Consider the following 72,089-nt stretch of genomic DNA (forward strand, 5'->3'; position numbering starts at 1 on the left):
ACCTAAGCTTTAAAAAATTTTTTTTTATTACTTAATGAATTTTGTTACATTTGCAGGTATACAGCAGTCATCACAACCAAATTTTATAGCATGTCCATCCCAAACCCTCACTACATCCCCCCACCCCCTTAAGCTTTAATTTTTAAAAATGATCTTTTATTATAGAAATGAAATTGGGATGGTCCAGAGAATTAAAAGTGGATATATCTAATGCTGCATGTATAGTGATGACATTTACAAGAGCAATGTATTTAGTGCCTTGCTTAATCAAATGCAAGTAAACATTTCCAGAAAGGGGTCTTTACCAGATAAAGGCCTTGGTGTTCAGAGTCTCATTTTCCAATTGGAGAAGAGAGTGTGCCAAAACTGAATTTTGGGGGGTTAGAAAATTATTTTTTTTTAAATTTTATTGAGGTATAGTTGATTTACAATGCTGTGTTAAGGGATATAGGATTGACTTTTGTCCTGACTAGAAAGTAACCTCATGAAATTAGTGCTATCATAAGTGGATTATTTGACTCATTTGTTTACTGAAACACTGAGGTTTCATTTATTTTTTTGTGAACCTGGACTTGAAGGGAATATTAAGGCCTCTTCTTCACTTTTCTTTAGGTTTAAAGAGTAATCCAGCTTTAAAGATATTTCCCCCTCTGCAATGCAAAAATTGAGTCTCCAGGCTCTGACCTTTAATTTTTGGCCTTGGAAAAGCATATGTATACATTATGAGGTAATTTTAGTAATACATTTATTATTTATAATCTTTAAAATATAGTTGTCTTTTCATGAGGGTTTATAGTGATTTTTCTCTTGCAACTTGATCCAGACTCTGGGATCGTACAAAAAAGGTCTCTGTATTCTGGGATTTAACAAAAGGCTGATAAGACATTTGTAATAAGTAGGATGCATGTGACATTAAAGCCACAGGATTATAAATGTTCTACTGTGACCACTTTGATTTGTTTAGGATATTTATTAAAGGTTGGAGAGATGGACACTTCTAAGTGTTAATGTAACCAATGCTGATTTGAAATTCAAAAGACATTTGAATATGAAATGACATCATATTCTTTCTCCAGTAAAACTGCCTTTCTGTCCCTCCTCCCTACCTATCTATCCTCACTTTTGATTGTAAAACAGTATTATAATATCTAAAAGCATTAAGGAACAAAATTCCTAATGCTACTATTATTTCTATTTGTTGCCTTCTATTCTTTGCCCATGCATACACATGCATGTGTGTGTGTGTGTGTGTGTGTGTGTGTGTGTGTGTGTGTGTGTTTATGGTGGCACCTGCAGTATATGGAAGTTCTCAGGCTAGGGACTGAATCTGAGCTACAGCTGCAACCTACGCCACAGCTGTGGCAATGCTGGATTTTTTTTTTTTTCTTTTTAGGGCCACACCCACAGCATATGGAGGTTCCCAGGCTAGAGGTCTAGTCAGAGCTGTAGCTGCCAGCCTACACCACAGCCACAGCAACATGAGATCTGAGCCGTGTCTGTGTCCAGCAACGCGGCAACGCCGGATCCTTAACTTGCTGAGCAAGGCCAAGGATCGAACCTTCGTTCTCATGGATGCTAGTCAGATTTGTTTTCCGCTGAACCATGATGGGAACTCCGCAATGCTGGATCTTTTAACCCACTGCGCTGGGCTGGGAATCGAACCCGTACCTCTGCAGCGACCCAAGTCATTGTAGTCAGATTCTTAACCCACTGTGCCACAGCAGGAACTCCAATATTTTTAAACATAGTAACAGTCACAGTATGTAATACCGTATTGCATTCTGCTTTTCTACTGTTAAGTCTCTTGAAAAGAGATCTGGAATTTCTATAAGGAGATTGTAAAATAGGACTAAGGAAGCTACGTCACTGTTGCAGAAAAAGAAAAGAGGGGACATGTGTTGACTGCGAGTTTCAAGCTTTTCAAAAGTGATGTAACATTTACCTAAGTTTTTTTTTTTTTAAACCAGAGATTTGAACCCAACCATCTTGGGTTGGGAAAGGGTGAGGAATGTAATTAAACTAAAATTTGTGAATGAAAGTAGAGCAGCTTTTGCTTTCTGACAGATTGCTAATTAAATGCCATGGAAGACTTGCATATTTAATTTTAGCCATGCAAAGAATGTGCAATAGTTGGTAGGCAAGAGTTTGGGCCAGGAAAGAAATGAGTATATTTTTAGATCATTTCGCTATCCTTGTTAATTTATTATCCTCTGATGTAGCTCAAGTGTAGAAATGGACAAATTTCTTTGTTTGATCCAGAGTTAGGATTTTACCAGGTGAAAGGGCAAGATACTTGAGAGGGCTGGCAAAAGAATGATTGAAGTGATGTGCCATGAGTTCTAGACAGAAGAAGGAAGGAGATGGAGACGCGAAGGCTGATAGATGAAAATAAAGTAGGAGATGTCAAGGGCCAGAGGGCTCTGTAACAAGAACAGACGTAATGATAAAAATAGAGCAAGAGAACTAGAAGAGTGGAGGGCTGTATTCAGCAAGTTTATTAAAAGAGAAATAAATCTGAAATGCAAGTGAGTTGGCCTATTTAAAAGTTCTTTTGGTTTTGTTTTGGTTTTTATGCTATAAAATATTAGGAGGAATTCCTGTCGTGGCTCAGTGGTTAACGAATCCCACTAGGAACCATGAGGTTGCGGGTTCGGTTCCTGCCCTTGCTCAGTGGGTTAAGGATCTGGCATTGCTGTGAGCTGTGGTGTAGGTTGCAGACGCGGCTCGGATCCCGCGCTGCTGTGGCTCTGGCGTAGGCCGGTGGCTACAGCTCCGATTCGACCCCTAGCCTGGGAACCTCCATATGCCGCAGGAGCAGCCCAAGAAAAAGCAAAAAGACAATATATATATATATATATATATATATATATATATATATATATATTAGGACTAGAACAGAAAATAAGGCATGAGAGTTGAATTCCATTCATTAACTCACTCCTGCATTAATTCAACAAATACCTTGCCAAGCCCCTCCTAGGTGCTGGGCATTATTTCAGGGACTGTGAATACAGTATTGAACACGAAAGACACTTTTTTTTTAAACATGCCCAAGGCATGCGGAAATTTCCAGGCCAGGGATCAAACCCATGCCACAGCAGTGACCTGAGCTGCTGCAGTGACAATGCCAGAACCTTAATCCACTGGGCCATAAGAGGACTCTTTTTGTATTTAAGGAAGAAAATTTTTTGATGGTTTGGAACTTATACTCTAACGGAAAAGTTAGACAATAAATAAAATATCAGGGAGTTCCCGTTGTGGCTCAGTGAACCTGACTAGTAATGATGAGGATGCAGGTTTGATCCCTGGCTCACTCAGTGGGGATCTGCCCCATCAGCTGTGGTGTAGGTTGCAGATGCGGCTTGGATCCCGTGTTGCTGTGGCTGTGGCGTAGGCCGGTGGCTGCAGCTCCGATTCGACCCCTAGCCTGGGAATTTCCACATGCCCTAAAAAGCAAAAAAAAAAAAAAAAAAAAACAAACAAACAAAAAAATCAAATCAAATTGTAACAAGAAAAAGAAATTATGGCAAGGATATAGCGATATGAGGGCAGGGAGCTGTTTGAAACATGATGCTCAGAAAAGGGAAGAGGAGGGATGGGAGGAAGAACATGAGGGAAACGAGGGGGAAGCCAAGCAGAGAGCCGGGAGAAGGACGTTCCAGGCATAGGAACAGCAAGTGCGAAGGCCTGTCCCTAACACTTGTGAAGCCCAGGGCAAGAGTGCACATGGAAGCCCATGACATTTATGTCTAGACATCAAAAGTTCTAAATCATATCGTGTCAGCCACACTTGACCAATATACCTCAATATAATTCGGGAAGGATGGGTTTAGATTTAGAATTCTCGGACTCCTCAAGGAGGGTGTGCCAGCCTCTGGCATCCGGTCCCAGCCAGAGGTCAATCCCCCTTTCCCTTCCCATCCCAGGATCCTCCCATCACCAGGGGCGGTCTTACACCACGTGAGTGGACATCTCTGCCTGTGTGTTGAAGTTCTGTCAACACCCCCCTCCTCCAAACAGCTGCTTTCTGGTGACTCTTTGGAACTAGGGATCTGCACCCGGATGACCCAGTCTGCTCTTGGGAAAACAAACCAGGGAAGCGACCCATGATGGCCCTGGAAGCCAGCTCTTGGTCAACTGGGCAACATCCTCTGGGGTCCTGGGTAACCCAAATGTGGTCTAGATGGGGCACAGGCACTTGATGGGCACCACCCCTTGACCCCACTGACTCTGCCCTGTAGAGCAGAGTGTGGTTGGGGCAGGTGGTCAGAGCAAGACCCTTGAAATCATGGATCCCAGAGCAGCAGCCCCTTTTCCAGGACCCGAGGGCAGCGCTTTTGCTTGTCGTGCTTGAGGAGGAACAAGGAGGCTATTCCTATATGCTCAGGATTTTAACTGTGATGGTGGGAGAGATACGAAACTTTCATTCTGTGGAGGGTCTATAAAAAGTAAAGGAAGGAAGAAAAGAAAACCAGAATGCATGGAGCATCTGCGCTGAGCCTGGCTGTGTGAAATACACTTTGGCTCGTGTGATCTAATTTAATCTTTCAAATAACCTCGGGAAAGAGGCTTCATACGCTCCTGTGTACCGCTAAGAAAACAAACCCAGGGAGGTCCCTTCCTTGCCCAGAGTCACACAGTCAGAGTCATGGAGAAGAGGCTCAAGTCCAGGACTCTGGCTCATTCTGAAGCCCATCTTCTTTCTACGACATATCGCCTTTGAAAGACTTCTTCAAAGACAGACTCTATTTGGAAGGAGAGTGAAGAGCAGTAAAGAAAGCAAAATCCTATGCAGTTCAGAGACGAAAATCTGCAGGAGTCCCTTATCCAGGGCTGGTTCCTATCCCGAGGCCCCTAGAGCTCCCGGGAGTCCATGAGGATAGTATGTAAGTTTATGGCCTTTAGGCATTTTTTAAAAAACTGAGGTAAAACTTACATACAGGACAAATCTTTTTTTTTTTTTTTTTGTCTTTTGTCTTTTTAGGGCCACACCCATGACATATGGAGGTTCCCAGGCTAGAGGTCTAATCGGAGCTGTTACTGCCGGCCTACGCCAGAGCCACAGCAACGCAGGATCCGAGCCGCGTCTGCAACTTACACCACAGCTCACGGCAACACCAGATCCTTAACTCACTGAGCGAGGCCAGGGATCGAACCCGCAACCTCATGGTTTCTAGTCGGATTTGTTTCTGCTGCGCCAAGATGGGACCTCCTACAGGACAAATCTTATATGCACAATTTACAGAATTTTGTTTTGCAAACTCAAACACCCATGTAACCACCATCCCAGTCAAGATATAGCCTCAATCCCAGATACTTCCTCAAGATGTGTCCCTCTTTTCAGGAAATTTCCTGCACTGCTTTCCAGGCACTCTTGTATCACAATAGGCAACCATGTTCTGATTCCTATCACTGTGGGTTTGTTTTGCCTGCTTTAGAGCTTCATGTAAATAGAAGTATGCAGTGTATATTCTTTTTATCTGGCCTCTTCTTTTTTTTGTCTTTTTAGGGCTGCACCCGCGGCTTATGGAGATTCCCAGGCTAGGGGTCCAATCAGAGCTACAGCTGCCGGCCTACACCACAGCCACAGCAACATGGGATCCAAGCCGCGTCTGCGACCTACACCACAGCCCACGGCAATGCTGGATCCTTAACCCACTGAGCAAGGCCAGGGATTGAACCTGCATCCTCATGGATACTAGTCAGATTCCTTTCCACTGAGGCACAATGGGAACTCCTCCTATCTGGCTTCTTATGCGTAGCATGTTTTTGTTGTTGCTGTTGTTGTTGAGATTTAGCCACATTAAAGGATAAAAGGAGGTAAAAGCATTCCATTGTATGACCATATCACTATTGTTTATCCATTCATTTACGGATGGGCATTTGGGCTGCCTCCTATTTTTGGCTATTATAAGGCTGTTATAAACATTCTTGTATATGTTTGTTGTGAATGTATGTATTCATTTATCTTGGGTCTGTACATTAGAGGGGAATTGCTAGGTCGTACAGTAAGTGTAGATTTCACTTTTTAAGAAACTGCCAAGCTCTTCCAAGGTGGTCACATCACTTTACACTCCCACCAGTAATGAATAAGAGTTTCAGTTGATAAACTTATTTTTAATTTAATGTGTTTAATTGTAAAACATTTCAAACATAAAATAGAATGAATGCTATTAATGGTGGAAAGCCTTGCGTCTACATTAAAAATTTCTTGTATTTGCTTCAGATCTTAATAAATGAAATATTACAAATGCACTCAAAAGCTCCATCTCCTACCCCTTCCTCCTCCCTGGAAATTAGCATCATCCTGAAGTTGGTGTGATCTTCCCACATTTGTCTATTTTTAAGTGTATGACATAATATATTAACCATTTTCAATATTTCACCAAGTCTAAAAAAGATGGCATATTTTCCTGTGATAAGTCTGGTCATGGTATTTGAAAGAGCAGCCTTCTTAATAAGACTTTAAGACTTTTATTTTCTATTTATTGTTGTTTATTGAGTCTAATATATATTACTTTGGTTGTTTACACCTGCAATTAGTAGGAAATGGGGAATATTAATTTTATTTAAAAGGCAATTTACAGGGCAGATGAAAATCCTTCAAAGCTTGGAATCCTTGAAGGGAAAAGTAACGAGGGAGTTTTTGGCCACCTGGCTACTGAGAACTATAGAGCTGACCTAACCCTCCCATGTTGCAGATAAGGAAACTGAGTCTCATACCGGCTATGACTTGCTAAGTTTTTAGAGCTAAAGAATGCCAATACCAGAACCAGGCTTTCGAATGTCCATCCTAGAATTCTCTGGACCACAGCATGCAGCTTCCATGTCGCCGAAGGCACGCAAAGATGGAGAAGGAAGAAAGAAGAAAATGTGATGTGGAGGTGGGAGGAAGGAAAAACTTCATAAAAACAAGACGGCAGAAATGTGGTATTTTAAGGAAGAGGTTTGCCCTTCATATGAATGATTCTTGGATTTTGGTGTATATTTTTGGTAGCAGTATGCGGTGAGTCACTAACAAAGAGCTTAAGACAGATGAGTTAACATAAATGGACCAAAATAAGCTGTGGTCTCTAGGCTGAGCAGCTGTTGGACAAACCTGCCAATATTTTATTTCCCAGAGACACTTGCAGCAGATTAAAGTGAGCAGGCAGTGAGGGCCACATTAGCAAATTCCATACCATTCAGAGTTTCCTGAGCCTGAGATGTGGCTATCGAGGGGAAAGGGGAAAACTCCCAGCTATTTACTGAAGCTCCACTTTGTGAAAGAGGGGAGGCAGGGCTGCGGGTCCCAGCGGGTATGCTCGTGGCGGAAAAGGCAGGGACCAGGGAATCAGAACGTCCTGAGTTTTCAGCCCTGATTGTGTCACTAGCTATGTAACCAACAGAGATTCCTTTAGCTTCTCTGTGGCTCTGTTTTTTGTTTTTTTCTTTTTATGGCTGCACATACAGCACATGGAAGTTCCCAGGCTAGGGGTGGAACTGGAGCTGCAGTTGCTGGCCTATGCCACAGGCACAGCAACATGGGATCCGAGCTGCTTCTGCAAACTACACCGAAGCTCACAGCAACACCAGATCCTTAACTCACGGAGTGAGGCCAGGGATCAAACCTGCATCCTCACAGTGACAACACTGGGTTCTTAACCTGCTGAGTCACAACAGGAACTCCTCTGTGACTGTGTTTTTCATCTTTTGAATAAGCAACTTTAATTAGATGAACTCCTAAGTCCCTTCCACTTAAAAAAATGTATAGTTCACATTTATTACTTTGTGCCAGGCACCTCATGAAGTGCTTTACCTATGATCTCTTTCCTCCATTAAACTTTTTTTTTTTTTTTTTTGTCTTTTTGCCATTTCTTGGGCCGCTCCCACAGCATATGGAGGTTCCTAGGCTAGGGGTCCAATTGGAGCTGCGGCCCCCAGCCTAAACCAGAGCCACAGCAACGCAGGATCCGAGCCTCGTCTGCAACCTACACCACAGCTCACGGCAACGTCGGATCCTTAACCCACTGGGCAAGGGCAGGGATCGAACCTGCAACCTCACGGTTTCTAGTCGGATTCGTTAACCACTGCGCCACGACGGGAACTCCTCCATTAAACTTTTGAGAGGAGTTCCTATTTTGTGTCTCAGTGTTAATGAACCCGACTAGGATCCACAAGGATGTGGGTTTGATCCCTGGCCCTGCTCAGTGGATTAAGGATCTGGCATTGTCGTGAGCTGTGGTGTAGGTCGAAGATGTGGCTTGAATCCTGAGTTGCTCTGGCTGTGGTATAGACTGGCAGCTGCAGCTCCGATTTGACCCCTAGCCTGGAAACCTCCATAGGTTCGGCCCTAAAAAGACAAAAACCAACCAACCAACCAACCCACGATAAAAACCTTTGAGATTGTCTCAACAGTAGTCCCATTTTGCAGAGAAAGAAACCGAGGCTTCAAGAGGCTAAGAGACTTACCTGGAGTCATGCAGGGAACAATGGCAGAGCCTGGACTCAAATCTAAGACTATCTTGGAAACCTGGTTTCTTAATCACCATTCTGTGTTGTCCCTTCTCGCTAGGCAGGAAATTAGGAATGAGTTGCCTTCACATTCTTTTCCCTCTCCACAGCTTTTTTTTTTTTTTTTTTTTTTTTTTTTGGCCTGCGCCTGCAGCATGTGAAAGTTCCCAGGCCGGGGATGGAACCCGTGCCGCAGCAGTGACCTGAGCTGCTGCAACGATGATGCCGGATCCTTAAGCTGCTGAGCCACCAGGGGACTTCTCCATGCTTTTACCTGTTTCTAACTGTTATGCTTTCATTGCACTGCACTGGATTTCCAGGTCCTAACCAGAGTCCCTTATGGCATTCACATACTACACCGTGGGTGAATGGCGTTAAAGATAGTAAATCGAATTCAAGATACACAACTCACACAGGACAGAAATAGTGTTGAACAGGCCACAGCAGGGCTGCTTGCTTCACAGGATCAACATCATCTTGAATATTTTTTACATCCTCGGCAGTGGACACTCTGTACTTGGTGTTCCTGCTGATGTCACTGGCAGAGATGTCTCATGGGGAGACACTCTGTTTAAAAACCTGATTCAGTACCCTCCTCTATCCTGATTTAATATGATAAGGTCAAGGCAACAGCTGTGATAGTGGCAACTCCTTTGTTCCCTTCCATAAATGAAATACAATTTAAGCACCTTCTTGTGCTGCCTCTCTTCCCACGAGGACATCAGATGTACAAGAGCATCCCTCTCTCCAATACAAAAGAAAGTGAACTCTAAGGTTGTGGGTGATTTTATCTAACTTCTGCTCAAGATCGCTCTTCAGTTGGTGACTGGCAATCCTCTTAAAATCTCTTGGGATATTTATGACCTGAATCACACTTTCCATAGTTCTTTCTCTGATATCTACATGGAGAACTGAAGCAATATTTAATAATTCGAACCAAAAAGGACTGACTGTTTGAATTTTTTTAGAGCTGCACCTGGGGCATGTGGAAGTTCCCAGGCCAGCGGCTGAATTGGAGCTGCAACTGCCACAGCCTACACCACAGCTGTCGGCAGAGTGGGAGCCTGAACCCACTGAGTGAGGCCAGGGATTGAACCTGCATCCTCATGGATACTAGTTGGGTTCTCAGTCTGATAAGCCATGGTTGGAATGCCTATTGGAATATTTTAAGATAGAAATTTTGAGCTGAAAAGGGAAGGGAATATACACTCAACCTTCTAAGTCAAAAGGCAAGTAGTAAAATACAGCGGATTGCATTAATGACCTTGATTCTTTACCACTTCCTATAGCCACATCCTTTACCACACGATCTTGGAATTTCTTTCACTAAAGAATCAGAGTCTATTTTCCCTCCTCTTGAACTGGGGTTGGCCTTGTAACTTTGGCCAATGGAATGTGGTGGAAGTGATGCTATGTCAGTTCCAAGTCTAGGCCTTAAGAGATCTTGAGTGTTTTCACTTGCTTGTTCTTCTTCTGTGTTTGCCATGACGATATGTCCTGCTGGAAAATGTGACACGAGAAATAGAACTGAGTTGCCCCAGTCATTGCAGTTGAGGTTATCCTGGATCAGCTGAGTGGCAGCTGGCTGCAAGACCTCTGAATGAGTCTGTTTGAGATCAAAAGCACTTCCCAGTCTAAACTACCACCACACAGATTTGCGAAGTAAATAAATGCTTATTGCTTAAAGACCTTGAAGCTTGGGTTGTTTTGTTACACAGCATTATGCAGCAAATGAGAACGGTACAGAAAGTAAGACTTCAGTTGTTAGAAAAACATCCAGGAGAACTTAAGGATTTGGAGGATTGCAGTGAGTAGCAAGAACCAAACTGAGATTTAACACAATTTTGAAGTCTTTCCACACCAGCCCAGTTATGTATCCCCCTCTAACAGTCATTCTGCATGCATATACCGAGTCTATTATTGGTAAGACACAATGGTTAGAGGAATACCTAGGAATGGGAGCCCAAGAAAAGCAAAAGTCAATGACCAACATGATTTGGAGAGGCTGGCCATAGGAATGCAGCTGGTCAAATGGTTAATGATATTTACGGTGATGGAGAAGGGTGAAATCAAGGAGCTAGCTGTGGGGTCAAGGGTCAAGGAAAACAGTGACAAGGGGGTAAAGTTAAAAGCCTAGATAAAGAGGAAGATACTGAATCTCAGTTATGGAAGGAAATACCTATATCAGATGTGTGTATGTGTGACTAAGTATTAAAATAGAAAAGAGGTAAAATTAACATAAGAAAAACAGAGCACTGCTGTCAGTACATCCCTGCCCCCAAACTGTCCATTTCAGTGGGCTCTGGACAATTTCTAGCTGCCAGCATCTGCATTCCTGTACCCAAGGGCTTTTTTCCAAAATTGTGGAGATCACTTTACAGAAGTGCTAGGGAATGGACATCTACCTCCCATCTCAACATGTGAGCTGCGATTCCCAACCAATGACTATGGCAGTTCATACATAAATATCCCAGCTCTTTCAGCTTTTGGGTGGGATAATTTTGAAACATGTATTTTATACCTTTCCCACAGAATTAAACTCTAGTCATCTATGGTGGCAGCTGGCTTAACAACATACCCTTCATCTGCTCACTTCCCTTCCCTGTTTCACTTCCCCCCTCACTCCAGGGCCACCAGCCGACTTTCTGCTCATCTTCTTGCCCAAGGACCTTTGCAGGTGCTGCTCTCTGCCTGAACCACTCCTCCCCTGACATGTGTATGACAGACTTCTTGTCACTTAGATCTTCAGCTAAATTCACCTTGTCAGTCTCTTTAACAAGTGGTTCTGGGAAAACTGGACAGCTACAGGTAAAAGAATGAAATTAGAACTTTCCCTAACACCCTACCCTACACAAAAATAAACTCAAAATGGATTAAAAACCTAAATGTAAAGCTGGATACAATAAAACTCCTAGAGGAAAACACAGGCAAAACACTCTTTGACATAAATCACATCAATATCTTTTTTTGGATCCACCTCCTACAGTAATGAAAATAAAAACAAAAACAAATAAATGGGACCTAATTAAACTTAAAAGCTTTTGCACAGCAAAGGAAACCGTAAAAAACCAAAAGACAACCCACAGAATGGGAGGATACCTTTGCAGATGAAGTGACTGACAGGAGATTAATCTCCAAAATTTACAAACACCTAATACAGCTTTGTATATGTGAGTATATATTATATACAGTATATATATGTGTCAGTATATATACATGGGATTGGATGCTCTCATGACCTTCTCCTCAGATTTGATTAATTTGCTTGAGCAACGACGCAACTGACAAGGGCTTAATCTCTAAAATAAACAAATTATACAACTCAACAGCAAAAAAACCAACAACCCAATCAAAAAATGGGCAGAAGACCTAAATAGACATTTCTCCAAAGACAGACAGGTGGCCAAAAAGCACATGAAAAGATGATCAACATCACTGATTATTAGAGAAATGCAAATCAAAACTATGATAAGGTAGCACCTTATACACATCAGAATGGCCATCATCAAAAAGTCTACAAACAGGGAGTTCCCGTCATGGCTCAGTGGTTAACGAATCCGACTAGGAACCATGAGGTTGCGGGTTCGGTCCCTGCCCTTGCTCAGTGGGTTAAGGATCCGGCGTTGCCGTGAGCTGTGGTGTAGGTTGCAGACGCGGCTAGGATCCTGCGCTGCTGTGGCTCTGGCGTAGGCCAGCGGCTACAGCTCCGATTAGACCCCTAGCCTGGGAACCTCCATATGCTGTGGGAGCGGCCCAAGCAAAAAAAAAAAAAAAAAAAAAAAAAAAAAAAAAAAAAAGTCTACAAACAATAAATGCTGGAGATAGTGTGGAGAGAAGGGAATGCTCCTACACTGTTGGTGGGAATGTAAATTGGTGCAGCCACTATGGCAAAAAAACTACTATATACTATATACTAAATATATACTAAATATAGAACTACTATATGATCCAGCAATCCCACTCCTGTGCATATATCTGGGAAGAACTATAGCTCACAAAGATACATGCTCCCCAACGTTCATTGCAGTGCTATTTACAATAATACAGAAGCAACTGAAATGCCCATCAACACAGGAATGGCTAAAGAAGATGTGGTACATATGTATAATGTGGTACATATGTAAAAAGAATGAAATAATGCCATTTTCAGCAACATGGATGGGCATAGGAGATTATCATACTAAGTGAAGTAAGTCAGACAGAGAAAGACAAATATTGAATGAGATCATTAATATGTGGAATCTATTAAATAATAACCAATGGGAACTTGTTCACAAGACAGAAACAGAGTCAAAGATTTCAAAACCGAACTTCTGGTTACCAAAGGGAAAATGTTAGGGGAAGGGATAAAATGGGAGGTTGAGATTGACATATACACTTTACTATATATGGAATGGATGAGTAACAAGGACCTACTGTCTAGCACAGGGAAATTTGCTCAATACTCTTTAGTGACTTATGTGGGAAAAGAATCTGAAAAGGAATGGCTATATGTATATGTATTATGTATAAGTGAATCACTCTGCTGTACATCTGAAACTAATACAACATTGTAAGTCAACTATACTCCAATAAAATATAAAAAAAATTCACCTTGCCAGAGAAGTCTTGCCTGGCCACTAAATCTAATACAGCTTGATCATCTGATCTTAATTCTGTCAGTTACTTTTTTCACTCCCAGATGTTTTTCTTATTTGTTTGTATCTTTATTTTCATGTGTTTTTGGTGAAAGTACAAGTTGGCACAATTGTTTCGAGAAGGATGTTGGGCAAAAGCCACAAAAGCCAACTAAGCACCAGCAATTCCATTCTTAGGAGTATCTCCAAGAGGAATGAGTGCTTATGTCCATCAAAAACCATGTACAAGAATGTTTTTTTAAATGATTTTTATTTTTTCCATTATAGTTGGTTCATGTACAAGAATGTTTATCACATCTTCATTCACAGTAGCCCCAAACTGGGACCAAACCAGATGTCCGTCAATAGGAGAATGGATAAATACATTGTGAAATGTTCGATTTCACACAGCAATGTAAAGAATGAACTGCTGCTACACACAGCACATGGATGAATTTCACAGACATTAGGATGGAAAAGAGGAAGCCAGGCACAAAAGAGAACATACTATATGATTCTATTTCTATGACATTCATGAACAGTCAAAATCTAATCTATGGTGGTAGGAGTGGGAATGGTGGTTTTCTCTGGGTTGGGAGGATATTGACAGAGAGAGAGCATGAGGTGCTGAAAATATTCTGTATCTTGATGTGGGTGGTGATTACATGGATACGTACATATGTAAAATGTCACTGAGGTGTATACTTAAGACTCATGTACATTCTAGGTATGTCATACATAAATAAAAATTAAAAAGTAAGTTCCATGAGAGCAAGGACATTCTGTGACCTGGGCACTACAGCCTGACACATACTTATCACTGAACAAGTGCATAAATGTGGATTTGCACTTAAAACATTCCCAGGCTAGGGGTCGAATTGGAGCTGCCGCTGCCAGCCTACACCACAGCCACAGCAATGCCAGATCCGAGCCACAACTGTGACCTACACCACAGTTCATAGCAATGCTGGATCCTTAACCCACTGAGCGAGGCCAGGGATCAAATCCACATCCTCATGGATACTAGTTGGCTTCGTTTCCACTGAGCCACAACCGGAACTCCGCACTTAAAATTTTTAAACCAAAAATTAGGTTGGACTGATTATCTGCTCCACATGCTGTATATAACAGAGGAATCAAAAGTGAATTGGCTTAACAAAAAGTACACGATTATATAAAATGGCAGCCTGCGATAAATACTATAAAAACAGATGCCAAAAAAGTGGTAGTAGACCTAGAAAGACAGAGAGCCATTCGACTGCAACTTTAGGGAAGTGAGATTTGATCTGGCCCTGGAAATACTAATGCAGGTAAGGCTGGGTGGGAAAGGAGATAAAGAAGGGAGTGGGTGGTAAGTGGCAGGGAACGAAGACTCTGGGACAGGACGGCCAGGGCACATTCGGAAAATGAAGAAACTTGAGGTGGCTGAGGTCAGGGGTGAAGAGTCCTGGGCGAGGGAAAGATGAGTGTCTGTTAGAGCAGGTTGGGGGCTGCTCTCAAAGAGCCTGCATTACACTGTCAGGAGTTTGGCCTTCACTCCTTCTATAGGGATGAAGTTTCAAAGGTTTTAAAGCAGTAGAGTAACTTTGAGGAGACAAGTGATTTCCTTCCCAAATTAATATTAAAAAATACGTTGACTTACAGAAAATCTGAAAAGCCAGTCCAACACAAAAGACACAAACCTGATAATCACTGCTATCATTTTCTTATGTCCACTCTGAAATACTTTTAAAAATAAGATATGATTCATATACCATACGATTATGATTTTAAATTATACAATTCAGGGCATTTTCGTGTATTTACAAAGCTCTGCAACCATCTCCACTGTCTAATTCTAGAACATTTTCATCACACTCAAAAGAAACTCCCATATTCATTAACAGTCACTCCCCATTTCTCCATCTCTCCAACCCCTGGCAACCACTAACTTACTTTCTGTCTCTATGGATTTTCCCAGAGATACTTTCATATACGTGCAGAACAAAAAAACATATACATATACACACACATACACACTTAAGTATATAAATACATATATACTCCCCCCACCCACACAAATGGATTTGTACATACTGCGATTTGTACAACAACAGTATAATGGATTTGTACAACACAGTACATATTGTGTTGACTCTCGAACATGTATCTTGACTCTAGAACATATCAGATTGACTTGTGAAAAGTTAGCCTGGGTGGCAGGCCAATGATGGATTGGAAAAAAGAGGTTGGGAGCAGTGAAACTGCTTAGCAAAGCCTGCAGTAGTGGGGGCAAGAAGTCACGTGGGAATGGATGAGGACACAGGCAGCCTAAGGAATGCTGTGGTGTGCTTCCAAGATCCCCACCTCAGGACTACAGTGCTTGTTAGCCTAGTTGCAGGAAGTGCTGGTGGCTGATGGATTTCAGCCGAGTCTCCTTTGGGGCCCTGCACTCACCTGAGGAGCACTCCCCTGCCCCAAATCACATTTCTCTAGGACAGCTTACATCCCATGATTAATCGATGGGGTGTGTGTGCACGCATGCATGGGACGGTGTGTGATTTCTAAAGGTCATCCCAGCTCTAGAGCTCCCTAAAAGATGAGGCTTTAATTGTGACGGTATTTCAGTCCAACTCCTCCTTCTCCCTAACCCTACTAACTGCACACCTCCACAGGTGTTCCTAATCAACTTCCTGCACTGACGTCTCTACCTCAGAGTCTGTTTTCCAGGGGACCACACTTGCGGAAAATACTTAGGCTAGAAGTGGAGCTGTAATTTATAGGTGTCTTTGTAGAGCACTTGAGTGGACTGAGCTGGGTGACTGATTAGAGACGTGGGGTGGAAAGGGTGGAAGAGTTAAAAGAGAAGCAGCAAAACACCCACACATATAATTTATATACTAAATATATGTACATACACACATACTTTGTGTATATATAAATACATCCTCAGGCACTTAGCATCTACTTGGTACAAGAAACAGTTTTGGAAGCTAAAGGTGCGAGATGAATTAGATCTGGTTCTTTGGTTCAATGAATCCACAATGTGTTGGGGCAGACAGAGTGTAAGCAATTAATTCTAAGAATTTGTTGCACACCATAGTGGATGATAGGGAAATGTGATGAGGAAATACTAAAGGAGTGAAGATGCTGCCGCGGTTTTAAGTTGAGGGTCTTGAAAGATGGTAAAGTCATCATGTAACATAGAGAATGTAGATGAAAGACACTGTAATTAGAAAATAAATATCAAGGTCAATATGTCCTCCAGAGAGTTGGATTTGGATCTCCTGAGAGAGGTCATGAATAGAAATATGTATTTAGATTGTATCTATATAAATAATAGTTAACGCCTTGAGAACAGATGAGATTGTTAGGGAGATCATGTAAAGCAGAAACTTGAGAAAGATGTACAGCAGAGCTGATTAATGTCTGAATTCAGGCTGCTGCTCCTTATGTCAATCCTCATAGCTGACATAGCTAATTGAACATAGGGCCTCAGAATCCTTGTCAACACATGGCTTCAGGGAACCCTTGCCAATAAATCCACTTATCATTTCTGGTTTCTTCCCCAAGTCTGGCTGTAGTGATCAGGAACAATTGCAGGCATCCAAGGAAGAGTCAGGGGCTCTGGTTATAGAGAAAGCACCCAGGAGAGCCGGGGAAGCACTAGAAGAGTGGGGAGCGGGGAGCGGTGTCCAGAAGGAAGGAGAGTGTTTCCAGAAGGGAATAATAACATTTATCAAGTGCCTAAGTTGAGGACTTGAGGAGACAATGAAATTTGAAGTGGAGGCCAGCGGTGACCAAGGAAAGTGGTTTCACTAGTGGTTTGCAAGAGAAGTGAGATGAAGGAAGTTTGAATAGAGAATGGGAGGTACTTCCACATGCTCATCTATAAATGGACTGCTTTGGACCCACCTGGGGAGCTTATTAAATATGCATTTCTAGGACTCACCCTAGAGGCATAGCCCCAGGGCTGTACTCTGGCCTCCTGGGAGCTCTTCTATCAGGGTTATTACTGCGGCAGCAAAAGGCTACAAGCTATGGGTGGGTGCTCACTATAGCAGATGCTGTTGATGTCCCTTTCACACACATTCAGCACTCACCGTTCTGTACACACTGCTGGCGTCATACCCAAGCACATGTACTCTCTGCCTGAGGACTTTCTCTGGCAGCTGGAGCATGCTTGCCTGCTTGCCAGAAATGCCAGAGAGTTAATTTCCTCGGGAGCAGCCTTCAACCAAAGAAGGACAGAAGTTGGTGGATAAATAGCACAACTTGCTCACCTCTCAGGTGGAACAACTCAATGCTAATTTTATAAAGTCTCCTAATAGCCCCCAGGACGATTGAGTCTAAGGTGCCCAGAGGATGCTCATTAACATACTCTGCATAGGCTTCTTTCCCTCTATCTCACTTCCCTACTCTCCTACTGATGTTCCCAGATAACCTTTTGCCTAAACTATTGGTACCCATATGCTTGTCTGAGAGTTGGCTCTTGGGGGAACCCCAAATTCACCGTTTTATTTCCTCTTCCCGGGGACACAGAACAACTACATATTCCATTGGATTTTGCAGTCTGCTTGAGCCTATGTGACTAGGCTCTGACACATGGTCAAAAGTGATATACATCACCTCCTTCCCTGACCACAAAACTCCTGGTGCGATCGATCATCCCTCTCAATCTTTCCTTGCCATAGTGACTTCAGAGGCCATGTGTTTAATATGGTGGCATCACAAGACAGAAGTTGCCTGGATTCCTGAGTCACCTGATTGGAGGGGACCTACTAAGGAGAGCTGTCCCACTTATACCAGACCATGACATGAATGAATGATAAATAGAACACTACTATGTTAATCACTATGTTTTTTTTGGTTACAGCAGCTAGCATTAACTACCCTGATTAATAAACCTGCCCTCTCAGTCTTCCCTCATGCAACTCTCAAAAATTACTGCTCTCCATCCTTCTTTAAAAATTTCCATTCCCTCAGCATGGTTAATAACGTAGCTGAAATAGCCACATGTTCAAAGCAAGACACGATTATCTGATGAAGTGCACTCAATTGTGAACAAGAAGTACCAAATTAGCTGCCCAAAGATAGTTCTGTTTTCGAATGGATTTCTGGTTGGTAGGCTCTACGAAGGACATGTTCCTTAACTATGTGAGTCCTCTCGTCATCTTTGCATAATCATTGGCACAGCCCACTCCCAGCTCTATCTGTGGTTGTCCAGAAGAAAGAGGGGCCAGCCATTTCTAAGTGTTTGCTGACCTCTGACCTCTGGAGTAAAGCCCAAACTCCTTAAACTGGCATTTCCAGGCATCCCTGGTTGGCCGCCACCTCACTGATACCTGACCTTTGCCGCATCCCCCCTTCCCCCCATGAAACCTCTCGAATCATACAGAATGTGCTTTCCCAACTCCACACCTTAGCTCCACTGTACTCTTCACTTGGAGTGTCCTCTCCTCACTTCTGCTCCTTTCTAGACCCTTCCCCCAGTCACAGGCCTGACTCCAATTCCATCTCTTCTCTAAAGCCCTGAAATCACATTTTGCCTTCCCGCTTGTTGCCATTACTCATTTGGATTTTGGCATTTGCTGCTTGTTAGCATTTCTATCTTTTTCTGTGTTTATGCCCTCTCTTCTGAATTAAGACAATGCTATGCCTATTTCTTTTTTTAAAAAATCATATAGCTTTTAAAATATAGTCAGGACATGATTACTGAAGATAGAGCAAATCGAACTTAAATATCACAAAAGCGAAATTTTGCTCACACATGATTTTCTAAAAAAAATATTTGAAAATAATTTCAGATTAACAGAAAAGTCGCAGGAATAAAAACAGCATAAACAACATCTGCAAAAAAACCCCCCCAAAATCTTAAAAAATAACATCTGTAAATGTCTTACTTAGACTCCCTTACTGTAAATATTTTACTTTGTTTCCTTTATATCCATATCTATCTATCCATGAATCATGTTATCTACACACACACAGGGGGTTTTTCTGAAGCATTGGAGGGTAAATTACATGCATCATGAGGCTTTACCCTTAAATACTTCAGTGTGTTGTTTCCTAAGAACAGGTTAATTTCTCAACTAATCACAACAGAGGGATCAACTTCTATCACTTTAATACTAATATAACACATTCGTATCAATAATTTGTTCTCATTTCAATAACTGGACCCAGGACAGGGTCAGATACAGCATTTAGTTGTTGTGTCTCTTTAGCCTCTTTTAATCTGGAACATTTTCACGGCCTTTCTTTGTTTTTTATGACATGGTTAGTTTTCAAGGTAACATACCTCTCCCTTTTAAAGAATGTCAGAAATGAGAAACATCTCTTAGGTTGACAGGCTCTTTTATACATGTACATATGGATAGATGTGCAGTGTCTGAGCAGTGCCATCACCACTCCCAGTGCCAGACTCTAAACTTGAACCGCCTTTTATTCTCATTCTGAACTTAAAATCAATGGCGATATTTTTCATGCTGCTATACAGGAACCTTTGACTTATTTTATTTACAATACCTTTCTCCTTGTTTAAGTGGCGTTGGAGTGGAAAAGGAAGTCGCAAATCTCTTTCTCCTCCAGCTTCTGCTGGGCTGCAGGCTGCATGGGAGGAAAAGTCAATATAGGAAGTGAGAGAGTAAACTGAGAAGTTGAAATCAAAGTGGTAGGCCGCTGAGTCTTGGCTGCGCTGTATCTCATCTCTGAAGTCAAAGCATTTTTACAGACAGCATTCAGCCATTGTTAAATAAAATCCCTCGGCTGTAGAAAGGGAAGGCGTTAGTAATTTCCGTTGTCTCTGTATGACTAGAAACAGAGACGGGGTGACAGGCGTAATGGCTTTTCTACTTTGAGTGTGAGAGGCAGTGAGGAATCATGGAAAGAGCTGATAAAGGAGCGAATCGGTTTGGGAGATTTGAATCTATTTATTGCCATCACTGCCAAGTAGTTATATAGCTCAGCAAGTCATATCCTCTCTGAGCCTTGATATCATTATCTGTAAAATGAGAGTCTGGAGTGACTAGACTCGCTCTAAGTTGCCTTCAGTGATTCGAAAATCCAGCGATGATGAATGCGAGCATACATCCAGTGCATACCTAGGGCGGGCTCATTATGTGTTGGGTACTGGGCTAGAATTAATCGGGCCTAGTCTTTGTTCTCCAGGATTGCCCAGGATGGTGACAGTGGTGGAGGGAAGGCAGGTAAGCAAAGAATTGTGAGAAGGGCCATGATATGGACAAGTGCAAGGGACAAGTGTGTCACGAAGGAGATAATGAGCAACTTTCCCTGGAGAGTGGCATGCTTCGTAGAGGAACTGTCTGCCAGTGGTTGATGAACTGAATCTCGAAGATGGAGACAGACCATTCCAGGCAGAAGGCACATGGCTGTTTGCAGACTGGATGCACTTTGGAGTTGAACACAACGTGCTTGAGGTAAAGTGAGGGTAGTGAGGCTGGAACAGCCGTCAGGCAGGGCCAGATCTAGGAGGGCCACGTGGCCAGATAGAGAAGAGTTTGAGGGGTGGGGTGAGACTTGAGGCACGGGGATCACTGGGAAATCCACTGAAGAAGACAAAGGATAAAGGATTGCAAGACACAGGGTAGATGAAGCAGCAGAGTGGTTAGAGACGAGCTTAGAGAAAGAATTGAGAAGGCGGAGGGCAAGGGGAAGGGGGAGGAAGGGCTGTCATAGGATGTACAGTTTCTGATGTGTGCAGTGGACTGGACTGTGGTAATATATTTTTTTCAGGTTAAATGAAGTATTCATTTAGACTAAGAAATCACAGTAGATCACACATTTTATGATGACTGCCAAAACTCACTGCAAAATTGGAAAATGTGACATTTAACTAAATGCCTAACATACCTCTAATACTTTTTTTTTTTTTACTAAATTTCTTGGCTGAATATTCCTTGATTACCTTGTCATATGACAATGATTTCTTTTTCTTAACAGATGAGATCTATTTTTTTTTTTCTTTTTAAGGCAGCACCCACAGCATATGGAAGTTCCCAGGCGAGGGGTTGAATCAGAACTACAGCTGCTGGCCTACGCCACACCCATAGCCACTTGGGATCCAAGCTGTGTCTAGGACCTATATACACCACAGTTCATGGCAACAGTGGATCACCGACCCACTGAGCGAGGGATTCGAACCCACATCCTCATGAATACTAGTCGGATTCGTTTCTGCTGCATCACAATGTGAACTTTTCTATTTTCTTAATATTTACTGGGATTCTGCTATATGACAGGTTTTGTACCCAGGTACTTTGTATGCCTAATCCCATTTCAATGTCACAGCAAGCCTATGAGATCAGTGTTATGAATATGATGGTCATTTTTTAATGATAATAATTTTTTATATTTGGAAAAATGGCACAGAGTTCACTCTTGGGACAGGCATCAAACACTCCTGAGGATGTCATTAGAATATAAAGCCAGCTGTCATTGTTTTTTTTTTGGGGGGGGTTGTTTTTTTATTTTTGAAATTATTCTTTATTATTAGTTTGAATAATTAATACATTCACGTGCTTTAAAATTCAAAAGATATCATTACCTTAATTTTGTTTTTTTACACAAATGTTAGAACACTATCTCTACACTGGACTGATTATTATAATTATTATAATAAATAATAATAATTATTATTATTTAATAGCAAACGTTGGAGTTCTTCATATATCAGTATAACAAAAGTTTCCTTGTTCTTTTAATGGCTTTTTGAATAAGTGTAATGTATTTATGTCATCCTTTAAGAATGGACTTCATGTCGCTTTAAGTCTTTTGACCCTTGCAAGAAAGTTAATCACTGAATGGCCGGGTATATGTACAATTTTGACTGTAAACATAAAGTATAGTGTTAAAGTCCTAGAAATGGAATTGCTAGGTCAGAATTGCACATTTTTTTATTTTGTAAAGTATTTTATTTCATTTTTCAATCTTACCATTAAAATGTAGAGCCCAGAACAATCCCACACTATGATACAAGTATAGAGAAAGACTTCCAAAATAGACAACTTTCCTATAAGCTAAATTCTGATGAACTCAATCCAAGACTATGTTTATTTCTTAACTACTGCATCTTGATACTGACTTCTGGGGAATTAAAACTTCTAGGTCTTTTTGGCAGCACAATTAATCATTTAAATTGACATAGAGGCCTTTTCACTCATTCCTGTCCAAACACATCTCACTGATTTTAACCCATCTTTTTTTTTTTCTTTTTAAAATTATTATTGTTAAAGTACAGGGCTGTTTTTTTTTAATTTTTAAATTTTTATTAAAGTATAACTGATTTACAATCTCGTGCCAATTTCTGCTGTATAGCAAACGGATCCAGTTATACATATATGTACGTTACTTGTCTTATATTCTCTTCTATCATGGTCTATCTCAAGACATTGGATAGAGTTCCCTGTTCTATATGGCAGGACCTCATTGCTTATCCACTCTAAATGTAATAGTTTGCATCTACTAACCTCAAACTCCCATGGGCTGTGGTGATCTTATAGTCAGAAGTCCTCAGGGAGGAGCAGGTTTGGGAGATGTATGAGTTCAGTGTAGGATGTGTTGGCCTGGAGGTGTGTATGGGACACCCAAGTGGAGATTGCTAGCAGGCATTTGTATATATGGGCCTGGAGCTCAGAAGGGTGGGCTAGAGACAAATTTGATGGTTAACATGTCACAGGTGTAAAGGATGTCACTCAGGGAGGGTAAGTTAGCAAAGGACTGTGCCTGAGAGGGAAGAACAGGAGCTCTCTTATTTTTGTTGTCTTTTTTTTTTTTTTTTTTTTTTTTTTTGTCTTTTTAGTGCCACACCCGTGGCATATGGAGGTTCCCAGTCTAGGGGTCCAGTTGGAGCTGTAGCCACCGGCCTAGACCACAGCCACAGCAACGCAGGATCCGAGCCATGCCTGCAACCTACACCACAGCTCATGGCAACCCCGGATCCTTAACCCACTGAGCAAGGCCAGGGATCGAACCCTCATCCTCATGGATGCTAGTTGGGTTCAGTAACCACTGAGCCACAACAGGAACTCCGGAGTTGTTATTTTATTAGGTCTGGATTCTTTTTTTTAATCATTTATTATATATATATATTTCCGACTGTACAGCATGGTGACCCAGTGGGATCCTGCTGTGCAGCACTGGGAACTCTGTCTAGTCACTTATGATGGAACACATAATGTGAGAAAACAGAATGTATACAGGTCTGGATTCTATTTGCTGAGATCTTCTTAGCTGTATGATAGTGGGCATGTAACTTTGAACCTGTTTCTTCATTTTTAACAATGAGCCCCATTTGAAGACTTATGTGAGTTTGAGATTTAAAAAATCCAACTGACGGAGCTTGTAAGAAGAGCAGGATGGGCACACCGGGGAAAACCTTTCAGCTGACATTTAGCATACATAGGATGGCTCCTGACTGTAGGTTTCAGGAGCAGCCATTTGCTGAGTTGCCTGCGCCTTTGCGACCTTTCTTGTGACATTAATTTGCTACCAATTGCTTAATTTCTCTGAGCCTTGGCTTCCCCTTCTGCAAAAATGAGACAATAACTACTCTTCTGGTTATCTCAGAGAATTCTTTTGAAAATCAAGTGAGATAAGGTTCGTGTGAATACTGCAAACTGTGATATAAATGTTAGTTATTATCAAAATGAATGGAACAAAGAGATGAGACCAATTCCTCAGCAAATTTCCTGCTGTTATCACCATGAAGCGTGTGTCAGCATCAATATCGAGGAATGTTCTGACTAGTCAGGGGCAGAACTGGCATAAAACTGAGGGTCTCTGACTCTTGGCCACAGTTAGGCCAATCACTATATGAGACTTTCTTGCTGACCTGGGATTTACCCAGGATTGTGGGGCAGAAAGAAGTAGAACTGTGGACTGCAAACCTTGTGAGACCACCAGGGGCTTGGGGGTCTCCTGTGATAACGACTTTGTCTATTCTCTCAGCCCCAGCTTCCATTCACATTCAGGAAGTGCAAAGATGAACTCTGCCCCTAATGGTGTGATCACAACTCCTCCTACAACTTCAAGTTCTCATTTCCAGGTAAAGAAAGATAACCGCCTCTGTGTAAGTAGTAGCATCAATGCAACAACATGGAAGAAAGCATGCCAGCACCCAGAAAACCAGCAAGAGATATTAGTTCACTGGGCAGGCCAGATACAGTATTCAGAATGGAAGAAGGCAGCAGTATTCACTGGGTGAGGCAACCTCAGGTCCAAACTAATCCATGATTACAGAGGGACCAGGCCAGATTCTGGTCTGGATGCAAGGATGGGTGAGCTCACCTTGAGGTTGCTTTTACTTTCTCTCAAAGCAGCTAGGAAAGCATGCAAATACTATATGAGATAAGAATGCAGAGATGTAGATGCAGCTCCCCATCACGTTTCTGGCTTTTTCTTCTCTTTCTTTCCTTTTTTTTTTTTTTTTTTTTTTGGCCACACGCATGGCATGAGGATGTTCCTGGGCCAGGGATCAAACCTGCGCCACAGCAGTGACAATGCTGGATCCTTAACCCGCTGCACCATAAGGCAACTCCTTCTCTGGCTTTTCTTGGTGATTATGGCAGCCTGAAAACAGTGAGACATTTCCTAGGCCAGAGGAACCCAGAGTTGTGGGCCCACTGGTTTTTAAACGCCATCCATGTCAGCATCCAGAAACAACTTGTACAAGCATGTAAGGCAGGAGTCGGGCACTCAGCAAGCCTCTCGTGCAGGCCGGAAATTCTTGCTGGAGCATCACAGGGAAAACTGCTTCTTATCCAGGGTGACAGTGTGCGCCACAGGAGTTTTCCATTGATGGTTCCTTACAGGTTCTGTGTAACAGGACTGGCCATGTATATCCTAAGGGCACAGACCTAAACCGTCCAGCTCCTTCTTTCTCTTCCACTCCTTCCTACTCTCCCTTCCTTCCTTCTTACCTCCCCTCTCTCTGTTTAAAAATAGACTATTCTTAAGAACAGTTTTATATTTATAGACAAAGTGATCAGATAGAACAGAGAGTTCCCACATACATCACCTCCCTCACTACCTCACACAGTTTCCCCTATTATTATCTTACCTTAGCAAGATATGTGTGTTACAGCTCATGAATCAAAATTAATGCATTATTGGAGATCTTGTCATGGCTCAGCAGTAACAAATCTGACTGGTATCCATGAGGACACAGGTTCGACCCCTGGCCTTGCTCAGTGGGTTAAGGATCCAGCATTGCCGTGAGCTGTGGTGTAGGTCGCAGATGTGGCTTGGATCTGGCATTGCTGTGGCTGCGGTGTAGGCTGGAGGCTACAGCTCCCACTTGACCCCTAGCCTAGAAACCTCCATATGCTGCAGTGCGGCCCTTAAAAAAAAAAAAAAAAGGACAAAATTAATGCATTATTAACTAAAGCCCATAGTTTATCCAGATTTCCTTAGTTTTTCCCTCATGTCCTTTTTTTTTTTTTTTCCAGGATCCCATCCAGGAAACCATATTATAGGTTCGATCATCATGTCTCCTTGGGCTCCTTGAGGTTGTGACAGACTTTCCTTATTTTTGATGACCTTGACAGTTTTTTTTTTCTTTGTCTTTTTTTCTTTTTTGGCTGCCCCACGGCACATGGAGCTCCCGGGCCTGGGATGAGATCTGAGCTACAGCTGTAATCTAAGTTACAGCCATGGCCAAGCCGGACCCTTAACCCACTGTTTTGGGCTGGGCATCATTCTTGCATCCCAGTGTTCCCAAGACATCGCCAATTCCATTGTGCTACAGCGGGAACTTGGACCTTGACAGTTTTGAGGAGGACTGGTCAGATACTTTGTAGGATGCCCACTATTGGGATTGTCTGTTGTTTTTCTCAAGATCGAACTGGGGTTATGGGTTTGGGGGAGGAAGATCACAGAGACGAGGTGCCATTTTCATCACATCATAGTATGTGTAGACACACATACTGTCTACATGACTGATGACTTTTGACATTAATATCGGTCATCTGGCTAACATCGTGTTTGTCAAGTCTCTCTACTGCAACATTACTTCTCTTTTTCGTACTTTCCCTCCTTGGAGGGAAGTCACTCTGCACAGCTCACATTTAAGGACAGGAAGTTAGCATCCACTCCCTTTAGGGCAGAGTATCTACAAAATTTATTTCCAATTCTGCATGGAGGATTTGTTCCTTCTCCCCATTTATTAATTTATTCAATCATTTATTTATGTGAGTATGGACTCATGGATATTTATTCTATACTTTGAATTATAATTCAATACTGTTTTATTTTGTTATTCAGACTGTTCCAGCTTTGACCACTGGGAGCTCTTTCAGTTAGGTCCTATATTTTTTTCCTTTTTTCTCCCTTTCTCCCCACCTTTTTCTCCTTCCTTCCCCACCCCCTCTTCCTCCTTCTCTTCTCTCTTTTTCTTTCTTCTTTTCTTTTCTTTTCTTTTTTTTTTTTTGTATTTTAGGGCTGCACCTGCAGCATATGGGAATTCCCAGGCTAAGGGAAGAATCAGCTGATGGCCTATGCCAAAGCCGCAGCAACACCAGATGTGAGCTGCATCTGTGACCTACACCACAGCTCACAGCAATGCCAGGTCCTTAACCCACTGAGCAAGACCAGGGATTGAACCCGAATCCTCATGGTTACTAGTCAGGTTTGTCTCCACTGCGCCACAATGGGAACTCCCTTTCTTCCTTCCTTCCTTCCCTCCCTCTTTCTTTCTTTCCTTTTTCTTCTTGCACTTCCTTATTTTCTGTCATTACAAGTCTCTTTTTAAAAATAATTAGGAGTTTCCGTCGTGGAGCAGTGGTTAACGAATCCGACTAGGAACCATGAGGTTGCGGGTTCGGTCCCTGCCCTTGCTCAGTGGGTTAAGGATCTGGCGTTGCTGTGAGCTGTGGTATAGGTTGCAGACGTGGCTCAGATCCCGTGTTGCTGTGGCTCTGGTGTAGGCCAGCGGCTACAGCTCCAATTGGACCCCTAGCCTGGGAATCTCCACATGCTGCGGGAGGGGCCCAAGAAATAGCAAAAAGACAAAAAAAAATTAAAAATAACTATTATTCATTTATATACTCATCCAAAACGCAGTGTGCATACCAGACAAAGAAGATTCAAGAATGAGTAGGGATTACCTCTGCCTTCAAGGAACTCTCAGTGGAGGTGACAGAAGGGAGGAGAGACCAGCAAGGGAAGAGAAAAGGACGTGACAATGTGGAGAGTGTTTTGGCAAAGGGAGGAAGTTTATAATGTCTGTCTCAGTTACATGGATTCAACTCCCTGCCTGCCTCACCTGAGCATTTCTGATTCTCTTAGGAGAACTTTCAGCTCCACACTCTGGGCTAGATTCTCTTTTTTCCCTTGGTATCCAGTCAAATGCCACACTTCCCTAGGCAGGCCAGTATTATAGAAAGAGCATAGCACCCACCACAGATAAGCATTAATGATAATCTATAATGATATTTAGCAGACATAAGATGGCTTCTGACTTTAGCAGAGAAGGACTATGCTAGCCCTTTATTGGCCCTGTGCAGTTCCTGTGGGCATGGAGCAGCTTCTGATTATGAAGAGGAATGGAAAGTGAGTGAGACCTGTAAGAGCAGGGTTTTGATTTTAGTTCCTCCCAACCTGCAGCCTTATCAAAGATCAGTGTCCCAGGAACCTGGTCTCTTAGCCTTCAGCTTCACATTTTCAAAGTCCGGCTGCTGGCCAACCCTTGGTTAATCGACATCTGAGCAGTAATTATTTTTAGATTACCCACTATACGTTCTGCCACTCAGTGTTATGCGATCGTGTAACGAAATCCATGCCCTGGTGCATTAACTAACCTTTTGAAAAAAACCTTTCAATAGCATCCCTCCCCCACAACCTCCCCCTTCACAAAGAGGTGGCAAAAAGCTCCTGGACTTGAGTGCTAAATGTCGAAACATTAAAAACGCTGGTGAAAGCTATGAAGTCATCAAGTATTGACCTGAGAGAACATTTAGCACCATCTGATTTCTCCATCCTGACATCAACATGAAACGGACCTTACATGCCAATGAATCACTTTCCCTATTTAAGTTCACAGGGTTTGTCTAAAATAGCTTCCCTGGTACAAAATGGAAATTCAGCCTAGGGATTATAAAGGTGAGTGATAGATTCAACTTCTATGCTTTCATTATAAGAAAAGGAGGGCTTACTAAAATTTGATTTCTTTTTTTTTTGGTGGGGGGGAGGATAGAATAGAAGTGTCTTATGCATAGAAGCCATTGGGAAAACAGGAATCCAATCCCACTTGTACTACATTTTCTTAACACTCCATGCTCTCCAGCTATAGTGTGAAGATCTTGATCAAAATGTAGATTCCGGCCCCCCACAAAGGTATGTTGATTTAGTTGGTGTAGCAGATGATGCTGGGTCCCTGCCTGTAATTCTTCAACCCTTATGACAACTTCAGTGCACCCCACCCGACACCCTCAATTCCTAGCACCTTCATCTTTTTGCCGGAGAACTATGATCCTGTAGGCCAGAGGTATCAGGGAATTAACACCACTCAAGCACAGCTTCAGTCAATGGCTGAGGGGAGTTGGTGTCCAAACACCCTAACCCCTTCTCCTCCTCAGTGTCGAGATTCTGAGGTGAGTGTACTATACTGTTTCCAAAGTTCCCAGTGGCATGCAGCTCTTCTTGTCCACAGTAGTAAGGGCCGTGAGAGCCTACCTTTCATTGGCTGCCTTCCCTTCCATGTCTTAACTTTCTCACTGTCCCTCACAAGTGTTTCCTAGGACCACCTACCAAACCAAATTTCTGCAATTGAATGCTGGCCTCAGGGCCTGTTTCTGGGGGAACTCAGACTAAGACAGTTGGTCTGGAGTTTAGCCCAGTAATCTGCATTTTTTGCCACACCTTCAGCATATGGAAGTTCCTGGACCAGGGATCAAATCTGAGCCACAGCTGCTACCTACCTACACCACAGCTGCCACAACACTGGATCCTTAACCCACTGCACTGGGCTGGGGATTGAACCTGGGCCTCTGCAGTGACCCAAGCTACTGCAGGGACAATGCCAGATCCTTAACCCACTGTGCCACAGTGGGAACTCCCAGTGAACTGCATTTTTAACAAGCACCCTAGGATGATTCGATGCACATGGCATAACATACAACATTTTAAGAAGCTCTGCTTTGAGACTTTTATGATAATTAAATCCAAGGATGTTAGCATTCTTTTTTCTTGATCTACTATTTTCTAGAGCCTTTGCAATTCACTCGAGTCTTTTTTTTTTTTTTTTTTTTTGTCTTTTTGCCATTTCTTGGGCTGCTCCCGCGGCATATGGAGGTTCCCAGGCTAGGGGTCTAATCGGAGCTGTAGCTCCCAGCCTACGCCAGAGCCACAGCAGCGCAGGATCCGAGCTGCGTCTGCAACCTACACCACAGCTCACAGCAACGCCAGATCCTTAACCCACTGAGCAAGGGCAGGGATCAAACCCACAACCTCATGGTTCCTAGTTGGATTCGTTAACCACTGTGCCACGACGGGAACTCCTCACTCGAGTCTTATGACTATTACTTGGGGATAGAGATAGGGCGGGATAAGGAAGGTTTACCTGCTTGACCTCTTTCTTCCATGTCCAGGCTAGAGTTGGAAGTGGGAAGCCAGATGGTGTCCAGCTAAGTTTCCTCAGGAAGTCAGGCAGTACGAAGGGGACCTGGAGAGGAATTGAAGGGGATCATTTCTGAAAGAGCTATTTCAAGGAAGCACCATGAGTGGACAGAAAAGAGGTGAGGAATGAAGTAGAAGCACTGAGTGGTGGCGCAGTAGAGTGGTTAGGTCACAAACTGGTAGTGCTGAGTACAGGTACAGTCAGAGGCAGAGGGACAGGCCGAGGGCATAATGGGAGGTGGTAATGAGACTGAAGCCCTGCTCAAGGTTAATCACATCAATGCTAGTTGTTCACTCTGGAGTTCCTATCATATGTCCTTAATGACCTGTTGGGCTGGGGACAGACCAATATAGATGATCCCTGAGGCAGACTAAACATAAGATCATGGTACATGCACACATGCTATTGTACGCATGTGCATGTTTACACACACACACATTTGAAGGAAGTGGATATTGAGACAACTTTAAGATGACATCAAGGGAAAAAGCAGAACTCTGTTGGACTTCCTTATATTTATTTTCTGGTTTGGAGTTGTTTTCATTCTACATTACATGTCTTTTCAGAGTGTAGCACCTTTAATGCTCCTAAACTGGACCTGGAACTACCCTTCAAAGAGCTCAGCAGGAGGCAGCCACATACTCACTGAATCACTCTTTGTTCCAAATCCAATCTGGAGTGTCCATTCTAGCTCATGAGTTAGTTTTTGTTCCTATGACTAGTTTCCAGGGGAACACCAGCTTGTTTCACTATGACCCCACCCTTGTCAAGCACTCACCAGATCCCCTTCCTTGAAGGAGTTGTACACTGTCCCTTGTACTTCCAGCTATTGGCTGGGCTTGGGTTCCTCCTAGATCTCACTGAAATCAAGGTGTTGCCACACTTATTAATATTGCTCAGAGCCTTTTGATCCTGGGCTCCTGCCCACTAGATTGTCAGATAAACTTGACTGTTGGAGCCTGCAGGCCCTGGAACATTGTGATATAGATTGCTGGCCATGTTCCTTGAGACTGGCTTTATGGACCACTCAGAATATTTTGCCAAGCTCCACTGAACCCTGCTGTGCTGTTCCAAAATTCCAGCATGCTTTGCAGCTGAGCCTGCATGGTTAAGTGGGAAAAAGCTTTAAAAAGTAACAATTACAAATATAAGCTCTACCAACAATATTCATCTGTTTTTTCATTGGTGTTTCCCAAGCCCTTTGAACAGTGCCTGGCACAGTAGGCATCCAATCGAACTTTGTTGAATAGATGAATGATATGATGTTGACAAGGAAGAAAAGGAATATGGCATGTCACATAGGGAGCTTTTCAATTAGCTCAAATATGTATGTATTATAAACGGAAGGGGGATGAGACATAACTTTTTAATGAAGAGTTTCAACTCAGTGGGGATAGAAACATCAAAGTGTTTGATTTAGCTTTAATCTCTATTTCCAACTGTGCTCTGTCTTATTGCCCTTCCCGTTTTCTTAATAACATCTTGGGCAGATTCCATAACTTTCTGGTCACTTTTGATTATTAGAAGTCCAGTCCAGCTTAAAATTTCAACCTCAACTTTGATCTCTATTGCTCATTTCCTCTCCTTTCCCAAGCCTAAGGTTGAGCTGTGTTGGAGTGGCCTGGTCTTGCTTTAAAATATATCCTTCACTTAATATAAAAACATATCTTTACTTAATGGGATGCTCTTGTTGCTCTCTCTTGGTTGTTGTGGTTTTTTGGGTGCCTACTACCAGGCCTCTATACCCTCTGGTGGCAGCTTTCCAAATGCTGACTTTCTTATGTGGTACATGGTGGGTTCTTTACAGAAGGTTCTCATAGACCCTTTCTTTGGTCTGTGAGACCAAAACTATTTTCCTGTTAATACTGAGATGTGATCTGTCTTTTTCACTGTGTTGGAATTTGCAATAAGCAAGGGTGGCTAAAACTGCCTTGCCTTAGCACGAATCAAAGCAGTGGCACTAAGCTCTGCTAGTAGTCATGGCATTCTTCATTACTGTCACTCTTGGTAACACAACAAAACAAAACAGAATCCAATTTCAATTAAGAATCCAATTTCAATTAAGAATCCAATTTCAATTAAGAATGTCCTTGACAAAGCAGTAAAAATTACTAATTGTGTTAAACACTGACCTTTGAGTACATGCCTTTTTAATACTCTGTGTGATAAAATGGGAAGTATGCAGAAAGCATTTCTGCTGCATACCGAAATACGATGGTTATCTGGAGAAAAATTATGTGTGCGGTTGGTTGAGTTGCGAGCTGAACTAGCCACTTATTTTCATGGCAGACCAGCTCTGGTTATTTAGACACAGGCATTTGGCGGTCATTTTGCAGATGATGGAATTGAACCTCCCACTTTGAGGAAAACAAATGATACCATTTGTTGTCAATGAGAAAATTTTAAGCTTCAAGCAAAAGTTGAAAATTTGTATTTTCATGTTTTTTAAATGAATCAATAAATATAAAAATTATGTTTTAATTTTGAATTTAGAAAACATCAACAGCTATAACCCACACAAACAAAAACTCTTTAGCACCTCAATAATTTTTAAGAGTGCAAAAGGCCCCCAAGACTGGAGAGTTTGAGAACTAGTGACTTAGGGCTTTGACACTCCGAGCCAGTTCACAGACCAGCAGAATCTGGATCACCTGGGATCCTGTTAGAAATGCGGAGCCCCATCCCAGACTCACTGAATCAGAACCTACATTTTAATAACATGCCCACACGATCCATGTGGGCACACTACAGGCTGAGAAACACTGCTTAGAAGACCCTGGAGGGCCTCCCCACTATATAGGTCCCCGATGGATGACGACTGGCACAATCTCTTTTTTCTCTCCCTTAGCTACTACCATAGCCTGCATGCCTCAAGCCTCCTGCTCCTGAGGGTCCCTTTGTCTAGTGGGCAGCCATCTTGAGTGGGTTGAGGGTGATAATTTAAGCCCAGATACTTTCTTCCTCAACGTCTCCTTGGCCTGTAGGAAAGGTATTCATTTTCACCTTGCTAAAGTGTGGCATGCGAGCACAGCCTTCCTCACTGTCATTCTGATGGGGGCAGGGCAAGGGGGTGAGGGGTGGGTGGGTGGGGCTGTTGCAGTATCCACCTTGCTCTACCCTGTTCTATACCTCCAGGCTAGAAGCAGGCTCTAGTTTCCATGCTCACAGAAGCCTCCAAACCTCCAACACTCCCTCATCTTTAAGAATGTGGAACTAATTATGACTTCTCTGCCTTCAGGTTTAGGCCCAAAGTCCCATCCAGCATCCTCTAATTTTTAAAGGAACAAACACAAGCCTGTAAAACTGTTATCAGAACTATTTTAACCCCAAATGAATCAAAGCTAATTCTTTTGGGGATAGGCTTTTCCATTTGTCCTGGCTCACAAAGAATAAAATGGGATTAGCCTGACTGCTTGGGTCTGATGGGGTCATGTCGGTGAGCAATTGAGAGAATGAGAAAGGTCAGAACACATTTGGTTAAGAGGAATTGAAGGCAGAGATAAGTGAGGGAATCAGCAGAGAGCCACAAGCTGCTATAAATGGATTTATGTCTTCTGACACAGAAAAATGACAATCTGAGGGAATTTAGACAAATGCAGATGAAACTGCTGAGCCACTGCTGGTAATTCTGAGGAATTGTGGGGAAAAGGAGAGCTCAAAGGCTGGAAAAGAGAAAATGTCTGAATGTCCCCCAAACTCTAACCTCAAACTAGAAATTGAATTCACTCAAAACTCAAGAATGAATTATTAAATTGAGTGGTTTCTAGGTACTCAGAAAGGGAGGAGGGGTTGGCCAGCAAACAGCGAGGACTCACTGTGTCATGCCCGATGAGTCCCCTCATCATTAGTGCTCTGGCAGATTAGGGTTTGTATTCCGGCGTCGAGACTCTGCGACTGGATTTTAGCCCTGTTTTGCACAGCAATTTATAAAACTCCATTTCCTGATAAGGTGGAGAATTATGGACTGGCTGAGAAGCAGAAAGGGATGGTGTGCCTACGAAACTTGTTGAACAACTCTACCCGGAGAGTGCTAATTAATGTTGAATCAAAAGCAGAGCTCTAGCAATAAGAGTAATAATAATAGCAATTATAATAATGATGATAATAAGAGTAGCTCTTTCTTATTGAGTTCTTACTGTGTGCCAGGCATTGCTAAAAGTGCTTTATTTGTATTAACCCATTTAACCTTTACAATTACTACAGGAGATAGAAGCTATTCCTATGGTTGGGTTTACAGATATGGAAAATGAGGCTCGTGCAATTAAGTCATTTGTCAAAGGCCACACAGTAGTTGATGGGGCCGGCACCTGAAACCAGAGCCTGTCCTCTCAGCAAGCATGCTCAGTCCTATTGAGGATGTGTAGAGATGTTGGAGGATAGATCCAGGATTCGGCTAGAGACATTCTGGCACCAGGAAGTAGTATTTTTATTTTTTATGCACCAGGTCACTGTCTTGGGGTGTATGCTTCAAAAGGGATTGGAATGACATTTTTCACAGAACTAGAACAAAACTTTTAAAGATTTGTATAGAAACACAAAAGATCTCATATAGCCAAAGCAATCCTGAGAAAGAAGAAACAGAGCTGGAGGAATCAGGCTCCCTGACTTCAGACTGTATTACAAAGCTAAGTACTCAAGACAATATGGTACTGGCACAAAAACAGAAATATAGATCAATGGAACAGAAATAAACCCACACATCTATGGTCAATTAATCTACAACAATGGAGGCGAGACTAAACAGTGGGGAAAAGACCATCTCTTCAGTAAGTGGTGCTGGGAAAACTGGACAGCTACATGAAAAATAATGAAATTAGAACATTCTCTAACACCATACACAAAAATAAACTCAAAATGGATTAAAGACTTACATATAAGACCAGATACTCTAAAACTCCCAGAGGATAATATAGGTAGAACACGCTCTGTCATAAATCATGGTAATATCTTTTCAGATCCATCTACTAGAGTAATGGAAATAAAAACAAAAATAAAATAGGACCTAATTAAACTTAAAAGTTTCTGCACAGCAAAGGAAACCATAAATAAAACGAAAAAAACCTACAGAATGGGAGAAAATGTTTGCAAATAATGAATTGACAAATAATTCATCTCCAAAATACACACAAGGCCCAGACAGTTCAATAGCAAAAAAAAAAAAACAAAAAAAAACAAAAAAAAAAACAACAACCAAATAACCCAATCAAAAAATGGGTAGAAGATCTAAATACACATTTCTCCAAAGAAGATATACAGATGGCCAAAAGGCACATTAAAAAAAAAAATGTTCAACATCGCTAATTTAAGAGAAACACAAATCAAAACTACAATGAGGGAGTTCCTGTTGTGGTGCAGTGGAAATGAATCTAACTAGTATCCACGAGGATGTGGGTTCTATCCCTGGCCTTGCTCAGTGGGTTAAGGATCTGGCATTGATGTGAGCTCAGATCCCGAGTTGCTGTGGCTGTGGAGAAGGACGGCAGCTGTAGCTCTGATTTGACCCCTAGCCTGGGAACTTCCATATGCTGCGAGTGCAGCCCTAAAAAGAAAAAAAAAAAAAAAAAAAAAAGGCTACAATGAGCTATCACCTCACACCGGTTAGAATGGCCATCATTAAAAAGTCTACAAATAATAAATGCTAGAGAAGGTGTGAAGGAAAAGGAACCCTCCTACGCTGTTGGGACTGTAAATTGGTGCAAGTGCTATAGAGAACAGTATGGAGGTTCCTTAAAAAACTAAAAATCAAACTACCAAATGATCCTGCAATCCCATTCCTGGGCATATATCCAGAGAAAACCATAATTTGAAAAGACATATGCATCTAAATGTTCATAGCAGCACTATTTGCAATAGCCAAGACATGGAAGCAACCTAAATGTCTATAGACAGAGGAATGGATAAAGAAGATGTGGTATATTTATACAATGGAATATTAGTCGGCCATAAAAAGAATGAAATAATGCCATTTGCAGCAACGTGGATGGACTTAGAAATTATCATCTAGGTGAAGTAAGTCAAATAGAGAAAGATAAATATCACATGATATTTCATGTGTGAAATCTAAAAAAAATGATAGAAATGAACTTATATACAAAGCAGAAATAGACTCAAAGACGTAGAAGACAAACTTTTGGTTACCAAAGTGGAAAGGGAGGTGAAGGGAAGGAAAACTAGGAGTCTGGGATTAACGGATACACACTGCTATAATATAAAATAGATAATGAACAAGGACCTACTACATAGCACAGGGAACTATACTTAATATTTTGTAATAACATGTAATGGAAAAGAATCTGAAAAAAATATGTAAAACGGAATCACTTTGTTGTACACCTGAAACTAACACAACATTGTAAATCAACTATGCTTCAATTAAAAATTTTTAAGTAACATAAAATTTACAAAAGGGATTGGGATGTGAGTGGGGTGTGAGTATAGCCCCTTGAGGCCCAACTCTGGGGACCTGATGCCCAGGAAGGACAGTTCATCTCTATTTGCACAGCACAGGTCTTTTTCACTTTCCATGGGAAGATAAGCCAAGGGAGTGGGAAAAACTGGAGCTATAGGGTCAGAACAAGCAGGTATGTTTGGGAATTTAGTCAGTATCCTCCCTCTTCCAGCAGCTGTTTATTCTTAAACCTCATCTCTGATTGTGGAGTAAAAAGCTATCACCTCTATTTAAGATACGTACCTGCACACAGGCAGATTTGGGGGTCTCCTTATCATTCCCCTCCTCCCTGTATTCCCTCCAGAAAGGTTCCATCACATTGGTGCCTATGTGGGAATTATTTTTTCTCAGTCTTTTATAACCAAACTTCTTTGACATTAATGTGCATGGGATTCTCCTGGGGATCTTGTCAAAATGCAAATTCTGATTCAGTAGGTCTGGGGAGGGACCCCAAATTCATTTCTAATGAGCTCACAGAGGATGCTGATACTTCTGGTCTATGGAACCACTTGCAGTAGCAAGATTCCACATCACCCTTCAGAGCTCGGAATCTATTAGTAGCTCAAAAATGCTTAGTAACCTGCAAGTTGATCTGAAAATATCTCTTATTTAAGAACATTCGTCATTAGTTACCAGGCAATAGAAAATACTGTAAAATATATGGGGGTGGGGTGGTTTGCAGAAAAAGATATTTTATTTGCAATTCAGAGCAAGACTGGACTAACCTTTAGTCATTTGAGGCTTCAAACCTCCCTATTACATAGATGGCCAACACAAGGTTTAATTCTCATGACAAAGACTGAAAGACAAACATAGAGATTCACTGCCTACATGATGAGTCAGTGATGAGGGAAACCCATTTGGAGAACATCGTCAAGTTGTCTCAATCAAGTATATTTATTGAAAAAAATCCATGTATAAGTAGACCCATGCTATACCAACAAACCCATGTCCAAGGGTCAACTGTATATTTATTACACAATCTGTAGGTTTTTTTTCCTCCCCATTGCTATCTTAAAAAAAGGACTTTTTATCAAGACAGTCCTTTTCTCTTTGTCACTCTGGAGGTTATGGAAAAAATTTTTTTTTTGTCTTTTTTTTTTTGTTGTTGTTGTTGTTATTGTTGCTATTTCTTGGGCCGCTCCCGCGGCATATGGAGGTTCCCGGGCTAGGGGTTGAATCGGAGCTGTAGCCACTGGCCTACGCCAGAGCCACAGCAACGCAGGATCCGAGCCGCGTCTGCAACCTACACCACAGCTCATGGCAACGCCTGATCGTTAACCCACTGAGCAAGGGCAGGGACCGAACCCGCAACCTCATGGTTCCTAGTCGGATTCGTTAACCACTGTGCCACGACGGGAACTCCAGGTTATGGAAAATATTATTGCTTTTTAGCTAACAATTTTACATTATGAAATCTAAATTTGGCTTTTTGAATTTTTTTCAGAAAAGTTATAAATATGCTCATTTTCTACATTTTCCACAACAGTCTTATCCCTTCTAAAATTATCCAGGCTACCTCTCTGCTTCTGTAGAGTAAGAAAAATGGAATGGTCCATGTAAACATTCTAAAGCCTGGCGAAACACACCGGAAATGAAGCCCTGTGAAGATTGAAAAAGGATTAAAATGCAAAGAGGCATATTGAGCACAAGCCCATTCTCCATTTCTAGATTGTTTTTAAGGCAAACTCATTTTAGGGTGAGAGTTTGTGGGTAGGAGGGGGAATTAAGAGTAAGAAGCCTAATATTCAGTTAGAAGCTCTCTCATTGACTTTTCAACTTTTCTTTTAGACAAAATTTTTGAGTAGTGTGTCAAGATGACTATTGACGTAGGTCTAGGTTTTCATTGACCTAAACTGACTTGTGTTTCCTCTCAGTGGCCTCAACGAGTTCACCTATGAATGTTAATTATAACTTTAGGAAGGTAGCAACATCCATAAGCAGCAAAACGCTAGACCAGGATCTAATAGTACATCCCTGACAAGCTCTGTTATTTAATATCCCTTTGCCTTATGAGATAAATTTCTGCTCTGGTGTAGAGATTTCTGTAAAAGGTCAGTTCTGATATTGGAAGGGAACATTTAATCAAAAATAGTATGTGAAAAGATAATGCAGAGATTATATCAAATAATAACCTTTATTCCTTCTGACATCAACCATTACCAAGAATATTGAAATGCAAAGCAATTGTGCGCTGAGTCATATTTAGCTGTATTTTTTAGCTATATATTTTAGCTATATATATATTTAACATTAGCTATAAAGTAGCTATTACACATAATATTATAATGCAAAACCACTGTGTTATATTTAGGGAATTAGCATCTTCCTTGGAAAAAAATAACTTGTTTTTTTAATATTATCAAAAGTTAGCAAATGCTTTTGTTTCATTCAAGACAATGCACCATTTAGTTATTCATACTGTTGGTAAAATTGTCACTGAGTTTTTAAATATATCTCATTTAGGTTCAGCTGGATTATTTTCTTTTAGTGGAAAAAGGGAGACACGAGTGCAGTAAACATTTTGTTTTCAATTATAAAATTCTCAAGTGTCATTAACGTAAAACCATGCCAAAATTCTTTGTATATGTCCATTTTCAACAATTTATTAGGAAATATGGGATGAATAGTCTAGAATGTAGAACAAAATTAAAGATATAATAATGATTTTAGTATGAGCCAATGGGCAAGAGTGTTGTGGGTTGCCTTAGGAATTTTTGGCATTTTGCAGGATGACAGTTGGGTAATTCATACAATTATGGTGGTGTCTTCATGCAAAAGGTAGTCAGTCCATGGCAATACGTACCCATCCCCACCCCACACTTCCTTCTCGGAGTTGACTGCCCCAAGACCCCTCTGGCCCAGCTTTTCCAATTAGTCCTTCTTTCTCCACACATTCCCACCTGGTCCTTCCCCATCCAGGTGCAGAAGCCTGCTTGACTCTCAAATGAACCGTGATGGTGATGCTTACTGGCACCTGCTTTGGTGGTGGACCCCTCTGGGTTCAAATTTGAGCTCTGCCACTTCCTAGATGCTTGCTCTTTACTGGAGACAACAGTCCCTCATTGTCAGGGAGGCTACATGAACCAAATGACACTAGGTATGTAGAGTGCTTGTGGGTGTGCAGCATGCCCACATTTAGCCATACCATATCCTTTGTTTCTTTCTTCACTTCTTCTCACTTGTCATAGTCAGGTATATTCTCCCCACCTGGCATTGGTCCCATCTTCTGCCTCCTCTTGGTCTCACACTAGTTTCCATCACTGGGTGCAGTATAACCAGAGTCTTGAAATGGCTATTACAAAATCCTGCAATTAGGCCTGTGGTGGGATATTCAGGTGATTCCAGGGGCTGTGAGTTCTGGAATCTGCATAGTGCATTCTACCAAGGCCATGCATTATGCATCCCAACACAATCTCAGTGCCTGGAACATAGCAGGTACTGAATACATGTTTATGCAATAAATCTACTGCTGCCTCCTACCATCAGGAGTCCCAGATTAGACTGGAGGAGGGAATAGAGGAGAGCCCTACATTGTGTAAATAAGGACTCCTGGGGTAATTTACCTCCAGGCTCAAAATATTTCACTGGGAACCATCTTAACAGTTTACATTGTGCTTTCACATCCATTATCTAATTTAAGATAATAGTTTACTCCAGACTGTCCTCCACAGAGCCTTCAGAGTAATTTTCCTTAATAAGAATCTAAACTTGGCACTCTCCTGCTTGAAATCTTGTAGGGCTGACTGGCTGACCTCAGGATAAAATTTAAACTTCTTCACAGGGCATGCTCAGTCCTTCTACATGTAATCTCTTCTTCCCTGATTGTCATCGCCTGCCCCCTCTTCTCCTTAGACATACAGAACTCTCCAGACATAAAAACCCCCCTGCTTGTCCCACATTCACACATGAATCTCTGCCTTCTGTTCATGCTGTCCCCTCTAGAATATACCCTCACCTATCTGGATCACAACATCCATCTATCCAATTGAATTCCAAGAATTTATGGGGCTCTGGCATTGGCGATGGAGGTATGAGGCACAACTGGCCAAGGATGCAGGGACAGAAGATGTTTACAACATTTGTATATAGGGTATGAGGAAGGCATGGGAATAGTTGGACTTAGGATCAATCTGGAAGTTGGTAGTCCAAGTGGAGGCAGTTGTTAAAGGCCAAGGGAATGTTATTGAGGAGAACAGCTTCATACTGAATCCTGAGAATCCCAACCAGGAAGTCAGGTTGGGATGCGGGGGCATGTCGTCTTAGTTTGAGTCCTCTCAGAAGCAGCCCCTGAGACAGAATTAGAGTGCAAGCAATTTGTGTGGTGGGAGATTCCAGGAAGCACTGGTAGGGAAGGAGAAAGTGAGACAGGGAGAGAAAAGAAACCAGTAGAAGGGGTATTACTTAGGAGCATCCTCATCAGTGCACCTGAGAAACAATAGGAGATAATGTAGAATATGCTTCATATTCCACCTGTGAGGTAAGGGAGCAGGGGAATTTATCCACCAACTTCTGTCAGCCATTGGTTGAGAGCTGTTTTTGGGAATGTTGTGATGAAGAGGGCATTAGGTACCTACAAACAGGCTGAGGGCTCCAGCAATTCGAGAGAGCCCCCAAGCAGGTGCTTGTATTTGGTAATCATTGGGTCAGCAGGTATAGGAATGGTAAATTCCAAGGGCATATAGGCAAGGCTCTGACACCACTTGCTACACACTTGTACAGGGTGGTCGGAGATGAGAAAGGTAGACCCAAGGAGACACCAATCTCAAACACAGCAGTCCCAAGAAAGTTCAGGCAAATGATCAGGAACCATAAGGGGAGATCCCTTATAGAAGATCACATTCAAGCAAGAAGGGGAATAACTGTCAGAACACTGGGTTAGGTAATGGGAGTTCTGGCTCTGAGTTTCTTCTCTATCGTCTTTTATCCAGGAGACTCTGGCCAAATTACTGGATCCCTGTGTATCTCAGTTTCCTCACAACTAAAATCTGCCACACCTGCTTACTGATTAGAGTGAGGAACAAGTGAAGTAACTTAGAGGAATCTTTCAGAAATCTGTGAAGCACCATAAAATTTTTTAAGAGGAATGAGATGGTGAGGAACAAATTAGGAAGACATTTAATTCTAATATGTTTTTTTAAAAAATTATTTTTAATTTTTTTCTACGGTACAGCATGGTGATCCAGTTACACATACATGTATACATTCTTTTTTCTCACATTATCATGCTCCATCATAAGCGACTAGACATAGTTCCCAGTGCTACACAGCAGGATCTCATTGCTAATCCATTCCAAAGGCAATAATCTGCATCTATTAACCCCAAGCTCCCAATCCATCCCACTTCCTCCCCCTCCCCCATTTGCAACTAAGTACCTTCAAAGATGGCTTCTACAAGGAAAAATGCCAATGTCAAGTGACAAACCAAGCTTGAACACTGAGTTATAAACATCTGGCTTGGGTAGGGGTTATGTGGACAGGATGCAGAATTTGCTTCTGGCAGCAAGGAACTGACTGCAAGCACTGCCACCGATACCAGTAAAGGCCACTGTGTACACACTGTGACAGGTAACACTTGGGGAAAGGTGCTGGGAGATGAAAGGGCTTTAGATTTAAAAAAATGAAGACTTGAACTTTAAAAGGAGGGAATGTAATTCAAACACTAATCCTTTCCATTTAAATTCTCTGAATCAATCACCCCAATTAGACTTACACAGGGCATCAACTGGATATGAACTTTCCTCTGAACTAAGGTCAGGCTTTTTGTCATCGGAGGAGATAGGAGGGTAGAACTAATCGGTCACAATTCTACATAAAATTCAAGTCTGCCAAGATAATCCACGCAGTGGCTCTTGTAAGTAGACTTGCTCCTGGTGCAAGTGTGAACTATCACAAAGGGACAATAGGGTTGTTGCAGCATCTTGGGGATGGCTGCTATTTTTACCAAGACGTCTAATGTCTTTTTCCTCAAGGGATCTTGATAATGGTATAATTTCCAGCGAACACTATTTAATGGAAAACATTTTGTGGGGGTTTTGCAAAACATAAAGGCTTGAATTGATGGTGCAGCTCTACACTGGGATTTTCCAAGCGTGGCGCAATAGTGCTATTAAGAAAACCAGTGAATGAACTAATGGGGGAGGATGGTGCCTGTGATAACGAAGAGACTGTACTACCACAGTTTTATAAGAGTCAAGTAAGATAAAAATTCCTAGTGGGTGTATCTGGGAAGCCCCTAATTCTGGAAATAGGAAGGACGTAACTAGTATTTTACAATCTCTTTAAAGAGAATTTCCCCCTCTTTAACAGATTCTTCTCTTGCCTTATGCAAAACGTTTTTGTATTTGCTCGTTATTTTCCCATCATTTACGAGTTTTCCCAGCTTCATTTCTGACTAGTGAATTACCAGTGACATTTGGCTTTTCAAACAGACAGGAGAAGGTAGTGGAGTTTGCCACATGAAGATGGAGTAATTCATTGTAATCTAAAGTTGGAACTCCAGGCATCTATGCTGGGCTGTGAGATGCAAACGCTTCCAAATAACATGTTTTTACTTGGCTGGATACTAGCCTTTTCAGTCCTTTAACATTGCCTATATGCCTCCTGGAGCACAGAGAAGTAAGTCTGTGTTGATTTACACAGATTTCCTGAGATCCTGTCAACCAATTCTAGTTTAAGTCTTCTCTCCTCTACTCTCCTAGTTGGGTACCTATAGGAAGGCCTGGGTTTAGCATACTTACTGAGAGCCTCTTCTCCTGGTCCTTTCAGAAATATGTGGAAGGACCCCATGATATCCTTTATATCTGTTAGCTTAGTCATTGCATCAGAATACCACAGAAATTTCCTTAAAGGTTTCGGTTTCTTCACATTAAATAACATATCTTTACTCCAAAGATGTTAGTCATTTACTCATTATTTGTTTCTGGGGCTTCTCTCTGAAGTTATATCAACTTGTCCAAGATTCTCATATTAATCTATTTGGCCAAGAAGTATAGTCAATAGTTTAGGAGAAAACAATCATTATGGATACAACGAATGTATTATGTGCCTCTGTTGCTGCACTCTCTGGATGCTGACTTAGATGGAGTTTGTAGTTACTAAAGCTGGCTCTGTGAGGTCTTGTCCCATCATCTGACCTCTGCTTTCCTCTGTAGTCTGATCTATTGCTACAGTTTCCCTTGCTTGCTCTTCTCCAGCTTACTAAACTATCTTCAGTATCCTGAATTTTCCATAGCCTCTGCTTCAGTTCTGTTGCAAACAATAGAGCTCATTTATATCTTTAGGGTAATGCTAGCTGTTCAAAAGATGCTAGGAAGAACATATGCCCACTACTGTCTTAGTTTGGGTTCCCTTGAAAGCAGACCCTGAGAACAGACTTGGGTGCAGGTTGCTTATTTGGGAGATGGACACAGGAAGGACGAAGAACCAGCTACATGTGCCTTACTGAGCTGGTTATCCCTGTGGGCAACTGGGCTCGATGCCTCCAGAAACCATTTGAAGAACTGTGCAGAATGCACCTCAGAAATGTCCTCCCAGTGTAGGACATGGGAGAATTTATCCATCCTCATTCCCCAATGGCTGAAGGTTTCTCTGGATTAGTAACTGCATCACCCCCCACCCCCACCAGCCAACCTAACTATGCTTCTGGACTGCCTTGGGAGAAAAAGCCTTGGAAAAAGTCTTAAGGCAAAAAGCAGAGAGATGTGGAAGACCATGGGGCAAGATGCTTGTAGCATGTGTGGTACTGTCCACACAGCTAAAGAGGAAATCAGAGGTGGGCTAAGGGACATGGTACAGAGCACAAAAAGTGCTCTACATTTTCTTGGCTTCTTGGTGGTTGCCTGTTGCTTCCTGCTATGGACTGGACTCGGGGAAATAATGAAGAATGAAACTGAAGAGTTCTACCTCTCATCAAAGTTAGAGCCAGTAGGGGAGACAGATGTTAAACAAATACGTGACACATGTAGTTACAAATTATGATACTACCACAAGGAAACTGAATGATGTGATGGGAAGTGTGGGCCTGATGTTGAGCATGGGGCAAACCATGCAGAGCTTTGTAGAGAATATTAAAAGTTTTGTTTTTTCCCCCTAGGCAGTGTTGGTAACCACTGAAGAGTTTTTAATCAAGGGAGTGATATACAGTCATTCCTCATTATTCATAGGTTCTATACATATGAATTACGATGGAGTCTGAAATTTATTTATAACCTCCAAGCTAAGACTCTTGGTGCTTCATCAATCATTTGTGAATACGTGTAAAGAGGTGAAAAGTTTGACTGGCGTGACATGCATGTTCCAAGGTGAAGTCAAATAAGGCAACACCCTGCCTTCTTGTTCCAGCGCTCATACTGTAAACCAATGTCCTTTTTTGTGGTATATTTAGTGCCACGTTTTTCATATTTTTATTATTTTTTGTTGGTGATTTTGTTGTTTAAAACAGTTCCCAAACTAGTGCTAAAATGTTGTACAGTGTCTGTAAGTGCAAAAAAGCTGTGCTGTCACTGGTCAGAATGGCCATCATCAAAAAGTCTATAATCACATAGTATTTGTCTTTCTCTTTCTGACTTACTTCACTCAGGATGAGAGTCTCTAATTCCATCCATGTTGCTGCAAATGGCATTATTTCATTCTTTTTTATGGCTGAGTAGTATTCCATTGTGTATATGTACCAAATCTTCCTAATCCAATCATCTATCAGTGGACATTTGGGTTGGTTCCATGTCTTGGCTATTGTGAATAGTGGATTAGCAATGGGATCCTGCTGTTTAGCACTGGGAACTCTGTCTAGTCAGTTATGATGGAACATGTAATTTGAGAAAAAAGAATGTATACATGTAAGTGTAACTGGGTCACCATGCTGTACAGTAGAAAAAAATATAAATAAATGATAAAAACGTCTACAATCAATAAATGCTGGAGAGGGTATGGAAAAAAGGGAACCATCCTACATTGTTGGTAGGTGTAAATTGGTACAACCATAGGGAAGAACAGTATGGAGATTCCTTAAAAAAAAAACTAAAAATAGAATTACCTTATGATCCTGCAATCCCTGACTGAGCGTATATCTGGAGAAAACCATAATTTGAAAAGATACATGCACTCCAATGTACACTGAAGTGCTATTTACAATATCCAAGATATAGAAGCAACCTAAATGTCCATCAACAGGGAAATGGATAGAGAAGATATGGTACATGTATACAATGGAGTATTACCCATAAAAAGAATGCAATAATGCCATTTGCAGTAACATGGATGGACCTGGAGATTATACTAAGTGAAGTAAGTCAGACAGTGAAAGACAAATATCATTTGATATCACATATGTGGACTCTAAAAAAAATGATACAAAGAACTTATTTACAAAACATAAAAAGACTCACAGACTTCAAAAATAAACTTATAGTTACCAAAGTGGAAAGGTAGTGGGAAGGGATAAATTAGGAGTTTGGGATTAACATATACACACTACTATATATATAAAATAGATAATCAACAAGGACCTACTGTATAGCATAGAGAACTCTACTCAATATTCTGTAATAACCTCTTTGGGTAAATAATCTGAAAAAGAATGGATATATGTGTATGTATAACTGAATCACTTTGTTGTATACCTGAAAGTAACACAAATATTGTAAATCACATAATACTCCAATATAAAATAAAAATTAAATTAAAAAACACCTGCAGCATATGTAAGTTTCTGGGTCAGGGATTGAATCCAAGCCCCAGCTGCAACCTATGCTGCAGCTGCAGCAATGCCAAATCCTTTAACCTACTTACTGTGCTGGACCAGAGCGCTGAAGTTGGATTCTTTATCCACTTTTCCATGGTGGGAACTCCAAAAAACCCACATTTAAAGCTCTAAGTTCCCTCTGAAAACTGTTTTTTGACAAATTGTGTTTTTATCTTTTAGGTATTTCTCAATTTCTTTTTTAACTCAAGGGCTATTTTTATCTCCAAAAATTGTAGGATTAAAAAAAAACATTCTTATCTTATTTTTACTTATATTGCATTATGCTGAGGAAACATATTCTGTGTAAAATTTGTTTGAAATTTATTAGGATTTCTTTTATGCCCCAATGCATGGTCAAGTTTCGTACATGTTCCATGTATGCTCTGATTCAATGTGTATCAACTACCTGTTGGGCTTAGCATTCTCTCTATATCTATTTATTATAGCGTTCAGGTCTTGATATGTGTGCTTATTTTCTTTGTCTGCTTGATCCATCAGTTTTTGAAATGGTATGTTAAAATACTGGTTCATCTATGTATACCTGCAATTTTGTCCATAGTGGCTTTATATATTTTGATACTATAATGGTAGTGACACATATTTTCATGTGTGTAATATGTATATTTTATTTTTCCTTTAAGCAGTTTATGATATCTTTAAGTTTCCCTGGCCAAAAGAAAAAAAAAAGCTGTGATGTATTTCACGGTGAAAATATGCTGAAACATGAGTTAAAGTGCTACTGGCTGGGAGTTTAATGTTAATGAATCAACCATATGCATTAAATAAGGTATCTTTCAATATTAACATACATTAAATAAGGTTATGAATTTATTGGTTGATGAAAATATGACCAGAGGCTCACAGGAACCTAAGTCTGTATTCCCCCTAAGAGCAATGCTTCAGTTTTTGCCAATTTAGTGTTAACAGAAACTTCTAGAATGTAACTACTGCAATAACAAGAACTGACTATATCTGGTCATGCTTTAAAGAAGGTTCCTCTGGTTGCTCTGTGGAGAATAGATTGATGATAAGCAAGAGTGTAAAAGTAGAGCTGAGTTAGAGTTTGTTGCAGTCATTCAAGTTAGAGATGATGGTCATATGGGTTAAAATGGTGGCAGTGGAAATGGATAAGAGTGAATTCTTTCCAGGTACATCTTGAATGGTGATGGATTGGATTGGTAGGGGGACTAGAGGCAGTTGACGGTAAGAAGGAAGATGTATCAGTCATAAATTATTCCCAGGTTTTCTCCTTGAACCAGGAGCCACTTGCTGAAATGGGAAAGTTTGGAATTAGACCAGATTTGGGAAGGAATAAGTGGGTGTACTTTCTGTCTATGCCACGAACTTCTAGATGCTTAGAATGCAAAGAGAAAAGTCAGTTTATTGGAAGAGACTATCAGGTAAATTGATACTTTCAAGATAATGTACTGAGAGCTGATGTAGAGCAATGCACCCAAACATCTAACAGCAGAGAAAACAGGTGCCTGGCCCAGCTGGGTATTCAGAGATGGCTTACTAGGTGATTTGGCATCTGAACTAAGACTTGAAAGATATATTCTAGTTGTTCATCTGAGTGTGGGAAGAATATTCCCATGGGAGTATGTTTGGAATTCTAGCACTCTGCATGTATTATTGTGATGGTCTCCCAACTGGCCTTTTGGGATTCCTCCTCCCGATTAAGACTATACATCATTAGCTGGTAAAAGTATGACAGCTATAGTCATTCTATCCCTCTGCTTAGAGACTTTCAAACTCCATGCCTGACAGTCAAAGCCCTCTAAGAACTGGTCCTACAGACATTTCTTTCATTCTCTTCTATGATCAGTACATTAAGATGTAGCATAGGAGTTCCCGTCATGGCGCAGTGGTTAACGAATCTGACTAGGAACCATGAGGTTGCGGGTTCGGTCCCTGCCCTTGCTCAGTGGGTTAATGATCCGGCGTTGCCGTGAGCTGTGGTGTAGGTTGCAGACGCGGCTCGGATCCTGCATTGCTGTGGCTCTGGTATAGGCCGGTGGCTACAGCTCCAACTGGACCCCTAGCCTGGGAACCTCCATATGCTGTGGGAGCGGCCCAAGAAATAGCAAAAAGACAAAAAAAAAAAAAAAAGATGTAGCATAGCACTCCTAGGATTGGGTGATATTTGTAAAACAAACAAGAAAGACAGGGATGCACTAAAACCTGATCAGAAGGCTGATGTCAAGAAGGGACACCTGTCCTGGATACATCAGGCTAGCAAACCTTGATGAGATCACCTAAAAAACCATCTCCTAGACTCCCTTTCTCTGTAAGAATAAACTGAACTCTGATGACTTCAATAGGAAAAGGGTCAATGAAAAGATTTTGCGTAGCTCACCAAGTATCAAGGACAGCTGGACTGTAGCTCAGACATTGGCTGATATAGTCCAAACTGCCAAAAATCACACCTCAATGTGATGCTCTTCCTGCTTCCAGTGAACATTGGATGCCATAGTTTGTGTCACCACACTAGTGGCATTGGACAGCAGATGCTGCCACCTCTGCCCTGGAATCCAGATATGGCTGCCATTGCTGCCAATGCTGTTGCTGGCACCATCAAAATGGATTCTCCATTGTCCCTGCTCCTTTGTTTTGCTAGTTCCCAACTCCACGTCTGGGAAGAGTGTGTGCAACTGTTACAGCAGTCTCAAATGGGCAAGTAACATGAAATAATAAATGTAATAAGTCATTATTCACCTTGAGGCATCTGTTCCCCATTGCCACACTTACTGCTTTCAAAAAATAAATTGCACAACTTGGTCTACATAATACAAGATGATCTCTAAGGTCCCTTTTTGCCTCTGAGAGTCTATGATTTGCTCATTTTCTACAGCTAACTACTTTTTCAGTGGGGAGTTTATTCTCCAGGGCAAGGCTATTACAAAAAAAAAATACGGACATCTTTCTTGGTTCATTTACTTCTCAATTTTATGCTACCAATTTTTGTTTCAAACTAGGATGGAAGGGCAGATTCCACATTTCTTCAGAGCAGCAGACTGCATTAACTTAATGTCTCAGTATTATAAGACAGCCAAAGGGCTGTGTCAAAGATATTTAGTTGTTTTTACTCTCATAATTACACTGGTTTTAGTGAGATGGGTGTGATTTCTCAGGCATTCTATTACAGTAGGGAATATGAAACTGCCTTTCAAAATTGCTAAAAGCACCTCAGTGTATCTACAATATGATAATACTAATCCTAGCTTGACATAAATGCTAGTTTTATGGCTGCACACTGTAAAAAGTGTATTTTAGCCTGAAGAAAATGCCAGTGTTCAGATAGTTTTGACTTTATTTTGTCTCTCTTGGTCTGTAATAATCATGTTTAATTTTGACACATTTAGTTAGACATGTTGAAACCCTCAATGCTCTGTTACAGTAAAAGAACTTGGAGCTGAACTAAAATTTCAGTAATTCGTTGAAGAATTGCATAATCAACTTTGGGAAATTCTAGTCCTATAGACACGGTCACTTAATTGTATCAAAATGTGAAAATCACTTGTCACATTTCTGTTAGGTCTTCAGTGGAGGATGAAGTAATAGAACTATGAAATCTTTGATTTGGTAAGAATTGTTAATGTTCATCTTTTATGGTATTTCATTGAATTATCATAAGGTTTTCTGTGAAAAAAAAAACTTGTTATGAGGTAAAGAAGTATGTGGAATTCTGCACTCTATATTCCTCTTGTGGAGATTCATGGTGCAAGTTACTACCTTCAAGGCCCTGAGAAATCCTGCAGTAGAGAAACCTGTTTAACTTTGCAGCATGCTTCTTAAATTTGGTCAAGGAATTTGTTTTTATTTGTTTTTTTTCCTTTTAGGGCTGCACCTACAGCATATGGAATTTCCCAGGCTAGGAGTCCAATAGGAGCTGCAGCTGCCGGTCTATGCCACAGACACAGCAACACGGGGTCTGAACTGCATCTGCGACCTACACCGCAGCGTGTGGCTAACTCACTGAGCAAGGCCAGGGATCGAATGGATACTAATTTGGGTTCTTAACCCGATGAGCACAACAGGAACTACTTTTTTTTTTTTTTTTTTAAACAAAAGTATGTTGACCTAATGAGATAATCAGTGTCTCTACAGTTTGGGAAACACATCTATCATAACCTTGTATTCCATTCACAGCATCCTTGCCAGACATGGCCATCCAGCCTTTGTTTGATGGTTACCTTGGCAAATTCAAAGAGAGCATTAGGTAGGTAGACCTTGGTATTGGGGTGAGTAACATAGTGACCCTCGTTACCACATTGGAACCTTCGAAGAGAGAACTCACCTCAACTATTAGGCTGTGGAGGAATGATTGGATGAACTAAAACATAAAGTCAGCCATTTACTAATGTAACTTGGATCAAACTATCTTAAAGTCAAATATTTTCTTAGAAAGACCATCTTGAGAAATTCTTAAGTACTGCCCTCAAGGTGTTTGCCCTCATAGTATTTGGTTTTAACTTCACTTTCTTTTGGTATTACCACTGTTCTGCACTTAGTTATAGTTGAGGGACATCAATAACATGCTATAAAATTGGGGTGCAAGTGCCAAAAGAGAAGCTTGCTATATGATTCAGGAGGCATTTTCACAGATTTGTAGCCAAAGAGTGATCGTTGCCATCAGCTGTCACATTTGGAAATGGAAGGTATGGAGCTACCATATGTTTTTTTTTTTTTTTTTTGCCTTGGGGCCAACCCCTCTTGCCCGTTCTGGGATATAGCTCCAACCTGGCCCGTCAATGCAATCCTTCCCCATGACCACAGCAACTGAAGTAAGAAAAGGAACAAAGGAAGCTAGAAGGTGGGAGTAAACGAGGCTCTGAATGAGGCTCTCTGAAGCCCTTAGGTGTGCCTCTTCCTCCTCCTTCCTCCCTTCACCCACTCTCACCCCCTCAGATAACGGCAACAATAACAAAAACAACAACAAAAGCAGGTCCCATGTGTTGAGACCCTGAATGTACCAGGCACTCTTCTAAACACGCTTCACAAAACAACTTCCATTCAAAAGAGAAAAACAAACAGAAAAGAATATAACTTGAACCAACGTTTGATAATTTCCCTCAGATCAGCATCCCTAGGTTCCAGGCTCTAGGTTTCTCTTTTCTGTGTTATTAATATTCATAACTTTGTTATGCTCTTCAGTTTTAGTATCTGTCCAGATACTATTTTTTTTTTTGTCTTTTGTCTTTTTGTTGTTGTTATTGTTGCTATTTCTTGGGCCGCTCCCGCGGCATATGGAGGTTCCCAGGCTAGGGGTTGAATCGGAGCTGTAGCCACTGGCCTACGCCAGAGCCACAGCCACGAGGGATCCGAGCCGCGTCTACAACCTACACCACAGCTCACGGCAACGCCGGATCGTTAACTCACTGAGCAAGGGCAGGGACCGAACCCGCAACCTCATGGTTCTTAGTCAGATTCGTTAACCACTGCGCCACGACGGGAACTCCTATTTTTTTTTTTTTTAAGGTGGCTTTACTTCTCCTCCGTTCCTGACTCCTGACACTCAGGCAGACAGAGCAGTTTAGACGTATTTATCTTTTTTTTTTTGCCATTTCTTGGGCTGCTCCCATGGCATACAGAGGTTCCCAGGCTGGGGGCTGAATCGGAGTTGTAGCCGCGGCCTACACCAGAGCCACAGCAACGCCCGATCTGAGCCGCGTCTGCAACCTACACCACAGCTCATGGCAACGCCGGATCCTTAACCCACTGAGCAAGGCCAGGGATCAAACCTGCAACCTCATGGTTCCTAGTCAGATTCGTTAACCACTGAGCCACGATGGGAACTCCAGTTTAGATGTATTTATACCTGGCTTCCTCCTGTATGATTCTGACACTTTAGCAAAAAATAAATCCTACAGAACTTAAACAATGTGAAACAGATACCCCTTTAGAATTTCTTTACAAAAAAGACTTTTAAAATACACAAGTGTATATTTTCTCCACTCCTTAATTTGTTTCTTAACAGCTTATTTTTTAAATTTTATTTTTTATTAAAGTATAGTTGATTTACAACGTTCCTGCAGTGTCTGTTGTACAGCAAAGTGACCCAGTCTTACATATATGTTTATTTTAATACCAATCATATTAGCAGCCACTGATTTGAATGCTCATCCCAGAGTTCCCCTGGCATCATACTCTTTGGATTTGGATTTTTTTTTTTCTCAAGCTTTGGACTTTTCTCCAGTTCCTCTCTTAGGCCAAGAAGGCAGGGGTGGGTTGGGAGAGAAGGGCTAGGGAGTGGGAAGGACCTTGCTGCAGCCCATTCCCAATGCTTGCTGCTCTGCTTCCTGGAAAGATGTTCGTTCTGCTCATCTACAAGGAAGACAACAGAGCCCTTGCTCTCCTGTTCACGCTGGTTTCATTCTACAAGGGATTTGAGACCATTGCCTCCTTAATACCATGGCAAACAAGCCAGGAACAATGGGAGAATCTGGGATGGGACTGGTCTTTCTTATTTAGTGATGGGTATATGTCAAAAAACAGAACAAAAACAAAAATAAGCAATGATATCACTAATAACATAGCTTGGCAGTGCTTGGACTTTTTCGTCTCAAGTCCCCTTTACATTCTTAAAAGATAATTAAGGCCCCCAAGGAGCTACTGATTACATGGGTTATAACTACCAATATTTACTATGTAAGATAAGAAAATATGTTTTAAATTATTTACTAATTCATTTAAGATAGCATTAACAAACCATTATAGGTGAACATAAACAACATTTAAAAAATCAAAATAACTATTTTCCTAAACAAAAAACACTTAGAGGGAAAGTAGTGCTTTTTTTCCCCTGATATAATCTTTTTAAATTGAATTTGGTTGATATACAATGTTGTGTTAGTTTCGGGTGTACAGCAAAGTGATTCAGTTTTATATATATACACACACACACACACACACACATATATAGATTCAGTTTTATATATATATTTTTCAGATTCTTTTTCCATTATAGGTTATTACAAGATAGTGAATATAGTTCCCTGTGCTATAAGTAGGTCCTGGTTGTTTATCTATTTTATATGTAGTTGTGTGTATCTGTTAATCCCAGACTCCTAATTGATCCCTCCCTGCCAAGTAGCTTGCTCTTTTTACATTTTTGAGAATCTCTTTAATGTCTGACTTAATAGAAGATTCATGGATTATCTTATCTGCTTCTGTGATAACACATATCATGGAGCTTCTGGAAAACTCCACTGTGCATGTGGAGAGAATAAAAATGAAAAAGATAATGTCTGTATTATTATGAAAGTAGTTTTAACCTTGCAGACCCCCTGACAGGGTCTTGGGGAACCTCAGGATTTCTGGGCTCTATTTTGAGAATGGCTGACACTGATGAGCTTCTTTTTAAAGCGATTTCAGGCAAAGTCACAGAGGATCTACAGAGTTCCCATTGTGGGTCAGTGGGTTAAGGACCCAGCGTAGTCCCTGTGATGATCTGGGTTTGATCCCTGGCCTCGCTCAGTGGCTTAAGGATCTGGTGTTGCCACAAGCTGTGATGTAGGTCACAGATGGGGCTTGGCTTTGGTCTTGGCTGTGGCTGTGGTGCAGGCCAGCAGCTGCAGCTCCGATTCCACCCCTAGCCTGGGAACCTCCATATGCCTCAGGTTCAGCCATAAAAAGAAAAAAAAGTCATAGAGGAACTAAAGGATGATACTAAAGGGAAAATCAGATTCTGTATAACTAAGATGACATGATTTTTTTTTCCTAGGTGACTTTGAGAAATAAGAGTCTGAATAAATCAAGTACAGGGAAAGCCTTGACACTAGCACTGTCCAACAAAACTTTCTATAATGATGGAAATATCTCCATCTGTGCTGTCAAATACTGTAGTCACTAGGCCCAAGTGGCTATTTGAGCACAGAAAATGTGGCTGGTGAGACTGAGGAATGAAATTTTTAATTTTAATGTTTAATTGATTTAAATTGAATCTGAAATAGCCTCATGCAGTACATTTCTAGACAGAGGAACTGCCTGGAGGAAGCCACTCCATTAAAGGTACAAGAAATCTTCCCATTGGAAAGAGACACCCTTTCCTTTTGGGGGAGACATCTCAGGTCAAAAAAAGCCTGCACTGCCACGTGACATTTAAGGACAGGGCTGAGGACATGAAAATGAGGCCGTGGGTGGCTTTTCTGGGTGGCTGCCACCACTCTCCTTTTCACAAGGGAGTTTGTGATTCTTAGAACCTAAGGGTAATTTCTTATCGATGAGTATTGCACAACACCACCACTTCTTATGGTGCACAGTTTTGCCACAGTCACACGCACAATGTCGCTTGAGGATGACTTGTCTCTTAGGGTTGCCAGGGTCACGTATCCCCAGAGGGTGGCTGTTTCCACCCTGGAGGTGGTGGTCCTGGGCAGGTTTGGGATGAGGCACTCCTCTTCCCTCACCCTAGTCCTGTTATTGGTCTTGGTGAGATATGTAAGGGAGATAGAGAGGTAATATACACGATAGCCCTGGTACATTGTCTCAAACACACTAGGGTCTCAGTGTTAGTGTCATTGTTTCTTAAGGGAAAGGAGCCTGGAAACAGGGATGGAGCTGCAGTTGAACTAACTGCTACTGAAGTTCTTGGGCTGGGAAAAGTCCAAACCTGGGGTCCTCATCCCAGATCCCAGATTGAGATACTCCCAGAACAAAGGGCTATGCATCACTCGAAGGTATATGCCTCTGAGTGGGGCCTCAGGTTCCTCATCTATAAAATGCAAGGCTTGGAGCAGATCAGTAGCCTACACCCACTCAGTTCTTAGAACTGTTCCCTTGCCCCACAGTGTCACCACCTCATGAAAATTATTGAACTGGATGATCTGTATGTGCTCTTCCAGAAAAGAATAGAGTTAGCAACATGGCTGGCTGGCAAGGAACTGCAGCAGGTCTTCCACTGTTTGAACCCATGTCAAGCCCTCCCTGTGTCACTTATAGACAATCAAAGTGAGATAACTACCCTATGGTTTTAATGAGTGTAGCCAATAAAGGTAACTCACAATAGGTTCCACTATTTTTAAAAATGTAATAATTACCCTTAACCTAGGCCTTAATAAAATAGGGGCCTACAATGAAATGTCAGCAATGGGCAGGGAGAGGAAGCTAAGAACGTCCTGAATCAGCTGTAGAGGAAACGGAGGGGGAAGAAGTGAAGATGATGTAGGGCAGTGGTTTTCAAGGAGTGGTTTCTGGACCAGTGGCAAAGTATCACCTTGGAACTTTCTAGAACTTGCCGAGTCCCTCTCCCTCCATTGCTCCCACCCCCGGCTTACTGAAGCAGAAACTCTGGTGCTGGGGCCCAATCACCTGTTCTAAAAAGCTCTCCACCATGGGATTCTTTTTTTTTTTTTTTTTTGTCTTTTTTGTTGTTGTTGTTATTGTTGTTGTTGTTGTTGCCATTTCTTGGGCCGCTCCCGCGGCATATGGAGGTTCCCAGGCTAGGGGTCGAATCGGAGCTGTAGCCACCCGCCTACGCCAGAGCCACAGCAACGCTGGATCCGAGCCGCGTCTGCAACCTACACCACAGCTCACGGCAACGCCGGATCGTTAACCCACTGAGCAAGGGCAGGGACCGAACCCGCAACCTCATGGTTCCTAGTCGGATTCGTTAACCACTGCGCCACGACGGGAACTCCTCACCATGGGATTCTGATGGACACTAAAGGTGGAGAATCCTCAGTGTAGCTGATGCTGCTGGGGCCCCACCCACACCCCCTTCCCATGCTGTGCACACAGCTGCCAAGTGCCAGAAATACTGGTTGCTGACTGCTCTCAGCCAGCCCCATCTCTGGAGACTTGCCTTTGGCCAAATAGAAGCCACAGAGCCCGAGAGGTTACAGCCCCCTGCCCCTGGCCCCCAAGGCCCAGTCTGAGACTGGGGTATGACAAGCTGGCCCTTTAGTCTTGAAGAGGGACAATTTGTGGTGGATTTATGCTCTGGGCTTTACCAGAGACCACATCCTTGCTTGGCTCATTCCCCATCCTGTTCTGCCTCCTCCCCTCCATAACGGGCTTTTCCAGCAAGCAGTCCTTCACCCCATCATGAGCATCTGAATCCCTCTCTCAGGTTCTGCTTCTAGGCAAAGCAGATGGGAAGGCGAAAAAGGCTCCCATGATGGAAATGAATATGTAGAGAATACATGACTTAGACATCATTCAGTCTGACCTTGAGTCAAAACAAATGTGTTTTCCAACAGAAATACATTTACATGCTTCAAAACCCACACAGTAGAAAATGATATGTGGTGAAAGGTCTCTCCCCTAGCCCACTCCCTGTCTGCACATTCACCTCCTTTCATAGGTCACCACAGTTATTATTTGCTTCTGAATTATTCCAGGGATTAAAAAAAAATGCTGCATATACAAGCAAATACAAATTTCTATTCTCTCCTGCATCCCCTTTACACAAACAATACTCAGTGTTCTGTATTTGCTTTTTCCAACTTTACACTATACTTTGGAGCATTTCCAATACATATACATAGAAAGCATACTCATGCCATTTTTATAGACACATAGGATTCTCCTGTAGGGCTATACCACAGTTTCCGTAACCAGCACCCCTATCCATGGCCCTTTAGGTTATTTTCAACTTTTTCCTTCAATCTGACATTTGAAAATTATTGGACCACATAATGTTGCCTATATAAGTGTGAATTTTCAAGATTTTGTAGTAGTGAGGTATTGAAGAGGATAATAACTCTTTCTCAGATGGGCTATCTTAAATAAATGTTGAGGGTTGTGTTAGGTGGGAATCTCCCCTTTACAAAAACCAGAATCTGAACTGATACATTGAAAAGGCACATAAATTAGGAGATGACGACTTTCTTTTAAAATTGCTTCATTTGATAAAAGGTTGACCAGAGTTCTCCTTTAGATGGAGAACTGTGGTCTTTAAAATATGACTTAATCTTGCAAAAATTTGAGCTACCTTAATCTTTACAAGAACACATCTAGTATATTAAATAAAGCAAGCTGTTCCTATATTGTTTGATATTTAATCACACAGTGTGCTGGAATTCATAAGGACCATTTAAACCGTAATATCACTGTGCTGAACTACTATACATAATATAGATGAGTAACAAGGACCCGTTGGATAGCACAAGGAAATTTACTCAATACTGTGCAATAGCCTATATGGAAAAAGACTGTGAAAAAGAATGGATAAATGCATAACTGATTTACTCTGATGGACACCTGAAATTAACACAACTTTGTAAGTCGACTATATTCTAATAAAATTTTAAAAAATATTACTGTGCTGAAATTTTGTTACAGTCAATGGCTACTGGTTAGGGTTTGGCAATCTTTTTGTTGAATAAACATTTTTTTGCCAAAATGGTACTCATTTTTATGAAATTCAATCTGGAATCATCCTTGGGGATTTTGAAAGATGCAGTTCACTTTTTAGAACCTGGCTTTGGAAAATATTTTGGCTTGGCATTGTAGATATTTTGTTTTTAATCTGACAAATCTTTTCAACTCTCATTACTAGTTTTTCTTTCACCAGAAGGAAGGAGGTGTGCTAAATATTTTCCAAATCGATTTCTTAGAAACAAAACAGTTTGTTTTACTAACTGCCGAGGAAAGCCTAAGTAAGAGCTATGCTTGCGATAGTACGAATAGATTTCGGAGCGCTTTCTCTCTTTTTTGACATATCAGATTTCAATGGCATAAACTGCCATTTCGGGTTCAAAATTTGTTTTTTTAGTTCCCTTTAACACCTTACTCTTAATTTCCACCAATGTTACACCTACACAGATGGCAAATACTGAGAAGTGTTATCAATACTGTTTCCACAGAGCAGGGAAGCTGTCAAATGTTGACGGAAGGGAAGAATTTGGTCTTTATAACAGACTAGTGGGTCTTCGCTGTCTCAGCAATTAGGATTCAAAAATCCTCAGTCCTGTATATCACCCCATGAAAGTGCAAAATAAAAATAGGAATTGTTGCTGCTTTAGCATATGTAGGTACACATTAATTCAGGTAAGAAAGGAATGTGTTACCTAAGGCCAGAGAGGTTACTTCCATTACCCTGGGCAGGAGCTTTAACTGGAAGGGCACTTTCTAAATTTCCGGAGGAGCCCACAGAAATGACAGACAGTGAAGAGTCACAGACTTTTCTGAACAGAATTTTGTGGCAAAACATGGAAAACAGGGAAAGCATTTCATGTTTTATCCATGTGCTCGGTTTTGCCAATATTGGCTGAATGTTGCATAACAACACAGTAGCTGTACTTACCGCAGCTGTCGTTTAAGGAATGTGGCAGATTTGCTTGACTTAAAAATTCTTCCAGCAAAAATTCCATTTTTTACTTTAGGAATTTTACTTAGGAATTGGGGCGAAGGCTCAGAAAAACGCAGACTTGAATGCCCAGTGCTATTTTCCTGTCCCATCCGCTTCCCTGCTATTTGGGCTCAGGGAGGGCACACTAGGGACGGGACCCCAAGGGGCTGGACGGGCCGAGGGGGAAAACTATGAGCTTCACTCAGGGTGGCGGTGTCTGTGAAGCTGGTGGGCAAAGAGAATCAACTCTGTTGAAGGTGGGGCGGGAGGTGCTCACCCTGAAACAAGGTGAAGGAAAGGACCAAGGCCAGCTGCCTAAGAAGGACTCGGGAAGCCTAGGGTGGGAAAGTGAGCCTGCGGGAATTTTGGAGCCCAAGTGCACTTTCTGTGCAGTGGCCTTTCAGGGTCTCACGGGTGGCGTGGGCATCGAACTCTTCCTTCTCTCCCTTTCCTCACAGCTCCCTTTCACCAGGTGACCTGGTGTGGAACTCTGAAAATCTAAGAGCTCACCCATCTGGAATGTGAAGAGGCAGCATCTAGATAAGAGGGTTTGGATTACAGGAGTGAAATGAGGCTGTTTTTTCCTTTTTTTTTTTTTTTTTTTTTTTTTACCTCCTATCGACTTGGTTGATCAAAAAAAAAAATGTTGTCCAATCTACCTCACAAATATTTACCATTTTAACCACTTTTAAGTGCACAGTTTTGTGGCATAAAGTACACTCGCATGGCTATGCAGCCGCCACTAGCATCCATCTCCAGAACGTTTTCATCTTCCCAAGCTGAAACTCTGTCCCCCTTGCACCGGAACTCCCGGGTCCCCTTTGCCCCCGGCCCCTGGCAACCAGCATTCTGTTTTCTGTCTCTAGGTGCCTCATCTCATCATTTTTGCAAGCATAAAACTCCTTCACTTTGCTCCATACTGGCTGGTTGAGGGCTTGCATTTGACTGTAGATACTCCTTATGGGGACAGACCCAAGGGGGTCTGTCCAGTTGGGCAAATGCTGCCTGCACCAGGTTGCACATCATCCTGCCTGTGTGCCCGTGTGGACCGGACCGGGGAAGGGGCCAAGGGGAAGCCGCTGTTTCAGGCTGGAGTTTGGGATGGAGACTCCCCTTGTATTTTGGTTACTCACGGGTAGACAGAGGAAGTTGAATTTTAAAAGCTGTTTAATGAGGGAATGGTGAGGGCTGGGCAAACACGATTAGTCACGCAGCTCCCGGCCGAGGTTATTTATTCTCCGGAGAAGCCCAGTGCTGGTGACGGGGATGGATCGCTGATCGAGAAGCTGAGTAAATTTGACCAAGAGGCCTGAACCGAGGGGGAAACTGGTCTCTCTCTGAGGTCTATTGACACTGAATAGAAACGTGGGCTTAATTCCAATTTGTTTCCTAGCAAAATAAATACACAAATATCAAGGGAACTTCCTTGTTTTCAGAAAGAGGAAAGAGTCGAAGCTATTACAAGTATAAAAGGCAAATGAAAAGGAGATGAGTGGTTTTGAGGATACGATAAAAATATCTCGGTAGGCAGTTCCACATAAGTGTAAAAGGATACTCTGAAATCTTTCCCGGCTGCAAGGGCGAGGAGGAGTGAATTACATTCCCCAGAAAGGTTGTGGGTGGGATTATATTCGCGGACATGCTGGGCTTGAACACCGTGTGGACCAAGTCACAACATAAACCTTAGGAAAAACGTGTTCTTTTTTGCTAAAATCACGACAAACTCATCTCTCTTAAAATGCCGACATTATGCTAATAAAGCCTAGAACCAAATATGCAGAAAAATATTTATTGAGTGGATGAGTGAACAATATACATACTTTAGAACTATAAAGCGTTCCCAGTTTAAAGAAATCCTATGCATTTTAAGGTATGTTGATGAAGCTCCAGTTCCTGACACCATGGAGCTCTCAGAACTCAGGGCTGCATTTGCTTTAATTAGGGATCTCAAGACTATGATGTGCGCCCTCTCTTACTAGGAGCTAAACTGTTACAACCAACATTTTACACTGTCAAGCAGAGACTAGTCTGTCCATGGACAGTGTCCATCTGTTATTACCTACAATAAACCAAACATTTAGACGTGAACTGAGAATTCACGGTGGGTCCTTTCACACCACCTTTCACACTAGTTTCTTGCAGCAGTTTTGAGAATGTATTGTTTATTTAAACTTATCATGTCCTAGTTCTAAATAAATAGCACAGACACATTGTAGAAAATTTAGGATTACAAATAGCTGTAACAAAAGATAAAAAACACTGGTGACTGACTACTCAGATGTAAATATTCTGATGTATTTTCTTATTTGCTATATATACTAATAATGAGATTCCAGTTTCATATCTTCCTTTTTCATTTAATATTTGATCGCGAGCATTTTTCTTGGCCATTAAAGATTCTTCAAACATGGTTATGATTATGGCTGCATCATTTAATCATGAAGCTGCAACATACTTTATTTAACAGTTCCCCTGGTGTCAGAGACCTAGATTCTTTCAAGTTTTTGTTATCAGAAATGGCTCTTTGATGAGCATTTTTCCCCTAACAATCTTTGACCTTATCTTCAGGTCAGAATCCCCAGGATTAGGAATATACAGTTGTTAAAGTTCTTAAAACATTGTGCTATATTCTTTTTTCCATAATCACACTCTCACCAGCAGAGTAAGAGTATTCCTGTTAGTGTTCTCCTTACAACAGAGGAAGCACGAGAATTTGAAAACTAACCTTCCCGCTCTGGCAGGTGTAAGATGATTATCTCAGGGTTATTTGAATTTGCACTTTTTTGATTGCTACTTAGGCTGAAAAACTTCAATACGTTGATCGGTTGTGTTTCTCCTGAAAATTTTCTGTTTGTGTCCTTTGTCCACTTTTCCCCTGTTTGTTTGCCTTTTTATGCTTGAGAAGAATATCCTTGACACTAAAAATATAGTCCTTTGTCACTAGTAGTAACCAATAGAAAACTCAATAGGAAAACAGAGGTTCATAATAGCAGTATAAATTATAAAATTCCTGGGAGGATTTTATAGAGAAAAATTTTTAACTTTTTTGAAGGATCTGAATACATGGAAAGCTTGCTGCATTTATATGTAGGAAGACTTAATACTTTATAAATTCTCCCCAGGTTAAGCTATAAATTTAGGATAATGAAAACAAAAATCTGTACAGGATTTTTTTGGGGGGAACTCAACAACAACAGAGTCTACGTTTCATATGAAACAATGAAAGCGAACAAAGATCTTAAACAATTTTGAAAAAGAACAAAAGATGGAAGTGGGGGGAAGGGGAAAGCCAGTCCTTCTAGATATTAAGATATAATCCCAAATTACAACACTCTGAAAGAAGGGTATTGGCACAGAAATAGACAAACTAAATCCATGAAACAGAATAGAGACCCTGCCCCCAAAGAGCCATGGGTATGTAACACGGCTTTTTTCACAAATCATTTGGGAAAAGATGAACTGTGCTCAATAAACGGTGGGTGCTGGGACAATTGGCTCTCCATATGGAAAAAAATTTAAAATTAGATCCTTATATCATGTCCCCAAATAAATTTTGCTACATTAAAGTCCTAGAGGCTAAAACAACAGCAAAACAATGTCCTTAAAGAGAAGAAAATATGAGAAGCTCTTGATGACGTAGTTCATGACGTTATTATCTCTTGCCTGGATGCCGTGGTCCCTTCCAACCAACCTCTCTGGTTTCTGTCATGCCTCCCCCAACCCGTTCTCGGCACTGGAGAACACAGTGACTCTTACATTGTAAGTAAGATAAGGTCCCTTTCTTGCCTCTCCACAGTGGCCTATAGCTGGCTCTTGCCCTGCCTAGTTCTCTGGCTCTATTTCCTAGCACTTGCTCCTGCCCTCTGAATTCCAGCCCCACTATGACCATTCCTCAACCACTTCAAACATCTCTTCCACCTCAGGGCTTTTCCTGTGGCTTTTCCCTCTGTCTGGAAGGCTCCTGCCCCTGATACGTACATTGCTTCTTTCCTCACTCCATCCAGGTCTCTGCTCAAGGTCCCCTCCTTGACCATCCTAGATAAAGTAGCCCCCTTGTCCTTCTATGAGCTTACCCTTGTTTACTTTCACTTCCCCACAGTCAATTCTATATTTATGTAAGCTCCACAAGGGCAGAGCTCATCTGTCTTATTTGCTGCTACAAGTAATAGCAGAAGAAAGAATGGCGCAGATGCCCAATAAACATTTCTTCAGTGAATGAATGAGTGGATGATCTTGGGTTAGATCGCTTCTTTCCTTTCTTCTTTCTCTCTCTGCCTACCTCCCCCCCCTTTTAATAAGACATAAAATGCACAAACCATAAAGGAAAAGATTGATACATTTGTATATCAAAATATAAAACCTCTCTTTGGCACATGATATCACAAAAATGTTAAAAGCCATATGATGACGAACTACTATATATGAAAGGGATAAACAAGGACCTACTGTATAGTGCAGGGAATTCTAATCAATATTTTATAATAACCTATATGGGGAAAATATCTGAAAGGGAATGGATATGTGTATATGCACAGCCGATTCACTTTGCTGTACACCTGAAACGGATACAACATTGTAAAGCAACTCTACTTCCATTTTAAAGCCACATGACGACCAATAGAAGACCTTAAAAAATGATATTATCTAGAATATACGAAGAGGTCTTACAAATCAATAAGGAAAAGACAAATAACATAATAGTAATGAATAAAAACTATGGCTAGGCAATTCACAGAAGAGGAGAAACTAAGGACTACTGTCCCTGGGAGTGAAAGAACAGACAGAAAAGGTTGGAATGTTTAAGACTTAGAGGTTGGGAGCAGGGGCCCCGCTGGGCTTGGACTTAGACCTGTGAGGAGGGCTGATTGGCTGGTCCTGGTGTCCTTGCGCTCAAAGGGAACGTGGGGAGCTTGTTCTGGGCATGTGGGAAAAACTGCAATCTGGAACCTACTACTACTACTGGCATGAATCACCACTGCTTGGGTGAAGAAGCGTTGCTAGATTAATGCTGACAGGCACAGGAAGTAAATAGGAAGAAGCATGGACTTTTCTTTCTTTCTCAGACTTCTAGTTTTCTTCTAGAATCTTCTATTGGCAGTCAATAGAGGGATCAGCTGGCAAAGGAGAACTGTGGTTTACAGTCTCAGCTTTGGCCTCACAAAATGGGAGACAGGAGACGGGGTTGGAAGCTGAGGAAAAAAAGTAGCTTGATAACGAATACTCCCCCGCTCTGTGAGTCTTTTTGGGAGATGGGGTCTTGCCTCAGTAAGGGGATCAGATATACCCTCTCCACAAGCTTGACAACTAAAGCATGACCCAGGCCATTTGAATTAACTGCGAATCGGGACAGAGTGATGCCCGGTCTGGAGAAGAAATGAAAATTTACTCAGGGTTGAAACAGCCGTATTGAGAGTCCAGACTCCAAATAAGACTGTTCTTGTGCCACATCTTGTGCCACAGCAACTAGCTACTGCCTAGCTGCTCTTGCACTTGCCTGTCTTGTGAGGCCATCTCCAGACCTACCTTCTATAGTTTAATGTCCCAATAACCATGTATCCTTTTTTTGCTTCCTTGCATTCAAGTCCGCAAACTAATAAAAATATCGTGCATGTGAATTTTAAACAAATGATCAGAAGCAAACATTACAAAACATCAACTGTTACTAATTTTGGGTGATGAGGCTATAGGAGTTTGTTATACTTTTCTTTGCATTTTTGTAACTTTTAAATTTCTCAAAAGTATGAAAAATTAAAATTTAATCATGTGAACATTCCTTTAAAAAGTCACGAAAGAAATCAGCTAAAGAGTCACGTATATATGGTCCTATATTTCAAAAAAGCTGCATTTAGCTCTCAAATATACCTGAAAACGAACTGGGAGATATAGGAAGTGAAAGCCATATCCAGAAATGTTTCCCCAAAGAGTGCGGTTTTCCCAGGGTCTCATTTCCTAGGCCCATTCTGCCAAGTTAACACTAACTTGAGATGGTTTTTGAAAGTCGTTGTGCATGTGAGGGCTATTTTTCTGGTGCTGTATAAATATTTTAGCAATAGGTTTGGACAGGCTGTATTCAGTACCAGCCAGCGCTCTACACCATTTTAAAACCTGAATTCCACACTCTCCTGTGGCAGGTGCGGTTGCCCCGGAAGCAGGCTCCGAGGTGGCTGAGTGGGCAGGATGTTTATTATGTGTGCACTGGGAGGCAGCACCTGTGGCAGGGACGGAGGGGGAAGCAGGAGCAGGAGTGGACAGAGGGAGAAGCTGACCTGCAAGGCAGGCCCGGCAATAGTGTGGGCCAGCAGCACGGGGAGCAGGGTGACAGTATGGCCCATGGCAGGTGTCCTATGTTGGGCCCAAATGGTCAGGCCTTTCTACTTCTCCCTTTCCAGGGTGTGAGCCACCCTGGAAAGGGTGTGCCTCGGCCCAGGGGGCTCTCTGCAGCTGAGGTGGTCCCTGGAGGAGCCGACAGCGCTCCTGGCAGTGGGGGTGACCAGCCCTTCACAGAAGGGGGCTCTGTGGCCACCACGTGCTCTAACATTTGAGAAGCACGTTCCACGTATCAGGGCTGGGCGGGGGCGCGCTCGCATTTGTTCTATCACACCATTCTCACAGCACTCAGAGGTACAGGTTGTGTTTTGCATTTTACACATGAGGAAACTTGGCTTGTGTTTGTTTTTCCTGATGAAAACCCAGCATGGGGCAATATTTCACAGGTGGCCAACTGCTTGGAGCAGCCTGCCTGCTTCCAGAAAGGAAGAGAGCCAGGTCTTTCCAGGGGAGGGACAAAAATTTGGACTTGCCCTTCTGCTCTCAACTTCCTTCTGTATCCTCGGGTAATCACTCTCCCTCCTTGCTCTCATTCCTTCCGTCTTTCGCTTCAGTTTCTCATTTTTAAAAGACGTATAAGTTGAAACGAGGCTAGTGAGAGCTAGAAGGAATTCTCCTTTCTCTTTTCCTGTTAAGGTTATTGCAAGAGGCTGGGTTGTCTTGACCTGACAGGTAACAAGCAGGATCGAAGCAAAGAATCGATGCCCGCTTCTCCTCTGACTTGTTGCCCCAGAAACGCTTGCCTGCCCTTCATTGAATTTCCCATTAGTCAGCAAGTGGATGGCCGAGGCACTGGGCGGAACACAGAAGTGACTCAACTCGTTATCTGATGATCCGGAAAGTTAACACCAGCAGGGCGGTGCTTTAATATCGCCAAGGGAAGCAGATCGGTACCCATTAGAACTTGGGAAGACATTTCTGCTAGGGAAGCGGCAGGCATAGCTTTCTCCGTGAGCAGTTTGATGGGGAGACTGGAGAGAGCCAGTTAATCAGGAAGGAAGCAGTGGGAGCGAGGCAAACCTGGGCACAACAGGAGCCAGGGGGCTGGAGCGACTCTCAGCACTGGCTCTCACAAACAACGCATGAGGCCAGCTCTCTGGGCCCCCATTTTTTTTCCCCTGTAAAGGTTCCCCAAAGCTCTGCATTTCTACAGAGTCACTTGGAGAGGGAGGCATGGCATTTGGTGAAGACACAACATTTAAAAAAAATTGTGTGAAAGCATAAATGATGAAATCAACAGATTGTATCAGGTACTCCTATACCTTTACTTTTTAAAAAATCCTGGGACACGGTTAAAAGGGTCTAATTCTCTTCTTATTAAGATGTGACGATCCTGTGAAGTGATGGGGGAAGGAAGGGTTGCTCAGAATTTCAGAAAATGAAGACTCGGTCCATTTTCTTCTGGTGAGGGTTATAAAGGTGAGTCTCAGGATGGCCGTTGTTATACTTGGAAAGGGTAAAACTGATGTTTTCACAATGAAAGGAGGATTCCGAAGAGCTTGGCACATTACAGAGAGAATTAAAAATTCTTGGATGTAACAGATTATGGCTCATGTTTACCAAAAATACTTTGATGGCCCAAATAAAATGATGAGAGAATAATAATTCAGAGGAGCAGAGGCACCAGAGGTAGAAATTTTTAAAAGAAATGAAGATTGAGACTTAGTAGGTACTCCCCACTACAACAACGTCAAGGGAATGAGGCCTCTACCTTTCATGTAGTAAGAGCGATGTCAATGAGTTCAAGGACATTGGCGCAGCATCCGTGCTTCAGATTCAAGGTCTCGGCTTTACCAGCCTCGTGTCTCTGGGAAATCTACTGAAACCTCTTTCAGCCTTAGCTGGTTCTGCTGTAAAATGGAGAAAATGCTAGTGCCTGTCCTTTGAGGATGAAAAGCACCTGCACAGTGCCTGAAACAAAAGAGAGGCTCAAAAATATTAGGAGACTATAAATCTGAAACGAATGCCTTCATTTTTACAAAGCTACTCTGAAAACGGTAGCAGTTACAGAAAAGAGAGAGAAGCAAACCGAGGACGTCTGACTAATGTAATGAAAGTCATCGACGAACTCAATTGTGGAGGTTTTAGCACCGGGAAGAGAAGCCAAGAATTGAAATTCTGTATTCCAGTCATTATGCCTTTTTACGCCAGAACTCCAAAGCCGCATTACTATTTCCTGTTGCTTTAAATATTGCATTAATTACTACGTCCCCTGAGAATGAATTAACAAAATTCCATCTAGACTCGTGAGTGTAGAAATCACCCTATTTTTATAGAGATTTAAAACGGTTCCTTCATGAGTGGATACACATGCAGCAGGCTATGCATGTCATTGCTTCTCTTATCTTTGAAAAAAGGTTAATCAAATACCCTGTTTGAGAAATAGATAGAAAACAGCCCCTACTGTTTGTACTTCTTTAAAAAGCTTTCCGACCATTATCAGTTGGTTGACTCAAAGTGTGACCTTATCCTGTGGGCAGTGAGCCAAGTCCTTTCTGTCCAACTCAAGAAATAGATGCAATATATAATGTAATAATAAGGTATAATACATGTGTAATTTTCCTCCCTAGGGCCATCTTAGCTATTTAACTATGTAGTATTCCATGTTGTACCTATTCTGAATGATCCAGAATGGAATGTTTCTTTTGGCTCCTTCCTTTCTCCTTGTTGTTTAAGCAGTTTGTTGTGTGTAAATACATGCGTATGAGTGTGTATGAATAAAACACTGTGATAACACTTCACCCCGAATGAATGCAGGGATGTGGCAACCTGACCTTTCAGGAACTTGGTCAAGAACTAATAAATACGTAAAATAGGCCTCTGAGTGGCTACACCAGATTAATCACTCAATTCGTGCACTTTATTATAGGAAACCTTCCCAGACCCTTATTCAGCACTTACTTATTTGTACTTAACACGCAATTCTTAGCCATATGATTATCTGCCCTCACTCCTACTCCCCATAGTTCACAACAGATTAGAAGCAGCAAACTATTTCAAATTTTTTTTTTTTGTCTTTTTGCTATTTCTTGGGCCGCTCCTGCGGCATATGGAGGTTCCCAGGCTAGGGGTCGAATCGGAGCTGTAGCCGCCGGCCTACGCCAGAGCCACAGCAACGCGGGATCCGAGCCACGCTTGCAACCTACACCACAGCTCACGGCAACGCCGGATCGTTAACCCACTGAGCAAGGGCAGGGACCGAACCTGCAACCTCATGGTTCCTAGTCGGATTCGTTAACCACTGCGCCAAGACGGAAACTCCTCAAAATTTTTTATTAAAGTATAATGATTTATAATGTTGATTTATAATGTTGTGCCAATTTCTGCTGTATGGCGAAGTGGCACACACACACACACACACATATATGTATATATTCTTTATATTCTTTTTCTCATATAATCTTCTATCAGGGTCTATCCCAGGAAACTGGGTATAGCTCCCCGTGAAGAGGCAATCTAGAATTGTTTGGGCAAAGTACACACTCTGGGGTAGGGTGGGAGTGGAGTAGGGGTAGGGTATCTGCCAATGCTGACAGCATATAGGAAGGGGAGAGAAAGAAAAAGTATAAAGCAGTCACAGGGACTGACAAAGCACAGCAATCTGGGACCCTTTAGTCTTAGGGAAAACAGGCTCTGAGGGCATCAGTTTTATATGGAAGAGAGCAATTGTTAGAATTCCTAATTCTTTTCAAATCCCAAATTGATAAAGATCAGATTATGTTTAGAGGTAGAAAATGCAAGAAAGTAAAAGGATTTCAAAATATGTCACTCTGAATAGATGAAAAAAATTCAGACAGGTTAATTGAGGATAATTTACATACTGTTAAACTCCTCCTGTTTAGGTGTGTATAGTGCAATGAATTCTGAGAAGTTTATACAGTCATCTAATTATAGGATATAGCCCTTCAAGTCTGGGTTCTTTCACTTGACATAGTGCTCAAGATGTGAACTGATTAAAATTAAAAAAAAATATTTTATGTCTAAACCTGGAAGAACTAGCTCATCACCTAAGGTTTCCTGATAACTGAGATTTGCACTACAGATAATATAAAAATAGTAAGTTCCCTTAAAATAAATCCATACTGCAGGAAAACAGGCTGCGGTGTTTACCAAGGGTGAGGAGAGGACATTTTCAGACGTTCATATTCTTTCCCAAGTTCTTCCTCCTCTCCTCGTCAAAGGAGCACAGCAAAAACCTGTGGCAAGTGTCCATCACATGGTTTAGCGCATAGTAGGGGCACAACAAGCCTTCATTCCTTTCTCTGGACCTTTTCTATCCTCTCTTTCTATCTCACTTTCTCTTTTTCCCCTACACCCTTCAATACTCTCCCTTCAAGCTGCTTTATAGGTCAGTTAAAGTGAGTAATTACGATAAGAGTTGCTCATTATTGCCCCAATTTCCTTGACTTCCAAGAGGTACTGTACAAATGTTAATCTTTTTCCAAGGCTCTGGGACTTAGTCACCTGTTGAAAAATTATCCAGAGAAACAGGGCTCACAGTTTGGCCTTTCACACTGTGCTTATTTACAGATATGTGTCAGGCCCACTTTAGGATGTCAGTGGAAATCATCCTTCTTTGAATTTGTCCTTGTGCAAGGGGAGGGCCCAGGCAGCCATGTTTGTACTGGGTAACCTTTGGCCTCAGCTGATCAGGCTGGGAGTGGACACCTGACTTGGGGCCACCAATCACAAGCTGGGCTGATATAATCAGACCACCAACTGAAACAGTAGAATCCAGACAGAGACTCTGTAGTGGACTCTTGATTTGAAAAGTTATTAAGACTTCTTTCTGGTGGCATGAGAGCCCCCAGAATTATTAGTCTCTGTCCCCGACATGCCAGTTGCTGCCTCCTAGTGGCCTGATTAAACTATACACACTCCTTTGATGTCTGCCTGTGGGCTTGCCTGTTGTATCCTTATAGTCGCCACTTCCCTTATTCATGCAAAAGTGAATGGCTTTCAATTAACTGCCACCAGACAATGTCTATTAGGACAATTGCTTTGCAGGTAGGATATTTATGTTTTTGGTACTCTGATAGAAATGTGCTTATGTATAATAGACTCTTCATGGAATATTTCAGAATTGCAATATAATCGGTGCAGTCATTTCTTAAAGCTGTTGTAGCAAATTACCACAAACTTAGTAGTGTAAAGCAACATAAATTAATTTTCTTACAATTCTAGAGGTTAGAGCTCAGAAGCCCAAGATCAGTTCTGCTCTGCTAAAGTCAAGGTGTTGGCAAGATTGTATTTCTTCTGGAGGCTTGAGGAAAGACTCTGTTTCCTTGCCTTTTTCACAACTTCTAGAGGTCACCTGCTGGCTCTGGGCCCAGTCACCCTGTTGGCTATGGGCGCCTTCCCAACATCAGCCTAACCTCTTGCCTCACCCTAACCTCTTGCTTCTGACATCACATCTCCTACTGTCTCCCTTAACCTTCTTGCTTTCCTCTTACAAAGACTCTTGTAATTTTACTTAAGGCCCCACTCAGATAATCCAGGATATTCTCACCATTTCAAAATCCTTACTTAATCACATCTGCAAAGTGCTTTTTGCCTTATAAGATTTACAGGTTGTTAGATGCAAACTTTTATATTTAGAAAGGATAAGCAGTGAGGTACTACTGTACAACATGGGCAACTATGTTCAATCTCTTGGGATAGAACATGATGGAAGATAATACAAGAAAGGGAATGTATGTATATTTATGACAAGTCACTTTGTATTACAGCAGAAAATGGTACAACATTGTAAATCAACTATACTTTTTTTTTCCTTTGGTCTTTTTTCTCTTTTTAGAGCTGTACCCACAGCATATGGAGGTTCCCAGGCTAGGCGTTGAGTCAGAGCTGTAGCCGCCAGCCTACACCACAGCCACAGCAACACATGATCTGAGCTGTGTCTGTGACCTACACCACAGCTCACAGCAATGCCGGACCCTTAACCCACTGAGCAAGGCCAGGGATCGAACCCGTGTCCTCATGGATCCTAGTTGGGTTTGCTAACCACTGAGCCATGATAGGAACTTCAACTATACTTTAATAAAAAATAAATTAAAAATGATAACCTTCACAGGTTCTGGGGATTAGGATGTGGGTATTTTGGGGGGACTTTATTCAGCCTACCACAGTCAGGATTTTTTTTTTTTTTAGTCTCATGAGATCACAGTATATCAGAAGGAAGATTGTATTACTGAAATGTGTGAAGCTGAGTGAAAATGGAGGAGGAATTAAAGGACAAACCAACACAGAGTCTAATAGAGTCTGAGCCCTGGAGGCCAGGAGTATGGATGTGGAAGTACATTGTTGTAAGGTTCTTATACTATACATGGAGTGGCATGTTACTTGAAAGGAGACTGTGATAAGCTGAAGACATGTGCTATAAACCCTAAAACAAACACGAAAATAACAAAGCAAAGAGCTCTGGCTAATGAGTACATAAAAAAAAGATAGAATGGAGTCATAAGAAAACTCAATCCATAAGAAGGCAGAAAATGGAGGGAAAAAGGAATAAAGAATAGATGGGACGAATAGAAAACAAATAGCAAGATGGTACATTTAAACTTGACTCTATCAACAATAAGATTAAATGTAAATGACCTAAATACCCCAAATAAATGGTAGAGATGATGAGATAAAAAAGCAAGATTAAACTATATCATAAATATGAGAAGGCGTGTTATATTGAATTATGATTATTTATTTGGTTATTTTCTTTCAAATACGGTTAAGCATACTAGATAGAACTTGAAGTGAACACCTTAAGTGTGTTTTAAATTGAAATATTACTCATCAGGTGAAGTTTAGACATATATTTATCACTCTAAGACTCTAAGATATGTTAATTTTCAGTACCAAAATGATAAAGAATTCTAAAACAGCTAAATAAAGAAATGAATGTACAGATAATTGAAATATTAAGAGAGTGTGTTAGCTTCATAAATTTAGGGACTTCACTACATCCTATTCAAGTTAACAAATGTTTATAAAATGTAATAACGTAAGAAGAAATTACAAAATTGCACATAACAACATTGATGAGATATCATTCTCAGTTGCTACATAATGAAGACGATAAAGAGCATGAGATAGGAGGAAATGATGTTGGAAAAAAAAATGAGCTACATGAAAATATCTCCTTCCTTCATCAGCCTCAGCTGAAAGCGGGCATTTATTGAATACCCCAAATTATTGTTCCGATGCTATAACAGCAACTTTAACATTTGACTACTAGAATTTTTATAATGAAATTGGAATTTATTTAAATTTTGGAAAAAAGTTATAATTTATCCTTATATCTCAGAGGTTCATTCTGTGATGGTGAGATTTGCTTTTAGCCAAATATCAATTTTAACAGTCATGTGACACTGAGCCAAACCATTATTCACTGTGACTCTGTAAGTGTCCATATCCTGTTTTCTAAACTAAATATTGCAAATAAACATGAAATGCTCTAAGTATCTAATATCTTTATGATGTGATTTTAAGTAACTGTATAAAATAGAATAATTAGACTATCATAATTTAATTATTCCTTTATCATTGGCCATTCAAGTCTCTAC

At 41.6% G+C, this 72,089-nt stretch overlaps 1 long non-coding RNA gene across 1 annotated transcript; it reads right to left on the minus strand.

Annotated features, from left to right (window-relative positions):
• Positions 14,146–30,776, minus strand: LOC110257765. Its single transcript, XR_002340731.1, has 3 exons — positions 30,500–30,776; positions 29,665–29,766; positions 14,146–19,697 (listed from the first exon to the last, which is right to left on the minus strand). It is a non-coding gene; the product is annotated as an uncharacterized LOC110257765 (long non-coding RNA).

The sequence above is a fragment of the Sus scrofa genome, chromosome X, assembly GCF_000003025.6.
Source record: "Sus scrofa isolate TJ Tabasco breed Duroc chromosome X, Sscrofa11.1, whole genome shotgun sequence".
Classification (NCBI taxonomy): Eukaryota; Metazoa; Chordata; class Mammalia; order Artiodactyla; family Suidae; genus Sus; species Sus scrofa.